The sequence below is a fragment of the Ictalurus punctatus genome, chromosome 18 (genome assembly GCF_001660625.3).
Source record: "Ictalurus punctatus breed USDA103 chromosome 18, Coco_2.0, whole genome shotgun sequence".
In the NCBI taxonomy this organism is placed as follows: Eukaryota; Metazoa; Chordata; class Actinopteri; order Siluriformes; family Ictaluridae; genus Ictalurus; species Ictalurus punctatus.
Window position 1 is genome coordinate 17,517,620 of NC_030433.2, and position 61,279 is coordinate 17,578,898.

A 61,279-nucleotide genomic window follows, 5' to 3' on the forward strand; every position below is an offset into this window, starting at 1 on the left:
CTTCCGAGGCGAACCCTGGACCTTCCAAGATGGTTGATACACACAAACGCACTCTCACACTTTCCCCAGCCACCCTCAGTCTCTTTGCAAATGGCTAAATTCCTATCTTGGCTATACATACATACATTTAGTTGCAGTGAGGACAGCTAAACCAGTGGGAAGAGGAGATCTGAGTTGGAGGGCTCATGCTTTTCTTCTTGTTCTCTTCTCCTCCGCTTGTTTCCTCCTGTGTTGCTTGAAATATTCTGCTCTTTGATGTATGAATGATCTCCAGGTGTTCCTCTCTTTTGCACCTAAGTGCATTGCAAACTTTACAATGGCCTTTGTGTTAATAAGAATAATGTGCCCAATACACATACTGTGAAACTTTATTCTGTAAAAGCAAAGAGTAATGTTTCTTTGTTCATGTTAAATGTTTTTTTTATATATATATATATTCTGTTAATAACCTAACTTTCCCTTGTGTGTGTGTGTGTGAACTTTTCACCTAAGCCTGACCGTTTTTTCTCTTCAACAGTGCATCGGTCATGAGGTTCTTCTGTGCTCTTATCTTAACAGTATGTCTGTCAGAACTTCCTTAACTTTCCTTTTGTGCGGATGCTTTTACACAACCACCACACAGTCTGATGCCAAAAAACCAACTGTCTTTAGATGTTTTATTCCTTACATAACAATATTTTAGAGTCTTGCAAATTATGATAGGAGATTTTTTAATGTGCTCAGAAAATTATGTTTTTATTATTTGTAGAAAGTACACCCTTTGAGCACAGACTAGAAGACATACAAGGACAGCCATTATTGAGACAGTATTGTTGTTCCTGGTCCCAAATATACATGCTTTTTATTCCATATTAATCATGATTTGGTACATATAAATTTTGATAAGGATATTAAATACCACTACATCCAGCCATTCTACAGCCTCGAAATAAGCGTTTAGTATTTTCACTCTATTCTATTTTCAGTCTTTCACTTATTTTTCACTCTGGCCTGAGTCTCTAGATCCCCAAAGATCTGTGGGAAGCTAACACAATTGGGAAATCTTTGGGAAAATTGAACCATCATCCATTACAACGGCTTTGAAACCTTGTTCAAAAAGCGAATCTTTGGGAATCTAGATGGAATTAATAAACCCTTTTTGAGCAAAGTTTCAAAGGCATTGTAATGGATGATGATTAAATTTTATTTTAAATATATACTCTTTTTTTAAGAAAATGGTTACTTTCAGTATTGTTCGAAATTGGAAATATGTTACTTATTTTTTTAAAAATGTAAAATAAATAAATAAATAAATATATAAATAAAAAGAAAAAAGAAAAAAAAAAGACCAACATCTACAGTGTCTTACTATATAAGGAAAATCTATCAGTATCCCAAAGGTGTACAAAACTGTTTCTCAAAAAAAGAAAAAAGAAAAAAAAATTTGAGGAAACAATTGCCTTTTTAGTGTAAACAAGATGACAAACATAATAGACATAAATATTGAATTAAGGAAGACCAGGACTAACTTACATTTAACCAATAACTCAGGACAGGACCGTTTAAGTCAGACCAGGACAATCCTGGGTGTCCATGGATTTCTCAGTCCCATGCGGGATCTAAGGGATGTTGCTATTCATTCATTTAGTCCTTCCCTTTAATTTTTATATCATGTTTTGTTTCGATTCTTTCATTATGAAATGATGAAGATTCATTAATTCATTGTTAATTAATTAAATAACTATTATTATTATTATTATTATTATTATTATTATTATTATCAATTCATCAATCAATTTATTTCAAATACATAAATTCATAGGCAGGGTATTAATTAAAGAAATGCTAATACAATAACACTTTATTGATGTGTCCCAATGTGTTTTCATTGTATATAGTAATTTTATCTATCTCTCTTGTCCACAGTACTGGTGCTTCAGACTGAGCTCCAGCTACTCCACAGCAGCAGGAGAGTGCTGGAGTAAATGGTGAAGATGAGCAGGTAAAAGCGAAACAGCAACTTGTCTACTTTGTAACAAAGAGCGAGCCAGTCTTTCTGAGCCAGGCAGTCGTAGTCTTCCACCTGGAGGGAAAGTTTGAGGGTAATGAGCTCTTGTAAGATTTTCTCCAGATGTGGTGGACCGGACTGGGTTTCTGTCAGAGACAACAGGTCCGGCTCAGGTGAGAGATCAAACTCATAGCCTGTATGTAGAAGACAAATACAAATCAACTTAGTACAATAGATTTTTCAAATTATTACACATACTGTAAATACACAAAAAACCTGAAAATAATGTACTGATCCACACACTTTATTAGGTACAAGAACACACCATATAAATCATGTTTCAGCTATACTGGCTGTAGCCCATCTATCAATGCACCGCCTTGAAGTCAAGAAAATCAGATTCTATGAATTTACAAATTGGAAACGTCCCGATCCTAAATGTCCCCTTTTAAACAAGTATGATAACAAAAGATAAGCTGCATTTTGCATTGAATATGAAACATGAAGTAAGGAATAAAACACATGGGGTTGTGTAGTTATGGGAAAGAAATCAACAACAGGTGATCATATGTGGCCTGAAGCCAAGATGAGTTTCTGTTACCACTGCAAAGTGATTCATTTTCTCAAACAGCATGTCCTGATGTTTTATTTCTCTTATACCAAAGGAATGTTTTATATGATTGCATTTATGGTTACATTTAATCTTGTGAAACAAGTTAGTTCCGGTCATCACTTACATTACAGAAGCTATAAACAGTCAGTCCTTCACTTTCTCTTGAAGGTTTTCTCTTGAAGACAGCTGCTTTTTGCTAATGAACCACTGTGTATAACACTCTTTTTACCTCTTTTTCTTTGAATATTAATGCTTTCCACCTAATCAAGTTTGAAAATTCAACAGCTCTTACTACAACATGGTCTAATTTTTCCTATTCCGCACCTCCTGACTGATCCATGTCATCCAGCGTCCTCACAGAGGTGAACAGACTCTCACTGAAAGTCTGCTCCGTTGAACCATACTTTTGCAGCAAGCAGGCAGTGATGGACATGTCCTTCACCTCCTCATGACTGTGATGTAGGAGCTTCACCACAAAAATGGACTTAGCCAAACTGAGCACCAGAAGGGCCATGCAAACCGCGAAGAAAACACCTACAACACACCAACCGAGACTTGTACCTATGATATACATATACATCTAATTATAAAAACAAGATTGAGACAGTTGACGTTTCATAGCATACCAATCAGAGGTGTTTTGATGGCTGTCGCTGGGATTTCATCCATCATGTTAACCCTGAATACGGTGTACCCAAGAAGAATGCTGGTTTTGAAGGTGATGCGGGTGCCACTGTTTGGTGGCAGGTAGAAACTGATAACATCCACCAACATGAGGAAGATGCTGGGGATGAGGACACTGACCACATACAGCAGGGGACGCCGGCGGATTAGTACCTAAATGCACACATGGGCAGAAAGGAAGGATTTGTGCTGTTTTTGTACATCAATACTAGCTGCACTAGTCAGGGGTGTGGCCACATAGGTAGAAGCCCTATATATTCACTCTTCAAATAAACTTTGCCACCTTTTTACCACTCCAACTCTGACCTCAGACCTATCCTAGATCTGTTAGTCTTGGCCACAACTAGCTATGAAGACATCAATGTCCAGGTACAAATCTTAGTAGTACATTGTCAAATTCAATATGGAAACAGTGACATCAATTTGGTGGCAGAATGTAGAGTATTGTTTGGAAAAAGCTTGCATTGCAAGTTCCAAGCAGTGGTGGATAAGGAGCTTATCCGGGGAATACTGGGCATGAGGGATATGGGAATATGTCCTGATTGGGATGCGAGTCCATTGCAGTCTATAGCACATATGCTGTACATTCAAACAATCATTCAAACATAGAGGCAATTTGGAGTAACCAAACCGGTAACCAAACCGGAAAACCTTGAGGAAACCCAGACAGACATTGGGAGAACATGCAAAACTCCATACAGACAGCAGACCGAGCTCAGGATCGAACTAGGACCCTGGAGCTGTGAGGCAGCATCACTAACATTTCTGCAATGTGGGCCTCACTAAAATTTTCATCCTGGTTACAGTTCTGTGTCAAACTTAATATGAACCAAAAAAAATATACTTGAACAGCTGGAGCAAGGTGGACCAGGAAGTTAAAATTTAAAAGTGTATCCAGGCTGGTCCAATGTTTTTATGTCTCCTGTCAGTCTGTTCTTATAGGGATATGCTACAAATGCCATATTGTCCTATACATAATTTGGTGTTACCCCTAATGAGCTCTTGCCACACTTTTCCTACCCCATGTCTAAAAACCTGAACACACAACTGGCACTGGAATCAATTTTATCCTGTATTATTTTGAGAAAAATACAGTATGTAAACATGGGTTACCTTTCAGACACACCTAAAGGGCCAAGCTGAATCCTTTCCTAATAAGCCCCCCAGACCCATCAGTTTAAGATCTCATTTTAGAGCTAAAATAGCTTTCTCATACTTCAGATCCTCTTGAGCGCTGCAGTAATTGCTTCAGAAAAAGACAGCACAAAGCCCTCAGATGCACTTTTTTCAGAGTCCGCTTAAAGTCGGACTGGCTAACCATCTGTGTCCCTTTGCCTCTTTTAAGGCTGCTTAAACTTTCACAGCACAACAAAGAGCAATTTCACACCGACTTAAACAGCTCCCCATCCCACCCCCCCATCCCACCCATTTGGCCGATGAATGAAAACGCAAATATGGATCCCTAAACGGCTCGTGCCAATGAGCCATGGAGGAAAGGTAATCAAAGTGCCCTTGTGTGCCTTCCTCCCAATGCAAGCATCTCAGTGAAACAGTGTGGCTTATGCAGCGGCTTGGAGCCATTGGCCTGCTCTTCCCACCATCCATGAAGCTCATTGATCAGACGATAGAGAGACAGTCTCATTATCGCCATCGTCACAGCATGCTGTCTGCCGTTAAGCCTCATCTATAAGCATTAGTGCACTGTTACTAACAGCCACACAGAGTTTAGTGCACTGGGTGTGACACTTGTCAGATTGCTGTCAATACTCCAGTAGCAGCTTGAAGACTTTTTTTTACAGTCTGCATCTCTACATGGAAGAGGACAGGTAGCAGTGGAGAAAAGAACATTTGCCAAGACAAATTCTGTTCTCAAGACCTGCATTAGACAGATGGTAATGAAAGGTATCATTCCCTGTTGCCCTTTACTCACAGAAAGGTTTTGTAATTTAGTTAGCTATCTACCATGTGAGGTCTAGACTACAATCAGTAAGCCTAATGTAAGGTATACAGCTTTAACACAATGAACAATTGTGGCCTCAAACTTGAGAAAATTTGGTACTAAATCCAGTATGGGTGTAGCACAATGCCACTATCTGGTCTTGCGCTCCAAATATACGTATCTGTATCTGTATTCGGATTTACACTCAAAGTGGGGATGGCCCAAACCAGAAAAAAAAAACTGTTTCTAACAGTTGGTTGTGTATCCCAAAAAACATAGGCCTACACAAACTAGTAGCCTAATTTAAACTAATGTGACCCTGACCAGGCTGTTACTAAACACGAGTGAATGAATGCTGTAAATGCATTGTTCATGTTCATGTTAATTAATTAATATATTTTTTGTCCTGCAAGGTTTACATCAGACAGTTTGCTTGCTCAAGCCTGTGTAAAAGTAATTACTCCTGTACAGTCCTTATGCACAACTCTAGTTTCGACCAGATGCCCTGTGAACTTTTCAGGCAAGTTTTCTATACAAAAAAGCCTCTTATTTAGGGGTTCAAGCACGTAGTGCAGGAACCCTATTGTTTTTCAATCTGTGGATCAGATAAAAAGTTTTACTTGCTAAAAAGTCTTTCTGGCATGCTTCCAAATTCCAGGTATCATGATAGTAATCATGAACCTGTACATCAATCTATTAAAACTATTAAATTTGCTACGTACATACTGTACTTTTCTTTTATTGACTCCTTGTCTGTGTACATTTTTCATTGCTGATATTGTAGCATCACTGCAGGTAGGTAGATGCGCTTTGGAAATGAGGGCTAGAGGTTGTCAAGTTAATATAAAATAAGATTTAATTATATTAAACAGTAATATGCATTTACGGCCACCTCGGTGGTGCAGCGGGTAGCGTTGCCACCTCACAGCTCCAGAGTCTTCGGTTTGATCCTGAGCTTGTGTTAGTCTCTGTCTGGATGTTCTCCCTATGTTTATGTGGGTTTCCTCTGGGTTCTCCAGTTTCCTCCCTGCTCCCAAAAATATGTTGGTAGGTGGATTGCTGGCACTAAAGTGCCCTCTAAGTGTGTATGAGTGTGTGCATAGTTCCCTGCAATAGACTAATGCCCCATTCAGGGTGTGTTCCCAGTGTTCCCAGGCTCTGGATCCACCATAACTTTGACCAGGATTAAGTGGTTACTGTAGATCAATTAATTAATTATTGCAATTGATCATTCTTATTGTAATTTGCACATTCTCTATATTTTTCGTTGCCAACATTGCAGCACCACATTCAATCACCTCTCTTGAATTTCTGTTACAACCTGTAAATGAAATGAACATAATTAAGATCGTAAGTTATAAAGTTACATAAATTAGCCCATAATAATAAAGTGAAGGAAAAACTAATATAGTTTGAAAAATTATTTACACATAAAAAATGAAAGTTATGATTGTATAAGTAATTGTGGTTAGATTAATATAAAATAAGACAATATTTAAAGGTTTTTAAAAAACCATGAAAATAATATGCAATTACACAAAACTTATTGTTAAACTGATTATAAAAGACCCTTGTTTTCCATGTGAACAACTGTACTTTTTGTTTTAAATGAATAAGTTACAATTTGATCCTCACATTAAACTGGATGTGTGCGTAATCCTTGTTAGCCAAGTTAAGCTTCCAGTAATGAGAAGGCACTGACAGCAGCTCCCATTCGCCGTTGTTCATGAACTCTCCGGTGTCAGTGGCGATTTCCTCTGTGTTCCTCAAAAGAGCCAGATCCACTTCACCCACTGCAAGCATAGAACCAAGAGCAAAATGTACAATACTATGCAAAAGTTTTAGGCACATGCAAAAAAATGCTGTAGAGCAAAGATGCCTACAACAATAATGAAATTAAATGTTTCTTCATATTTAATAAAATACTGTAAAGAGCAATAAACAGTAGTAATTTTTTTTTTTTTAAAGTCAATATTTTATAGGGTAATTTTTAAAAAAAATATAAATACAAATAATAGTCTCAGGTAGAATTAGTGCAGTTTTATAAGGAAATGACCTGTAAGTTTTATTGAGCATCTTACAGACCCAGCCACAGTTCTTCTGGAGACTTTGACTATTGTACTTGCTTCTTATTTTTGCAGCAAAACCCAGCAGCCTTCATTGTGTTATTTGTCTGAAAAGTGGTCTCTTACGTAATATGCTCCTTTCTTTACTGACATAAAAAAAAACATTTTTCTGTAAAATTTAATTTTGTGCTAGAAAACTAATGTTTGGGAATCTAAAATGTTTTTGTACTGACTTGATAATGTAGAATTCATAAAATAAAAAATGTATAACTTATAACTTTTAACTTATAAGTAAAAATAGGGTGCCTAAAACATTTGCACAGTACTGTGCATATAGAGTTTAAGAAACATTCTAATCTACACATATGCCTGCCTTGATTTTCCCTTCCCTCCTAGTATATAGACTGGCTGTTTGTTCATGCCAAGGATATGAGAAAAGAAAAAGCTGTAGGATCTCACAATGATGTACCTATATACTGCTACCTATGAACTGCTGCTATAATCATTATGATGAACTTTTGTTCATCCCAGGACTCTTAGTCACAATATACTCATTTTAATCATCCTTTCAATTGAATGCTGTTTGCCTTACTATTCTACATCTGTATACTGTAATGAATTATAGTCACCACTATCCGGTGTCACCCACAAAAGGATGCAGGTTCCCTTTTAAATCTGGTTCCTCTCAAAGTTTATTCCTCATGTTGTCTTAGAGAGTTTTTCCTCACCACTGTCATCTCTGGCTTGCTCATTAGGGATCTAACTCAACATCTGGATTTCTGTAAAGCTGCTTTGTGACCATGTTTGTTCTCAAATGCACTATACAAATAAAATTTAACTGAATTTAACTTGCTTAGATTTCAGGGAATGGGTTCGAGTTGGATACTCTAGAATTAGAATATCTAAGCAAGAAATAGGTATATGTGAACTGTGAAGTGTTTGATTTTATTGGAGAAACTAAAGCTACATCTAACTGGTTTCTCTTACAAAGACCCACAGTTAGTTATGGAACAGCCTTCCAATTAGTGTTTGGGACTCGGTCACAGACACAGTCTCAGTGTTTAAGTCTAAGCTGAAATCATATTTGTTTAGTCAAGTCTTTTTGGGAATAGCTTTTTCTTAGATAAAGGAGCAGATCTACATCATAGAGTGTTTGTTTGAACAGGGATGGACGCTGTCCACCCCTCCTGCCTGATCCATCCTGATGCCCTACTTCTGGTTGGAGTTCTCATCACTTGGAAACCACTCACTGCTGCTGAGGATGGCCCCACATCGGTAGCCTAAAGATACGAGAGATTACTGTGGATGGTACCATTTAAAAACCATGAAGATGGCTCTGGACTGCAATTGCTATGATGACACGAACAGTTTTGCACTCAAGTCTCCATCAGTGAACAGTTGATAACTTCAACAAAATAGACTTAATCTTAAAACTTTAATGAATTTCCTGGTTACACAGTTTTGACCATATAGCGCACCGATATAAAAAGAGAATTATTTATAATTGTACTATCCTGTGTCACCCTGACGAGGATGGGTTCCCTATCTGAGTCTGGTTCCTTTCAAGGTTTCGTCCTCATATCGTCAAGTTTTTTCCTTACCATCGTCTCCTCTGGCTTGCTCATTAGGGATAAATGCATTAATGTATACCTGAATGTATTTATTTCTGTAAAGAAACTTTGTGACAATGTCCACTGTTAAAAGCACAAATAAAATTGAATTGAATTGAAGTGGAAAATCTTTATCAATCTAACTAATGTCACACAACATATGCAAACAGTATACAGTATACAGTTGTAAGACAAATCACAGCTCTCGTATACAGGAGGGTTTTACCTGAGTGGAGCAAGCTGCGGAAGGTCAGAGTGCAGTTCTGCTTATCAAAGGGAAAGGCATAAATCTCCAAGTCGCAGGCCGAGACCACCTGGATGGGTTTGTAGTTTTTTACAATCCCAGAGGAGTTGACATACACATATGGGATAACAGGAGATTTCCCCTCATCCACACTAAAGACAGATAAAGGATTATGTAAAGCACTGGAGCCAATAATTCAGAAAAGATTCCGTGTCATTTTTTGTGCTTTTGCTAATTCTTAAACCATACAGGTGGAGATGTATGACAGATTGTGAACTGAATATTTTAATAACTCTGTTGTAGTGTGGATCATAAATACATGTTTTTTGTGTTCTAACAATTCACTGATGATGACGTCAGGCACCCAGATGGCATCTGAGGAAAGTGATATTTCTGTGATTCCATCAAATTCCTCAGGATCCCACACGAGAAACTCGTCTTTCCAGATCTGAAATTTAAGGAGGATTTGATTTATTATTCAATTTAGAAGATAACTGGGGGGGGGCAAGGCAACCCATCTGAGTTTAAAGAAACTAAAGATTGGCACTATGACACTTTTTCTTTTCCAGTACATATACTGATACCGAAACCTTGAGTATTAGCTGATACTGATTCACACCCGATATTGTTTTTTTTTTTTATTCTTTCACACAAAAATCAATTACATTTTAAATATAATAAAGTATAAATATAATAAAATCAAAACTAACAAAAGAAGAAACAGGCAAGTCTCTTTATATGTAAACATTTACAGTTCCAAAACTAAATTACTTTTCCAAATCCAATTCCAATCTTTGTCCTTTGTTACAGGATCTAATATCCGATATGTTCTCTCCGATATCTGATCCACCCTTTCCCACCTGGTATCAGCGCAATACAATACTGGGTATTGGGATTGGATAGGTGCCACCTCTATATAAAACACAGCTTACTGATAGAAAGAATACTAACTTGCCGATACCAGATGCTTGTGGTCACTTTCTGCATCTGTCCATCCTGTAAAAAGAATTCTAGATTACTTGCATTCATGTTTAAAGTCTTAAAGACCAATGTGAAACAAAGTTAGTAAATGTTTTGCTTTATAAACTGATTGTAAAGGAACAAAACTGACACAAAATTTCACCTTTACATATAGGGTGTGTCTCAATCAGCTCCCTAGTTCCCTAGGTCATTGGCTTTCAAAGTGGGGGCCGCCAGGGGGCGCCTGGGGGGCCTCAACAATTTGGTGTGAAAAATAAATAAATACATGATTCTCTCTCTCAGACAACCACACACACATAATCAATTCCTAATGTAATGTAATGTAAAGATGAAAGAGGTAATTATTAATAAATAAAAAAGATGGATATATTCAGAAGTCTGTATTTTTAATGTGTTTTAAAGACATCTTGAAAAAGGGGGGCCTCGGTCAAATGTTGATGTCATTTGGGGTTCCTTGCCCTGGAAAAGTTTGGGAACCCCTGCTGTAGGTCATGAATCAGTATATTGTTTACAGGAGTTCAGGCACTGGTAAGGACCCTGGCTCACTACACATTGGAACACTGATGTCTCATTTTCTGGCGACATGACCAGGGCGTAACCTGGCCTGGGCATTCAGGCTGTAGCCCTGAAGATTTTTTCTTTAGCCCCAAATATTTACCAATTGGAGAGGTTTGTCACGATGGCATTGAATGTCAGTAAAAGAAGACGGCGGTGTTGTAATTTTATATCTTCAGTGAATGGAGGGGAGACCAATCAGACAGGGTTTACAGGAAATACGTGGAAATACTTGTGTCTTATTGGCTGAAAGCTCTCAATTCAACCACAGTCAGTGTGATGGAAAATGGATATATGCTGGGGGGGGATATGCATAATGCTAAACTGCTAGTATGGTATATTTTAATAAATCAGTCTTAATCAAATCATGTTAAATCAATGTATAAGATATGAGAGAGTATTCATGCAAGTTAATTAATGAAGCTAGGACAAATTGATGCAACTTCAGCTTGTGGGAAATCATTGAGCACACATTTCTCACTTCTAGTTTGCATCTTTTTGAATACAATTGAGCCTGTCCTCTGTGTCTTTTTGATGGCTTGGAATTTGTTATTCCTTAGTGTGTATCCACTACTATTGCCAAGCTTGAGTGATCCATTGTTCAAACTGTAGAAGTTATACAGAATGTGCATGTACTGATAAGGCCAGCTGTGTAAGAGAAGATGCACCAATGTTCAAGGACATGTGTGTATGTTAGTTTGTATGTTTAAAGACTTCCTTTATACTCTTATCACATAACAGAAAGATGAGATATTGAGAGATTTTGTTTTGAAGGTGTATAAAATAGTGAATCAAGATTGAGTGAGGCAGTCACTTTGCAAACCGACTCGGCTGTGTTGCTGTATAGTTTTTATTTTTGCTGAAGAGATTATACGACACTAGCAAGTAATAAGCTTTCCTTACTTCTCTCCAATCAGATTCATATCTCAAGTGAAAAGCTATAGAAGCCACCAAACATGTCTTCATATAAATTTCATTACATACAGCTTGTTCTAAAGTCATACTGTATGTTTAGCAATAAACTGCAATAAGCTACGCAAACATGCTCACCACGTCCAGCACAGACTGGATAATGAGGTCAATGAAGACCGTGGTAGGACTGGTCCAGTTGAGGACGGGTCGGATCCCGCAGTCATAATGACGCAGCAGTGTACGCGTCAGCTGGTTCAGCACAGACCTCTTCGGCTTCTCAGGGACTGAATCAGTCTGACAAATCACTTAACAGATGACTGCAAATTAGTAACTGCTGGATGTTTAGCGAACACTCAAAATATTAACTACTGTAATATTTACAGCTTTCCAGTATTAAAGTGTATGAAATGTAGTCACTCATCCAAGATGTTTTGATGTCTACAATTGGCTTCTTTAGTTTTGCACTGGTGCTACAAGTCAAAATGTAGCTAAGTGGTAAAAAGTGGTAAACTACTAGTTTAGCATTCTCTAAATCATCACACTCTCTCAAACAGTTATCATCTCAGTGATCATTTTTTATAAAATAGCAAATAATAATATACAATAAAATATACAAACAGTACAATATACAAATTCAAGTGGAACTATTTATCATTTGGATGACTACTAACATTAGGACACACCTCCTAACTGAACAACAACGTATGTGATCAGGAAGTAAGTGGAGCTACGAGAGATTTTAGCTCTGCAATTGCTATCTTTTTGTCAATATTTTATAGATAACAGCATCAGAAATAACAAGCAAGTGGTTTTCATGCACTCTTAAAACTCTAGGTTCTTTAATGGTTCTTCAAAGTACTATAGGTTCTTCTTTTCAAGAACCATTTTTCATTGTAAAGGATTCCTGAGTTGAGCTATACAGCTATTTGGAGATTAAAGAAAAGGTAAAGGTTCTCCTGGCATCACTCTTAAGAACCTTACTTTGGTTCCTTGTGGCATTGCTGTGAAGAACCATTTCTGGGTTCTTTAACGCACACGTAAATAGATGGTTCTGTAAAGAACTTGAGAGTAAAATGTTCTTTGTGCAACTTAATAGGGTTCTCCTATGGCATCAGGCTGAGATTGGAACCTTTCTTTTTACGAGTGTGCAGTTTGTACAGTGATAAACTGGTACCTGTACGTTTCACTTACTTGTTAGCTGCATTCATTGTTAGCCTCATAAAACGTAAGAAGCAAACTTCAGACATCAACATGTCTTGGTGAACGGATGACAATGGTGAATAAATTATTCATTTTTGGATAAACCATTTCTCTACTATATTTTATAATGTAATTATATAGATTAGTGCTTTTGAAGATTTGAAATTGTCTGTGAATTGTTATATTATTCATATTAACTGGAGTCTTTTTCACTAATAAAACATGACTCGAATATGACTTGAAAAGACAGCTTTAAAACTTTTCTTCTTTCTGTAGACACACCAACCAGACACATCACATTGTGTTAAGCACTGTCGTTATGCTGTGAAATAAAATGTTCATTTAAATATGGTACACATTTCCCTTATTGCTTGATTTTTTTTTTTTAAATGGTACATTAAAGAGATAAAAGTCCAGAGTCTTACCTGAGAGAAAGGCACACAACAGCAGGATGGGAGACATGCTGCTTTCAGCAACAACAAAAAAAAGAAAGAACAAAATAAAGAATGAAAACTAAAATTAAAATACAGAATCCAACCTTATCCGTGCAGCATTACTGTTGCTATTCAATGGTCAAACTGAAATCTTCAGGAAAGCATAAACAGCCTAAAGCGTTTCAGAATCATCTCTGCTTTCATGTGTACGATGTAGAAGGGCAACAAACATTCACTGTCCGTAGCCATGTATTGATTTTCCATGTTGATGGTAAGCTGATATGAGGAAATTGACATCTCTAGTGACTCCCCTTCACAGGACAGAGTTAAATGGACTATTAGCATAATCCGTTGGTGATGATGAAATCCAGTCTATATTAGATATGAAATCTAAAAAACTTCACTATAGCCAAAGGGGTTAAAGGTTTAAGATCAGGCAGTTTTAGAATGCAAGCAATGTTTCACATTATTATGTTATGTTATTTCACATGCTTACTTTTGCTTTCTTATTTGTTTTGGCATCATTACATAATCAGTATGATTTATTTAGAGGTATGTAAAAAAGAATCCAGTTTTGTGACTACATTAGTGGCTATACCGAGATCATTTTTGTTTTCAATTATAATTTAAACAAGATCTGTTTTTTACAAAAATAATTTTTAAATATCAGTGGAAAGCCACTCTTTTGGTCACAAATCAAGAAAATGTTTCAAATCTTTCAATCTATGTTTATTATGGATAAACTTTTATGACAACTATAAAGTTGTTATTAATAATGGTATTATGATTAAAATAGTGTTTATTTTATATAGTAAAATATGTTAAATAATATGCATAATCAGACATAATCAGACAAATAATTACTGTATTGTTTCTAGCAATTTTGTACATGCGAATTCATTCGAACCCTTTCATCACTGCAGAAATGGTCTTGGTGTGTTTTAAGTCTTATGTTCGTATAGCGAATGAAAGTACTCAAAATATAGTAAGTAAACCAAAACAAACAAACAAACAAATACACTCAAGTCAAGTGGCTTTATTGTCATTTCAACCATATACAGCTGATACAGAACACAGCGAACCCAAACAATGATCCTACAGGACCATAGTGCTACATAAAAAATACAGAACTACATGAGACTACAAAAAACTAAATAAGACTACCTAGACAGGACTACATAAAGTGCATGTGTGCAGAACAGCAGAAGACAGTACAGTAATTACTAAAACAGGACCATAGGCACAGTAAAAGACAGTGCAGCACTAAGCAGTACACAGTTTTAGTGTGGATAAAGTGTCAGATGTAACAGGTTTTGCAAAAAGATATAACAAAATAATAGAATGCTGCCAATGTAAACATAACATACTATAATAGTATTCAGCAGATAAACTTATAAAATACTGTATATGGACATGGAAGTTATTGAGGTAGCAGCCAGGTAGATAGTATAGTATTGACAAAAGAAATACGATATTTTTTATACAAATACAGTGTTATATTCATAGTTTTATTTTAGAATAATGAAATAAGATGTATCATCTTACTGTAAAATACTACCACCTCCACCCTGTGTGCGCATAGTTTGCATGTTCTGCTCTTTGGGGTTTCCTCCTGGTACTCGGGTTTCCTCCCCCAGTCCAGAGACATGTGTTTTAGGCATCTCTAAAATTGTCTGTAGTGTGTGAACGTGTGTGCGAGTGTGCCCTGCAATGGGTTGGCCCCCCCGTCCAGAGTATCCCCCGCTCTGTGCCCTGAGTCCCCTGGGATAGGCAGAAAATGGATGGATAGATGGATGGATGGATGGATGTACGGTATAGCATATACAGTATATATAACCTCGCACTTCCGGGGCTGGGGGGTTTGAATCCTGTTTCCTCCCACCGTCCGAAGATATGCATTGTATTCTGAATGACATTCCCAAATTGTCCGTGAAGTGTGAGCAAGCGTGCCCTGTGATAGGTTGGCACCCTGTCCAGGGTGTCCCGTGAGTTCCCTGGGATAGGCTCCAGGCTACCCCGTGACCCCGTTTAGGATAAGCAGTATGGAAAATGGATGGATATATTTGTTCAGATTATATTTTATAATAATATGCTGTCTTCCAAAATAAAGCTTCTTGTATACTAAAATTTATTTATTTATTTATTTGTTTGTTTATTACACTTTCTTCCTCCACACACCATCCCATCTTTGTTAATTACTAATACAGGTGAGCTGACAGGTGAGTTTAAACCAGGATTGGGGAACTCATTTGGGGTAGGGGGCCAGATTGGCAAAAAATATCACCTTAGGCAGGCCAAGAACAATCAGAACAGTTCAAATTGAACTTGACACTTATTTATCACCAAAAATGGAATTCTGAGGTTAATTGTCATAATACAACCATAATAGGCAGGATTAGGCTAGAACACACAGCAGGAATGATAAAACTGATACAAGACCAGACCTATCATTTCACCACATCACACTGACATTGTACTGTAATTCAAAAGTACTTCATCCTCAATTTGAATTAAATTTTCATTTCAAGGAAAAGAGGAAGATTACAGACTGTTGCTTTTTAAGTGCTGCAACCAACTCATTTGCCTTGTCTATCAGTGCCTGGCTGTACTTCTTCGCATGATTTATATCATAATGTTGTCGAATATTAAATTCTTTGAGAAAGCCACACTGGTATGTTGGTATGTCGCAGCACCGGGCCAAAGCGGGGTCTATAATATATGTTCAAGTTCAAGTGGTTTTATTGTCATTTTAACCATATACAGCTGGTACAGTACACAATGAAACTAAATAAGACCCACACATTCTACACAAAGTGCACAGTGCAGACCTGTGCTAAAAACACAGGACAGTACAATACCACTAAATCAGGACAATGGGCACAGTAAGACAGTGTAGCGCCGGACAGTACTCAGTTCTAGTGTGGAAGTGTCTGATCTAATACGTAGTGAAGAAGATAGGCGCCAAGGAGTAACACTAGTGTTTAATTTAAAAATGGTATAAATGTAAACAAAACATGCTAATGACTTAGCATGGATATATGGACATAGCAGTTATTGTGGTAGCAGCCAGGAAAAGTGTATAATAGTGACAATAAATTAAAGACTATGTTTCTATAATAAAGTAACAGCAAAAATGCAACAGTCAATGCAGAAATGTGCAAATTTTGCAAAGGGAGTGCAATTGTCTATGGATTATGGCCCCACGGAAGGTATGTTTTGCATCCCTGGTTTAAACTCTGCGTGACCCCACGTGACTGTACGTCAGTTTGACGTCTAACAATCTGCAGGTGGGTATAATGGACTAAATGTTAACACAGTACTAATGTCTAATACTAAAATTGTGATTAAATACACTAAATACAGAGGTGCTCTATTTTGGTGCACTGTTTCCTGACCTACACTAAATAAAATAAGCTGTTTACTGAGTGCGCCACCTGTTCGCCTCCTGTACTATTCTTACATACTGTTTAGTGCGGTAGTATGCGGTGTGGGACACAGCCCATGTCTCTGCGGGATGTGTGTGCGTCTGTGTGTGTGTGTGTGTGTGTGTGTGTGGGTGGGAGTGATCCATGGAGTAGGTCACACTCCAGAGTCCGGACGAAGAAATCTGGGGGAAATTAAAAGTGTCCTGCGATGAGAGTTCAAGAGGACTGCGAACATGGGGAAAACTGTGCGGTGAGAACTGCGCTTTTTTCTTGTGGTCATTTTATCCACTTCATGTTTGTGCGCTTCAAAGCTTTTTTGTTTAGTTTTTTTTTTTCAATGTCATTTAAGTGCTGATATTGATTTGTTTGTGATGGGTGTGTGGCAAAGCATCATAAACACTTGGTTTGGTATTTTAGTACAGAAAATAAGTAGAATGCAGAGATCATATCTAAACTGTCTAATGTAAGTTGTGACGTCATGAAATTCAGCTCACCGTTATTTGGATCACCCAGCCATAATGAAGTGGAAAAGTACATTTTCACACGTTTTCCCCTCCCCCCACCTGCTAATTTATTAGTAACTATTCTTAATATTTATGTCACAGGTGACTGTTTTTCCACCATTATTATTTTTTTTTTTGGCAACCAACCGTTGGTGCCAGGATGAGAGGCGTCATAAACAGAGGCGCTATCTGTGTCAGGGCCTAAAATAGAGCATGAGCCAGGACATCCAGGCCTTCAGCTCTCCATATATGTCTCCAGCTCCCAGGCTAGTGTTTCTGTCCACCATCATCGCCATTCTGACATTCCCACCTGCTGCCGGGGTTGCTTTATATAGATCCTCAGCTTTCATGCTTTTCTTATCTGGTTTGTTAATGTTTACATGCCACCTATGCCATGGGGCATGAATGTTCCACAAGAGCAGCTAACAGTGAGGACATTTCACCTGAGAGTGCACAGAGGCTTTATCATTTTAATAAGTCCCTTATATGAAATGGGTGCTTATCATAACTAGGAAGGTCATTTATAGGATGCAGCTATAGTTTATGAGAGTGTTTCATTTGGCCAGCTCCCAGTAAATATTTGTCTCCATTCGCCTTTATACAGACGGTGTTTTGCCACACAACTTTGCAGTGTCAGGATACTTGAAGACATTTTCACGCTCACAAGACGCAGCATGATAGTTGGTTTTGCTGTAGTTGTGTTAGTTCTGGAACAAAACACAATACACCAGAAAAACAGCAGTGTGTCATTTTGCTAAAACAGCAGAGTGTCATTTTTTCCTTTTTTTTTTTTTTTTTACTAAAAGTTTAGAAAAATATAGTATTTAATATTGTCGGTGGCCTCACAATCATATTTACTGTACATTCGTTATTATTGTAACTTCATCCCTTTGCTATTAATTTTATTGGAACTACTGAAAATTTGTAGCCGTTGCTTAATAATATGTTTAAGATAAATAACTGTATAATGTTCAGTTATTTGACATTTAAAAAAATGCAATAAAGGCGTTACACTCTTCAAAAAAGGTTCTTCCAGAGTTCTTTGAATAGATAAAGGTTCCTCAGTGGTTCCTGGAATAGTTCTTATATATGTGAGGTCATAAGTTTACATACGCCTTGCAGAATCTGCAAAATGGTAATGTTTTTTTTTTTTTTTTAGAAATAAGAGAGATCATAAAGAAAATTATTTAGTACTGCCCTGAATAAGCTATTTCACATAACAGATGTATACTGTACATATAGTCCATAAGACACAATACTAACTGAATTTACACAAATGAACCAGTTCAAAAGTTTACATACGCTTGATTCTTAATCCTGTGTGTTGTGACCTGGATGATCAACGACTGTGTTTATGTTTTGTGATACTTGCTCATGAGTCCCTTGTTTGTACTGAGCAGTTAAACTGCCCACTGTTCTTCAGAAAATTCCTCCAGGTCCTGCACATTCTTTGCTTTTCCAGCATCTTCTGCATATTTGACCCCTTTCCAACAGCGGCTATATGGTGTTGAGATCCATCTTTTCACACCAAGGACGACTGAGGGACTCGTACGCAACTATTACAAAACGTGCAAACATTCACTGATGCCCAGGAAGGCAAGACGATACATTAAGATCCCGGGGATGTGTAAACTTTTGAACATGATTATCGGGTGATGTAACAGGTTGATGTAAATTGTTATTATTTTGTTTAAAGATTTTTTTTTTCATGTAATACTGCCCTTCAGAAGCTAAATAAGATATTTACATGTTTCCCAGAAGACAAAATAATAACAATTTACACCGGTCATCCTGTTCAAAATTTTACACACCCCTGGCTCTTAATGTATCATGTTGCCTTCTTCAGAATTAATATAGCTGCTGTTGGAAACAGGGCAAATATGCAGAAGATGCTGGAGGGAAAAAGTGCAGGACCTGGAGGATTTTTCTGAAGAACCGTGGACAGTTTAACTGCTCAGAACAAACAAGGGACTCATGAACAACTATCACAAAACATAAACACAGTTATAGTCATAAATAATTAGTAATACAAAAAACACAGCTTTTCATGAAACAAACAACAACAAAAAACCGGAGACACACTTTCCCGAAAACTGAGTATTACAAAACACTGTCAATAGAGAGTCCTTCCATAAATGTAATAAATGTCTCCTTACAGAAAGCGTCACCTTATCAACAGTTATACGTTTTTCTTTATTAAATAGCAAAACATTCTTTAATCTGTTTATTATTATTCATAGATTATGTGACGCATACCCCATGCAAGTTCCTGTGAAATAGCTGTTATAGAATGTAGACTATAGAAATTATAGCAACAATTATTTATTAGATCAAGTGCATTCATATACACTTCGTATTAGAATTACAGCTCTATGTCACTGTCGTTATAAAATTAATCATCACCTTCTGAGCAATCAGTATCAAAAATGCAAACATGCTGTGGTATGTGGAAAAATATTATATCCCGATACTCAAAATGTTCATCGTACATAATATGCATCAGGATGTTTCAGTCTGATCATTTTAATTAAACAGTTGCTAAAAGTCCATTTTAACATACAGCTGCTTGTTATGGTGTGCAACAACGCAATGCTCACAAAAACAGTATTCTGGTTTGATTTTTATTTTGTGCAATATTGACATTATCTAATCAGATTGCCCAGCATTATTTAGTAATGATGAGTTTAATCTGTATAACAGACATATTGCTAATACTCATAGAACAGTGTAATGTGAATTTATCACAGTATTGATATTATTATCTTATATCGCCTAGCCTTGCTTTGCAAAAAAAAAAAAAAAAAAAAGAGATGAATAAGTTTTTGTTCATTTGTTTGTTTGGTTGTTTAGAATCAGATGCTGCTTAACCAGCTGAAGGAGATCACTGGCATTCCGGACCTCCAGGTTCTTCAGCGTGTCCTTAATGTAGGTTCAAGTCCATGGCCCTGCTCTCTGACCTAACAGCACAAACATACACACTTACGTGGCCTAGAATAAAAAAACAGACTGGTGTTTGCAAATATTACATTGACACCATCTCTTCTGCATGTAGATTTCAAACACCGGTCCACCAAAGCAGAGGATTAACATGTTGTAATTTATATTTCACAAATATGAAAACATGTAGGAAAGCCAGGGGGACATTAGCCATGCTGTCGGGCTCCTCACCACACAAACAGCGACAAAGGAGCGAGTACCTGCGGAAGCCTCTACTGTGGATCATCACAGAGAATCTTCTAATCAACACAGTAGTAAGATCATCACATGATACATTACCCAAATCTATTTTCTTATAGCCACTTCCCATTTTGTGAAGCTCAACAACCTTTTGCCGCACATCACAGCTATATTCCTTGGTCTTACCCATTGTTATGAATGACTAAGGGAATTTGGTCTATGTGTTACCTCATATTTATACCCCTGTGAAACAGGAAGTCATGGTTGAACAATTACCTGTTCCTAGTCACCTAGATGTACTAAATAAATGTAAAATATCAATGGGAATATACTTCAAATATATTTTTTCACATGAATTCATAGAGGTGCCAATAATTGTTGCACACCTATAATTAACAAAGATCTTTTTTTTATAAACCTGGAGTTGTGGTTGCAATTGTTCAATATCCATGAGAGCAGAGTATTTTTGTGATGTTTTTTTTTTTTTTTTAACAAAAGATCAAAAGGTTAAAGAATAAAGACAGTTTCAAAGCCTTCTTTGCTCATATTTACCAAGGGTGCCAATATTAGTGGATGGCACTGTACATGTTTTTCTTTGTTAAATATCAGCATGTTCTTACATTAGATTATATGTAGTGTCTGCTTTACAAGTCTATGTGAATGAATTGTTACTATAGAAATGATAAGGTATTAGGACGAGCGCATTAATATAAACCTGTGATTTGCCTTGCAGATGGCACTACTGTCAGAACAGCTTTTATAGAAAATTAATCAACACCTTCTGACCAATCAGAATCAAGAATTCATATAATGGGCCCTACCTAGGCTCTACAATGCTGTATGTAATGAGCTTATAGTGAGACATTGTGCATAGCAACAGATAAAGTTCTCCTATAGCAAATATGGACCAAATCAACTGTCCAATTAACTCAGCCTATTATAATATAGATAAATAGATCAGACAGCATTACATCATTTGTGACAATCTGAAATTAATGAAAGTATACTGAACTCTAAGACTAAAATAATATTGATCAGCCTTCATTAATATGGACAGACATCCAGAGTTTATTAGTATTTTAAATAAAAGGCCATTTCTAATGTTGTAACTGGTATAACTCCTGTTTGTAGACGCGGCTAACGATGAACTGCAGGCTGCCATTGAGCTCAGTCTTCAAGAGTCTCAACAGGCCGAGGCAGAGGAAAGAGAGCTCCACAGGTATCCTCACATTTCCTGAAAGCCTACTTGTATCTTAAAAATAAAAAACTGGGAACTATCACTGAGAAACATACTCCAAAAACGGTCATTTTGCACAGGGCTCTGGAGGCCAGTGCTGAGGAGAATGCAGTCTGTGTGAAGAGGAAGGGGAACGAGGTGTCAGGAGAGATGTGCAGTCCCGCAGACTGGATCAGGCAGGAGGGTTGGCCTGTGGGCATCCGCAATGTGGGAAACACCTGCTGGTTCAGCGCCGTCATCCAGGTAGGCTGCTGTCTAAGCTGTACATTTGGATTACTACACTTTGTGCAGTGTTTCTTTGAGTCTGTATATCCTTCAAAACACTATACAGCTCGACCAATAATTAAAATCCTGTAGATGTTAATTAGTAACACTTCACAATTCACTTTAGACACTCTGTAGACTGTCATGAACTAGTCTATCTAGTCTGTTTAGTACTGCCCTGAATAAGCTATTTCACATAACAGATGTTTACATGTAGTCCACAAGACACAAAACTATCTGTATTTACACAAATGAACCAGTTCAAAAGTTTACATACACTTGATTCTTAATCCTGTATGTTGTGACCTGGATGATCAACGACTGTGTTTATGCTGTGTGAGAGTTGTTCATGAGTCCTCATATTTGACCCCTTTCCAATAGCTATATGATGTTGAGATCCATCTTTTCACACTGAGGAGATCAAAAAGTGCAAGCATTCACTGATGCACAAGAAGCCAACACAATACATTCAGATCCAGGGGTGTGTAAATTTTTGAACAGGATGATTGGTGTAAATTATTATTTTGTCTCCTGGAAAACATGTAAATATCTTATTTAGCTTCCGAAGGGCAGTGCTAAATGGGGGGGGGATCTTTAAGCGAAATAACAATTTATGAATGTATAATATTCAGTAATATTAATATTACTGAGAAGCCTCAAACTTCAATGTCCTGAAGACTTTCACGGGTCATTTTTGGACTCCTTCCAAACATACTAAATAATGTCACCATATCAACAATTACACAGGTTTTTAAAATCAATTTGTCCCTTTTAAAGTCCCTGTGTTGTTTATATAGAGGCAAAAACATTATAAATCTGTTATTTGCAGCAGAATGATTTGATCAGAATCAAGAATTCAAGAGCACTGTGGTATAAAAACCTTAACAGTTCCATTTAAGTCACAAAACTAAGCTAGCTATCTAATTTATAAGCATATTTTGCCTAGATGCTTATATTTTTTATAAAATAACCAAGGAAACACTTTAGTTTACTTAAAAAATTATTATGAAGGTATAGTTGAAGGTAAACGCGACATATGAAGCGTCTGAATTTATTTTAATTGTATTTACATATGCTACTAGACCACATACAGTGTGTGTTGAGGAATTTTCTGGAATCTTCTGGTGCATTTCTGTGATGTTGGCTTACATAGGTGTACATTTGTATCCAAACAAAAACCAAACAAAAACACTTCAGCACTTCTTATCTCACCTGTTATCTTGTAATCTAGCCATACTGTGCAATGAAATTACCATCGTTGCTAATGACAGGGGGCTTGAAAAGATGAGCTTCTCTTTCTCTCTGATGCCAAAGCATTCTGGGCACTCTAATTTTATTACAGCCATTCCAGAGTGAATTTAGCCAGGCTTCTCAGATATCTGTGTTGAAATTCAAGTCTTTATTGATATTGATAGACTGCAGAGCTAATTAAATAGTGCAGCTTGATATGCACTGCTCTGAACTCTGAAGGCTATGTTTGTTACAAATAAGTTTGAAATTATAAGATTAACCAAGTTACAAAAGGCTTTTAGTTCACATTTATTCTCTGTAGCACAAATCTAGGGTGTGGTTTTGACGCAAGAGCTTGTACACTGAGCTGGTAAACGCCATTCAGTAAAAGGTCTGCATTGTAAGTAACTGTAAGTTGATATTTGCTGTCAATATCATTTTTTAAAATTAATTATACATTTATTATTAGTTGTCTTGCATTCATTAGAATACATTCCTAGAAAACCCAATTTGTTTGGCTAAATCTGTATAAGTGTATTTTATTTTTATTTTTATTTTTTCAGAATTGCTAGAAACAGAACGGCAGATTTCCAACTTGGCATAGGTTAATTGGTGCAGATGTGTGCACTATTCGACTATTAATGAGAGCCGCTCCAGTACTTGACAGCTCATCCGCCCCCAGTCATTTTGTTGTGTGACAAAAAGCATTGATGTTAACCTCAGCTCTGACCCCAGTAATTACCCACTTCGGAGTGTTTTACATCCCCAAATCCACCCCAGCCATTACGCTCTATTGACGAATATGCCTTGTGGTAAATGAAAATGAAATGAAAGCAAATGATATGCATGAGTCATGTGAAATTTTCTCGCTCTTGTTGTTTTCAGTCTCTGTTCCATCTGCCGGTGTTTCGCAGACTGGTGCTCAATTACTGCCTGTCTGAGCGCGTGCTGGAGAAATGCAAGAGCCACTCTGTGAGTAATCAGCCGCCTGCAAGGATCTGGCTCATATTCTGACAAACATTCTAACATTCTCAGATCTTTAGATCCCTTCTGGGATAGAAAAGTGCTTCTGGGAGTACCTTTCAATAAGAGCGTAATTTAGCTAGATTATATATTTGGTGGAATCGCTTGTTTGTTGTCTTGGTGAGAAGAACTGTGACTGTATATGTAACGCCCCCATACGTCTTCGTCTTTATATGTAGGAGAGGAGAAACATAGCGTTCATGCAGGAGTTGCGATGCCTCTTTGCCCTGATGGTGGGCTCTAATCGCAGGTTTGTGGACCCCTCTGCAGCTGTGGAGCTGCTCAGGGACGCTTTTAGGACCAGCGAGGCACAGCAGGTACATGTAGACACTGGTTTAGTAAACAAGGCATAATTGATTATTATGCATAAAAAAAAAGGATAATGTTCTCAAGAAGCTCTCTCACACAGGGTATTAAACTGTGGAAGGATACAGTTTAGTACCCTAGGGTACTTACTGAGAGTGAATTAACATTTTTCTGTACATGCCTAAATGAAATGTGGTTCTAAGTCTCAAAACTTAGGCCACACAAAACCGAGGGGGTTCTAGGTCACATTTTGTGTGTAGGTGACAAAATGACGCAGCAGGTCATATACATAATGAACCGATGCCAAATTAAAGGAAAAAAGCAGTATTTGTGTTATGCTGTGGGCTTGGGTCTTATCACTGATCACCTTTCCTATGATGAAACATTTCTTTCCTGATGGGCATGGGCTCTTCCAGGATGACTCTGACCATGTGCACATGGCATAAGAGCTCAATGCATGGCTTGTTGAGGATGAAAATTATGATTATGATATTATTAGGAGAGTGGCGTGTTACATAGCGCTCTCCATCACCGTCATCAAAACATTAATTGGGGAAATATGTTTTGGGCAGAACAGTTCCACAGACTTGTAGAATCATTGCCCAACATCTTACTATGGCACTTGATGTTGGTTTTTCATTTAATTTGTCATCCTTATGTCTTTATATGTATGCAACAGATGGTTAAGGTACATACTGATATGATTAAGTAGCGACTGTGTGAGAGAGGTAACATGCTTGCCTGTTTTAGGATGTTAGTGAGTTCACACATAAGCTGCTCGACTGGCTCGAGGACGCCTTCCAGCTGGCAGCTAACGGCAGGTACGCTTTTGGAAATGGAAAATGGAGCCTGGCTTATTTTTATCATTGAATTTGAATGAACTGTGCTGATATATGGACTTTCTGATTCTCCAGTAATCCAGAAGATAAACAGGACAACCCAATGGTTCAGCTTTTCTACGGGACGTTCGTTGCTCAGAGAGTTCATGAGGGTATAAAAATATCATTTCATTATTGAGGAGGATATGTTGGCTAGATGTTTTTTTCTGAAATTCTGTCTTTTGTTGAATGCAGGTAAGATCCTCTCCACCATCGAGCAGTTTGGACAGTACCCTCTGCAAGTGAATGGATTCAACAATTTGGACGAGTGCCTGGAGGGCGCGATGGTAGCAGCAGAGATCGAATCACTACACTGTGATCAAACTGTGTCATCTGGACAAGAGGTCAGTGTTATGATCTAAAATAAATCACTGTTTATTATGCAGTTTGATGCTATTATGAATATACATTCACCGTCTACTTTAATAGGAACACCTGTACACCTGCTCATTTATGCAGTTATCCAATCAGCCTTGTGGCAGCAGAAATCGTGCAGATACAGGTCAAGAGCTTCAGTTAATGTTCACATCAAACATCAGAATGGGGAAAAAGTGTTATCTCTGTGACTTTAACCATCATCTCACTTTTTCCCCATTCTGATGTGAACGTGAACTGAAGCTCTTGACCTGTATCTGCAGGAATTTATGCATAGTGCTGATGCTACATGGCTGATTGGATGACTGCATAAATGAGCAGGTGTACAGGTGTTCCTATTAAAGTGGATGCTGAATGCAAATGTCAAAGTATAGTATAAATATGATTTGTGTGAGTATGAAACTTTTTTTTTTTTCAGCGATGGTTCTCGAAACTGCCACCAGTGTTGACCTTCGAGCTCTCTAGATTCGAATTCAATCAGTCTTTAGGACGCCCAGAAAAAATACACAAAAAGCTTGAGTTCCCCCAGATTGTCTACATGGACAGGTGAGAACTTATAGAAGTAGTTAATTCTGTTTTAGCCACATCGATTTTACAAAGCTTTGTCAATTTATTTTTATTTATTTTATTTTTTAAAATGTCTTTATAGTTATATTTAGATATTTTATTAAAGAAACAGTCAAAAATGCACACGATTTCCCTATTTTGCTAAGTGTAACAAACTAAGAGATGTTTTGTGTCTGAGGTTTGCTTCTTTAGTTTTACACTGAAGCTACAATGCTTATGTTGCTAACTGAACACATTGGACAGACTACATACCTAAAACTTGCTTCAAACTGTAGCGAGTTGTTCAGACTTTTCTGTACGATTCCAGGCACAGTATAACACGTATAGTAAGCTAGCTATTGTTGCAGAAAAAGGCTTGAGTATGTAGAGTATGTCAGGTAAACATAAATAGCTAGCTAGCTAGCTAGCTAATTAAATTGACAGAATAGTGTTTTTCAGGTTAAAATAAAAGGTACTAGCGATCAAAGCTGGTGTGGTGACCTGTGACATACAAAGAAACCTATCATGATCCCATCTATGTAATAGTGTTGAGCTAGCTATCGTAGTAGGTAATTATTGGCTATCATAATAATAATCTTTTTTTAACATCTTAATGCTTCAGTTCATTTAATAAAGTCATGATAGCTAACTAGCAGGCTAGCTATCTCTTAGCTGATGACAATTCCTCTCTGTAACCCAAGACGCTAGTTTTATTTAATACCGTATTCAGTGTTGCAATTAGCTAGCTAGCTATTTATGTTTAGCTGGCATTCTTCACTGACAACTACTTTCTGTAATGGTAGCTTAAAAAATATCGATGTTAGTTTTACTGAATTGTTAGCAACATGCAGGTCCAATTGTAAACTTCGCACACCTAGCATGTTGTGGCTAATTAAATTTGGAGTAGGGGAACGCCTTCCCACTGGAAAATTTGTAAATTTCACTTTGGGTTGAGCAGTTGCACTCACAGTGGCTTTTTTCTTTATTCTCTGAGTAGATACCTTCACAGAAATGTTGAACAGACACATGGAAGAAGAGGAGAGGTAAAAAGGCTCAAGGACCAGTTAACAGTTCTTCAGCAGAAACTTGAAAGGTCAGGAATAAATGACCCAATTTGTCAGCGCTATAAGAGCAGATATATATATATATATATTTTGGAAATGTTACACAGTCTCTGACTTTGCTTTAATAGTTTTCTCTTCGTTTTCAAGCTATAAAAACTATGGTTCCGGGCCGAACAAGTACCCGCTGGCAGACATGCTGCAGTATATTTTAGAGTTCGCCACCTCAAAGCAGACAAACACAAGCACGTCTCCCACGTCAGCCGGACCTGCCAGCACTCCTGCACACACAGAACCCAGCTCAGAACACGCCAGGTAAGAGCCAACACTACAACAACAAATAATATAAAGAATAATAAGTTTATTCATGTAGCTGCTGCATTTATAGCTTGTTAATTCCACAGCGCTATTGAATTCTTTCATTCTGATTGGTCAGAAGACAGGGTGTTGACTAATTTTCTGTAACAGCAGTTCAGACAGTAGTCCCAACTGCAAGTTTTATGTTAATGCTCATTCACAGGGATTTGAACGGCGGACGCTCGACATAAAATATTAACAATGGAAAACATTCTAGTAATAAGTTTATAGTCAAGCTTTCTGTAAAGAGATGTTTGTTTAACATTTTTGAAAGGCAGAGGGAAATAGCAGCTTTTCTTCGCAGCATGTTGGAATGTAGTCTGGTCAAATCACTTTGGATGCAGGTCATGAATGTTTTGAGTAATTTGCTGGGTTCTTCAATTCCTGTAACACCTACGTTATGCTTCTTAGGGGACCGTTCACAATTACCGGAAGTATTTGTCAAAATGTGAATTCTCTGTTATTATTGTGTGCATAACAACAGCTGGTAGAGTTATTTTATGACACTGGAAGACAACCAAGTCTCCAGAACCGAGAGAATGGGTTTGTGCAATGGTGGAAGTTGCATCACATGAATGTATGCTCGATAGAGTCAATGGCATTAGGGAGGAGGGGTTAAACGTGTGGGATCATTTCTGGGCTCGTATTAAAAATGAAAGATTGATCTGAATAAATGCAGCAATAGTGGTGACCGGATCACCTTGTTTTTTTTTCTCTCCTTTGCTCTAATGTACTTGTTTTTATTTTCTGAACAGGGTTAGATAAGTTTCTTTTTGTGTAGTTAGGGGGGAATTTTTGTTTATTATTTTTTCCTGGTCGGCTTCCGAAGTTTAACCACTGAAAAAAAAAAAAGTGAGAATAAATACAAAGAAAGCCAGGGTGTCCATGGGTCCTTAAGAAGTCTTTAAATGTCTTCAATTCCTTCATGTAAAAATAAGGCCTTAATTAGCATTAAAGTGTCTTAAATTCACATTTCAAAGGTCTTAAAAATGCAACTGAACCGACACCGTAAAGCAGATTTGTATTTTATTTTTTGCTCGTTGCTGTTTGAGATGGTAAAGCCATGCGACTGTGTTGCACTCGAAGTCTGTGTGCGGCTCATCAGTGTTTTAGAGCGGCTCGGTTCACAGTAACTGCCGCTCTACACCAACTTCATCTCTGTCTTTGCTGTGAGTTTGAGTCATTTATAACCTGCATTTAGATACAACATGTGCAAGATTCTCTTGTCTAAGCCACAAGGTCTAACACATATAAGTGAATTAAGTCAGACATATATTACTATTGTTATATTACTATTTGTACCTCCAAATAAAAAAATTAAGTATTATTCAGTGCAATAGTAATATTACAAAATAGCAATTTATATATATATATATATATATATATATATATATATATATATATATATATATATATATATATATATATATATATTTATATTTATATCTATATTTATATTTATTTATTTTTCCTATTTACAAAAATGTATGTATATTTATAACACTACTTGTTACATTACCCGGACATTAAATTACAATAAAACTTGTAAACACTGCTGCGAGGGGTTTTCCTAATACAGCTGCTGAGAAAGTGATGGTAAATTCGACATTCTTTTCTCTTCTGAATGCTGAAATCCATCTCTCTGTTTTTTTCTTCACTTGGAAAGTCATTGGAAGGAAATACTGGATTTTTTTCTTTCACTGTTGGAGCAAATGGTCACGCGAAAAGGATATTTGCTCTGGTCTCCCATATACATATAGAAGTTTACCCTGCTATAGTTTACTTAAACCCAGAAATGGATGTATATGCATGAGAACAATCCATTATAGCTGATCGTGGAGCATGATTGCAGGTCTTAAAAATTTTTTGGAAATGTCTTGAATATGGTATTAAAAATAATAAAATTTGAAGTGCTGATACCTGCAGATACCCTGGCAAATGTAATCCTGGTCTCGCCAACCCGTTATTTTATTGTATGTTGCGGCTCGATCTAGACCGGGTCATAACAGAATGTTGTCATTCACACGTACCTTATTAACAGAGCACACACTCATATCTACACTTTTATTTAGCTGTGCTGTTGAATAGTATCAGTGCATAATAAAAACTGCATTTATATATGGTTTCTCCCCTGACTTTGTGTGTAATTAATTATTATTATTAATATTATTATTATTATTATAATTATAATAATAATTATTATTGTTATTATTATTTGTAGATCACCCACAATCCACCCTCTTTTTGCATGCACAGTTTATCCCCTTTCACACACACATTGCCATGCATCATATCAGATCTGAGTACAAGACAGATTTAAAAATGTCTTTACATTCCCATGCTGATATCATCTTAAATATTGCATTTCTGCTTATACTTTGTGAATCTAGTAAAAGAAATCTCAGTTGACTTTACTGAACTTCACATGCAAATAATCATATGATTGACGTGGAATTTTACTAATGTGAATTTTAGATGCCACATGTTCTATTTCACACACTTTTCACACGTTCACAAATGTATTCTTTATATGAGACCGCATATTCACATGCTGAGTCATCACGTGTTGAGTTCATGTTCAATTTCAAGTCATAACATGGTGAACTGCAGCTTCACATGTTTGTTTGCCCCCCCCCCCCCCCCCACGTGTGATAATACACTACTTTGTGAAAAACATGAAGAAGTAATAACTGAACGAGTGAACTGTGTGCACTGCAATGCTTACTAGCCAAACAGAAGCAGATGATGCCGGCTCATCAGATGGTTCAGGCTGTATACAAAGCTCTACTCAGAGGACACCCATCCACAAGCCCTTCACCCAGTGTAGACCCCCTGCTGACTGGCCTCAGCACCCGGTGCCCGGCATTGTGAGCGAGGAGGAACTGCGTTTTGTCAGGGGCTGCCTGCAGCGCTGGAGAACCGAGGCAGAGAACAACATGAACGGTGTGTCCTCCTCTTGGTCCTTCAAACACTTATGGTATTTTTGTCTCTTGGTGTGAAGTATTACCTAGACCTCTACCTTTACAAGGAAACAGAAAAAAAGCAATCATTGTTCTCAGCCAGTGTTGCAGAAGCTGTTTTGTTCCTTTCAGCTTCGCAGTATCGACTGTTGTTCATGAGGCCACATGTTGTGCCCTTTACCGTATTGTATTAGAGCACAGCCTTATTTTCCAGCAGATATCCTAATGTGTTTGAGTGTATCAGGAGCCTGGCCTCGGGTGCACCCTATTGATTGCTGTTCTCTCCTTGTGTTCAGAGCTCAAGGCCAGCATTGACAAGGTCAGTCAGGCTCTGGAGGGGATGTACTCAGATAACAGTCTGTGTCAGGTAAAGTCTATATTCCAAAACAGCCCTTGGCTCTACAGACTTCCATTTCTTTTCACAATGTCGTTATTTTCAGTCTGTGACCAAAATGCTGTAGAATTTTAAAAGTTTGAGTGAGTGTGAGTGCAAACATGATAATCATAAGCAGAAATGTTACAGAAATCTGAAGCAAACAATAAATAAATGTACAATCGAGCCATATTTTCATAATCATAACCAAGTCCTAAAATATAATGGTTTTCAATATTTAATTGGCTTTGGTCATAACTTGGCACAGAGTAGTGTAATTGGGGGGAAAAAAGGGGTGAGGTTGGAATAAATACATTATGAGGATGTGAAAATTCAGTGTCCTCCATTAATATTGGCACCCTTGGTAAATACGAGCAAAGAAGGCTGTGAAAAATTGTCTTTATTGTTTAACCTTTTGATCTTTTGTTCAACAAAAATTCACAAAAATACTCTGCTCTCGTGGATATCAAACAACTGCAAATACAACACAGGTTTCTTAAAAAAAGATCTTTGTTAAATATAGGTGTGCAACAATTATTGGCACCCTTATGAATTCATATGAGAAAAATTTATGTGAAGTATATTCACATTGATATTTTACTTTTTTTTAATTTTTTTTTACTACACCTGGGTGACTAGGAACAGGAAATTGTTAAACCATGGCTTCCTGTTTCACAGGGGTATAAATATGAGGTAACACATAGGCCAAATTCCCTAGACCAAGGAATATAGCTGTGATGTGCGGCAAAAGGTTGTTGAGCTTCACAAAATGGGAAGTGGCTATAAGAAAATAGCAAAAGCGTTGAAAACGCCCATTTCCACCATCAGGGCAATAATTAAGACGTTCCAGTCAACTGGAAATGTTATGAATCAACCAGGAATTGGATGTGTATCTACAGTATATTGTCTCAATGCACTGTGAAGCGGATGGTTCGAGTGCCAGGTTGTGGCTGGAAGTCCGTTTTGTGCCTGCATTTACACTAAGAGGGGTTCTCGATTGTTTAATTTCGATCTAAAATGGGTTTCAAAAACCCTCTGACAGATTTTTTTTTTTTTAACTCCACCCTGGTCACTGCAGGCACATTCATCTCTATGCACAAAAATAGCACAATCTGAGCAATATTAGCTCACATCTGATCAAATTCGCAATATACCTATTATAAGTATAAGCTTAATGGGTAAAATAAACTTGCTGGGGGGAAAAAAACAACCTTTAACTTGAGGTGACAATAACCTAAGACTAATCTGTACTGCAAAAATGACATCTTAGCAAGTTAAAATATCTTGAATATAGTCACATTTATTCATTATTTTCTATTTTACGATGACAATAAAACAAATATGAGATTATTACACCTATTTCTAGACAATAGATAATTCAAGTTTGTCTTGTTCTATTGGCAGATCCTTTTTGTAAATTTGAATCATTTATTTCTAAAAAAAAATACCAAATTGGCAAAATTATCTGCCAATAGAACAAGACAATTTAAAGAATGAAATGAGTAAAAGCATTTAAAAATAAGCTGAATAATCTTATATTTGATATATAATCATCTCCTAATAAGAAATATTAGAGATATTTTCTCTTAATACGATATCATATTTTGCAGTGTGGTATTAGTATACGTGGCTCTTGAGTATAAGTTGTTGCTAACCTCACTGAGAGAGCAATATTTCTCTCTGTGTCTCCAGGTGCCGTACAAGCTACATGCAGTTCTTGTCCATGAGGGACAGGCTTCTGCTGGTCATTACTGGGCCTACATCTATGATCATGAACATAAACGCTGGCTCAAGTACAATGATGTGATGGTGACTGAGTCATCATGGGAGGAGCTGGTACGAGACTCTTATGGAGGAATGACCAACGCCAGTGCTTACTGTCTCATGTACATCGATGACAGACTGCCACACCTAATAACAGGTACCTACTTATTATTAATCAGAGATGGCAGATGTTGGAGGTGCTAAATCAGGGCATAGTCTACACCTCCTTTGTCTATGTACACTATATGCTTCAAACTTGGGCACCCAAAAGGTGTTAATTTTACAGAGAACTATTACGATGCATGTCATGAAGGGGTCCGTAAAACATTTCTTTATAATCCATATGATTGTCAGGGAGGTATTTCTTTTAATAATTTTCTTTGCGCTCACAGAAACGGGGCAGTTGAAGAATGAAAAAAGACCAGGCAATGTTTTTTTTTTTTTCCAATCTTCAACTGTCCAGTTTCAGTGAACCTGTGCCCACTGTAGCCTCAGAGTCCTGTTCTTGGCTGACAGGCTTGGAACCTGATGGTCTTCTGCTGTTGTAGTCCATCCACCTCAAAGTTCAACATGTTGTGCGTTACATCGACAGTTGTAAACAATGGTTATTTGAGTCACCATAGCCTTCCTGTCAGCTTGAAACAATCTGGCTGTTCTTCTCTGACCTCTCATCCAACCAGCCCATCTGGCACCAATAACCATGACACTCTCACAGTCACTGAAATCACAATTGTTCCTAATCCAGTGTTTAATATGTACATTAACTGAAGCTCTTGACCTGTATCTGCATTGTGTTGCTGCTACATGATTGGCTGATAGGATAAAATGATTAGGTGTTCCTAATAAAGTGGATTTGGTTTAGTTTTGGATCAGTTTCCATTAATTTGTGATATTTGATATAAACAAACATTTCATTTTGTTATTTTACAGGCTTCTTTGCTTCACATATGATTTTTTTTATGTGTCCTTTTTTTTTTTTTTTTTACAGATGTATATATGAACAATATATTTTATTAAGGACAAAAAAACCTTATAATTTGTAGTATGACTATCTTGTAAATAAAATACCTTAAATATTCATATGAAAGCTTACCAAAAAGCCTGCATACAAATAATTTTAAAAAAAATCTACTTCTTGCTTGGGTTAAACTATATTTTACAAGTAGAGGGGTCTTTGACTAAGCATAGCAAAAGTAGGAGAGAAACAGCACTGCTGTTATTAATAGTTTGCTATTTTTATTGTATTAACTGGTAACAGGATAGTGGATTGCTTGAAACACTATAAAGGGCAGCATTCGGCCTGTGCACCACCTGCTAATAGGTTTTTGTTGTGAGTTTTAAGGTTGCACTGCAAGATGTTATGACATGTTTATGCTCTTGGTGGGGGTTTTAAGATATTTGAAATGGTTGTTTTACACTTTGAAATCAATTTGTTGAATTTGTCTTTTCACATGTGGTTCAACACCCAGTGCATGTGTCTATCCTGAAGTATTGATTGTTTCACTACGCTCTCAATTGTGTTAATGGCAGAGCATACAGACAATGAGACGGGGCAGGTTCTGCAAGGTATGGACTCCCTTCCTCCCATACTGAAACGCTACGTCCGTGAGGACAACCGTTGGTTCGAGCAGCAGCTGAGGGAATGGGAGGGGCAATTCCATCAGGTGTCTAAGGAACAACCGCAGGTTCACATAGCAGAGGATCCCACCAGCAAAGAAGAGAACACTTCAGAACCAGAGCGCCCAAATGTAGAACCAGAAAAAGAACACGGCCATGAGAAACCTGAAGAACTGACTCCAGAGGCAGAACAGGAGCCGGTCCAGGATTCAGAAGGTCAGCTACTTTTCCAGACAAGGTAAGATTGCTGGTTACATCTGTTGTAACTCATCACATGACAGTGTTTCTGCTTTCCAGAGGCCACAACCAGCGGGGTAGCTCTTGATTCATCACTAGAGAGCAGCGAAGGGGTAAAGGAGGGTACTGAGGAGGCCACCTCTCTCAATCTGACCCAAAGCCAGCTGAATGAGAGTCAGGTGAGCCAGTCAATTGATCCTGATTAGAAATAGTTCCCATAGAGGAAATATTGTTCAGAGGAATGGTGTTTGGTTTGCTGATCTACATCAAAACAAGTAGTGATTCGTGTGCTGTTTTCTTATTAAAGCTTAAATACAGATATCTATCTATCTATCTTTCTGTCCGTTCTTCCGTCCGTCCATCCATCCAGGACATTTGAATATTGGAAAAACATTGTTTGGTCCTTTTCCAGTCGTCTGCTCTTCAGATTCAGTGAGTCTCTACCCCAGTTTAGCCTCAGATTCCTGTTCTTGGCTGATAGGAGTGGAACCCGGTGAGGTCTTCTGCTGCTTTAGCCCATCTGCCTCAAGGTTTCACGTATTGAGCATTCTGAGAGGCTTTTCTTTTCACCATGGTTGTAAAGAGTGGTTTTTTGAGTTACTGTGACCTTCTTGCCAGCTCGAATCAGTCCGGCCATTCTCTTCTGACCTTTCTCATCAACAAGGCATTTCTGCCAGAAGAACTGCTGCTCATTTGATGTCACTGAGGTCACATTTTTTCCACCCATTCTGATATTTGATGTGAAAAATTAACTGAAGCTCTTGACCTGTATCTGCATGGTTTTATCCATTATACCACTGCCACATGATTAGCTGATTGGGTAATTGCAGGAATGAGCAGGTGTACAGGTATTCTTATTAAAGTGGCATCGACAACAAAAAAAAACAATCATAATAATTGTTAATTGCTGATAACACAATTATGTTTGCAAATTATGCAAATGTAGTCCAAGATGTTGTATAAAACTCCACTGAAGGCAGATACTTGTAAGTTAATGGTCAGACTCAGTGTATGTATGAAGGCACTTTTATTATTACTTACTTTTAGTTCATTTCCATCTTTATTTATGGCATTTGTAATCAGTACCGTAATCCATTCCCTCTGTAATCTCCATAACACGGTAAGAGGCATGCTTTAAACACACCACAACCTGCTGCAGCCAGTTTAAAACCACATGAGTCCTTGTTGAAATTAGATGTCAAGGCTCATGACACTTCTATCAACATACAGATGCATTCTGGGTCATCATCACTTCCAGTCTTTTGGATTTCTATAGAAGGTAGTAGTAAAGCATTTACACAGGCCACTCACCTTCAGTCAAGCACAGAAGCTCTGTCATCAGTTCACAGGGTTAAGTGTTGATTCATAAATCAATCCAGAGAACAAGGTGTGATGGTAAATATGTCTCCTACAGCTGTTTCTTTACTCACACAGCAGTTTTGTGGTTGAGTCCTGACCTCTAGTGGCAAAACTGTAGTGATATTTTGAATCTGGTGCGATTTAATGAGTCATAGACGCGTGCATTTGAAAAGTGGCCCATTGGGACCCAATAAAAACTCACGGGAGAAGCCGGGGTTTACTTTAACGCTGGTGGACTGTTATGAAGCTCCTGGGACAAATAAAATGCCATGTTGAGAGCATTGAATACAAAATTGCTTGTGCAAGTCATGATGCGTTTAGTGCATTCATTTATTCATCCGTACAGTAAATGCTTTATCCTGGTCTGGTTCACAGTGGTTTTTGGAAAAATTAATCCACTAATTTCATTAGAAAATACTCCAGGCAGATGCAAACAAAAATAACTGCGGGGGAAGGTGGGATTGGTCAAACTGTATACGGGCGTGTACAGGATTGGTCAGATTTCATTCAGGAGCGGGCGGGAGAGTGATTAAAAAAAGTCCTGCACACGGCTACTTCAAGATGTCAATACACGTACTGCTTTTTATAGACTAAGACTAATGTGTTTTGCCTAGAGCAGGTACTGAGACCAAATTAAACCAACACAGTTGCCATGAGCTGGTGTCAATCACCAAACTGTTGCTAAATTAAAACCTGAACTGTTGTCCATATTATGTCAGCCACTACTTGGCTTTTCTAAAGAAAATACTGTGAGGAAACATGTCCATATCTAGTCAAGCTAAGGATCTGTCCTGATTTGAAGAGAGGGATCTACTGTAGCATGAATGAGCTGCCTAACTGACCATTTCTTGTATTAATCTATCTGTCACAGTACTGTCAGCTTCCGTATGGACTGCAAATTTGTTTTAAAATGACATTAGGAATAATTCTTAGTAATTTGTTTGTCAATGCAGTAGCCAGTACTATAAAAGACTGAAGTGACTGGAAAATAAGAGAATTGGGAATACTATTGGAAAAAATTATGGGTAGTTGTCGCATAATGGCTAAGACATTAGACTTCTGATCGGAAGGTTTTTACATAAAGGTAAAAATATATATACATATTACTGATTGACAAAGAAAACTACAGTCTGATTTTCTTATTTAGCCTAATACAAGCCCTTTACCCTCAGAATCAGGAATATTTAGATTATTAATATTTACCCCCCCCCCCAACCCCAACCCCCCACACTCCGAAAGTATTGCAATGTCAAGGCCAATTCTGTTGTTTTTGCTATACATTGAAGACATTTGGGTTTGAGATCAAAAGATGAATATGAGGTGATGGGTCAGAATTTCAGCTTTAAGATTTTCAGCTTTCATTTCCTCATATTTACATCTAGATGTGTTAATCAACTTAGAACATGGCATCTTTTGTTTGAATCCACCCATTTTTGTCAAGTGATCCAGAACATGGGTGTTTCCCACTGCCCAGGTGCACCCTGTTAAATTAATTATTTAAAGAATTAATAGCTCTGAATGTCTACTCTTGGCTTGAGCCCTAGGTTTCACCTGTGAAGACTGCATTTGTTGTTAAAAGGATAAGCCAACATGAAGATCAGAGAGCTGTCTATAGGAGAAAAGCAACCCATTTAGATGTTGAGAAAAGAGGGAAAACCTATCAGAGCCATTTCACAAGCATTGGACTTAGCCGATGCAACAATTTGGAATATCCCGAAAAAGAAAGAAACCACTGGTCTACTGACGACCAGTTTTAGACTGGTCAAGTCAATCACCAGACCATAACCTAGTTGAGCATGCATTTCACCTCCTGAAGAGGAGAATGAACGGAGAAACCCCCCGAAACAACCTGGTAAAGCATGACAAAAGAAAAATGCAAGATTTTGGTGATGTCAGTGAGTCACCGGTTTGATGCAGTTATTGCAAGCAAAGGATGTGCAACCAAATATGGAGTGTCATTTACTTTAAGACTATCTGTTATAATACGTTTGCTCACCTAAAAGCTGCCACAAAAGGTATCATGTTCTAAGTTGTTTGACACCTCTAGATGTCAATATCAGGAAATGAAAGCTGAAATTTTGATCGGTCATCTCATATTCATCTTTTGACCTCAAACCCAAATGTATTCACTGTACAGCACAAACAAAAGAATTAGCCTTGCTATTCCAATGCTTTCGGCTGGCACTGTATATATCGACATATTGTCTCATATAGTCTAGATGCACTGGTTTGAACAGAAGTAATGTGTCATTGTATACCTTTTGACATATTGGGTTTGTTTATATCTCCCTATCAGAGTCCTGAATCGACATCTCAAAAGGCTAAGGAGACCGTGGAAGCAAAGACTGAGATAATTCATCAGGCTGTAAGTGAGCAGACAGAAACAGAAGCAGCAACAGACCCACAACCCGAAAAGGTTAAAGAGGCTGAAGCACAGGCTGCGTCAGCAGAGGACAGCCAAGCTGAGGACAGCCAAGCTGAGGCCAGACAACCGGAGAACGAGGTGTCCGAGGTGGAGATCCCTAATGTGGGCAAGATCCTGGTGCTGTCTGATGCAGACGGATATAATGAGGAGGTAATAGCACTGAGCAACTACAAAAACAAGTCACATTAGTATGATGGTGAAATATTCATAAAGGAAAATGCACCCTGAATGACTTGCATGTTAATCTTTATCATTAACATGTGAACTTCAGTGACATCCAAATCTATTTTTTATACAACCCCAATTCCGAAAAAGTTGGGACAGTATGGACAATGCAAAAGAAAAATCAAACAAAAAGGATCATTTGAAAATTCAATTCACCCTGTACTATATTGAAAACACATTATTAACACATTATTTGATGTTTTGCACTCATTTCAAATCTGATGACTTCAACACACTCCAAAAAATTCGGGACAGTTGACTGTTTACCACTGTGTAACATCACCTTTTTCTTTTAATAACATATTAAGCATTTGAGCGCTGAAGACACCAGTTGGTTAAGTTTAGCGAGCAGAATTTTCCCCCATTCATCCATTATGCATTTCTTCAGCTGAACAACTGTACGGCGCCTTTGTTTCCTTATTTTGCGCTTCATAATGCGCCAGACATTCTCAATAGGAGACGGGTCAGGTCTGCAGGAAGGCCATGCTAGCACCCGCACTCTCTGCTTACACAACCATGCACTTGTAATCCGAGCAGAATGCGGTTTGCCGTTGTCCTGCTCTGGATTGCAGCATATGTTGCTCCAAAATGTGCACATATCTTTCTGTGTTAATGGTGCCTTCACAGATGTGCAAGTTACCCATGCCATGGGCACTGACACACCCCCATATCATGACAGACGCTGGCTTTTGGACCTGATGCTGATGACAGCTTGGATGGTCATTTTCCTATTTGGCCCAGAGAACATGACGGCTGTTTTTCTAAAAACGATTTGAAATGTTGGCTCGTCGGACCACAAAACACGATTCCACTGTGCTACTGTTCATCTCAGATGAGACCGAGCCCAGAGAAGTCGGCGGCGCTTCTGGACAGTGTTGATGTGTGGCTTTGCATAGTAAAGCCTTAACTTGCATCTGTGGATGCAGAGGTGAATGGTTTTACCAAAGTATTCCTGAGCCCATGTCAGGATATCCATTATAGACTCGTGACAGTTTTTAAGACCGGGATGTCTGAGGGATTGTGCACTGTAGAAGGTGAAATGCCCAAAATCCTGCCGATTTGTCTTTGGGGAACGTTGTCCTCAAAGTGTTGGATTATTCACTGATGCATCTGTTGGCAGATTGGCAAGCCTCGACCCATCCTTGCTCTTGAAGGACTAGGCCTTTTTTGGAGGCTACTTATATACTATAATTAGACGATTGCCTCGCCTGTTTCACATCACCTTCTTATTGTGTCATCGCTTACTTGTCACATCGCTATTAGTCCTAAATTTCCCCTGTCCCAACTTTTTTGGAATGCGTTGCATGCATCAATTTCAAAATAAATGTTTACCTTCAAAAAACTATGCAGTTGATTAAGTAAAACATCAAATATCTTGTCTTTATATGTTTTTTGTTGAAATACAAGCCAAAGTACTTTTACAAATCACTCCTCTTTGTTTTTATAAGCATTTTCCACACTGTCCCAACTTTTTCTGAATTGGGGTTGTATTTCAGTCAACATGTTGATGTAACTTAATATCGATAAGGTTCTTACATTACCCACAATGCCAATCAACTGTGGTGCTAGTGAGATTTAGCCTTGCTCCCTACCTAAAGTGAGCAATGCAGCACCATGTTAGTCCTTTAGTCTGTCCAGCTCTCACACCTCCTCATTTATACACTCTGCTCCACTGGATCAGCTTCCAAAACGTTCATGCTAATACGCCTTCAATATCATTGTAGTTATCATTTTGTGGATAAATATGTAGCCAGGCCAAGTCTCTGCCTATTCATCACCAGTTTAACTGCTCTAGCAATGTCCCCCTGTGGTGTTAACACGACAGACAACCACTAACAACACCCAAATTGTTAAGCAAATGAGAAATATTTTAATATAAACATATTCCGTGTGTTTCAGGATGTTTCAGGAAGTTTCCTCTAAAACACTTGCTTAATAATGTTTCCTGATATGCTTCCTGTTTTCTTGATTGTACAGATGATGCTTACCCCAGCCATGCAGGGTGTTATCCTAGCCATAGCCAAAGCCAGACAAGTCTTTGATGAGGATGGTCCTGAGGCAGGGCTTATCAAGGTAGTGCACGTTCAAGTCTTACACTTTAAACACTGCTGTTGTAATTGCTATTAGTACTAAGACTAGTTAGACTAGCCACAGCTTTTGTGTTCTGTACACTGATGTACATATTTGAGATCTAGATAGCAGAGCTCTAAAATAATCAGTTGTAATATAAAATGTTCATAAAAACTGAACAGATAACACAAATTTGAATTAAAAAAATTTAAATAGCATAGAGTTTTTGCAATCATTTTCATGTGTAAGTGTCAATGCAAAAGGTCACAATATATTTTGGCCTCAAATTGTAAGACATTTAAAAAAAAAAAAAAAGTAATTACATATGCTATGATCATTATACAGAAAATATTTGTTATATATCTTCTGTAGAAAATTCTTACTATTAAATATAAGCTTTAAAAGTAACACTTTAATAATAATTTAAAAAATCAATCAATAAATTTGCGAGGGACCTTTTTCCAGGAAGTACTGTGCATTCCTGGAGTGGTGAGTTAGTGTAAGTACACTGCAAAAATTGGCGTCTTACCAATTGAAAAAATCCAACCAAAAAACCAAATGTAAGATTATTAAACCTATTTTGAGACATTTTTACTCATTTTAAGCTTTGCATTTCCTTATTCTATTGGCATATAATTTTCTAAAATTTAGAAATTTATTTCTAAATAAATGCTTAAAATGGGCAACATTATCTGCCAATAGAACAAAACTATTTCAAACTTGAAATTAGTCAAATAAATAGATTTGTCCAGAAATAGGTTTAGTGATCTTGTCTTTGGAGTATGGTAATCTTATAATAGGAAATACTAGATAAACTTGTTGAAGATTCTTTTCATTTTCTAAGATGTCATTTATTGCAGTCTAGTACATGCTTTGTCATCTATCTAGGGCTCTTATATGCATGTGCACTTTTATTCAAATGTTTTTGAGCACGTGGAGACGTTTGATGTTTCATTACAGTTTACCCACTATTGGAAATTACATAAGGAAGAAAATTAAACAGGTGTTCCATCAAAAACCTTTGTATTGAAGGACTTGTTCATCGTCCACTTTCTGATTCTAATGGGACTCCAAAATGAGTGCTTACTTATATTTCTTAATATCATGGTAGTTAACTTTTTGCACCCAATTTTTGCAGTTTAACCAAAAGTGTTAAAAGATGTTGACTGGCAGTCTGTGTGGTTCCTGAATAGTTTAACATGGCTTTCCATCAGGCATTTCATGAGGAGTACTCCAGACTGTACGAGATATCTCAGGAGGAAATCACCCCCCAGCAGGACCCTCGCCTCCAGCACATGTTGGTCTATCTCTTCCAGAACAAAGCACCTGACCGCATCATCGAGAGAACTCTGCTGGAGCAATTCGGTGACCGGAACTTGAGCTTTGATGATCGGTATTCCATCTTAAGGTCTTTGTTTTTCACTGAAATGAATGGTGTTTTGCTTCCATGCACCAAGAAGGATATATTCAGTGGTTATTCCTTTATCTTTATCTTTACGAAATGTAGCACATCTTAACGATACTCCTGTTGCATAAAATGTGTGGTAATGAATAGAAAGAATTAATACAATGGTAGTTTGTATCTTTAACCAGTTTCCTAAATTGATAATGCACGTTTGGTGTTTTAGTATAATCCACTGGAGTTTTATTTCACTTGCTTTAGGTCCATCAGTATCATGAGGGAGGCCAGAACCAAACTTCGTCTCATCAAACCAGAAGACATGGACATGGAGGAGTACATGGTAAAATCACTAACCATCCATTATTTTATTTTTCATTTTTTTATATTCAGCAGATGCTATCACAAAATATTTGGAATTACTTTTAGTGGTCATTCATTATGGGATTTTTTTCTGTTTTTGTCGTAAGCAGGCTACTCTGGCAGTTATGAAAATATTCTGCCAATATATGAAGTAAACTCGCACACTTTAATAAGATCACACTTGTAAACAAAAACCCGGCTGTCATCATTTTGAACAGGAATCAGAATTGTAACTAAATTGAATCCTACATCTGCACCAAAGCTAAGCGATATGCTGCTATAATATATGCTAACTGATACACTACTACTTAAACATGCTAATATCACTAACAAAATCAAATGTCTTATGGAGATATTCACTGTAAAAATGTTGCCTATATACATTATAAAGAATATGCTGTGTACATCTGTCACCCACCTCATCCTATGTCTCCATCTTAAGCTAAAGTAAAAATATAGGAAAGTAATCTACCGCAAACTACCGCTAGGCTGTCCTTCTCAGGGTGCTAACAGACATTAGCGTTAGTGTCATGTGAGTGACAAAGAAAATATACTCATAAGCAAATTATCATATTTTAGCAGTAAACATTGCCATAGAATACCTTTCATTTTACAGGATGTATTTAGAGAAAAGACTTTTTGTTTTTTAAATGTCACATTTACAAATAAATAAAATGCGTTATAGTAAAAGTATAGGATAGTAAATCTCAGAAAACCTAAACTATGAAGGAATGTATATGTATAACAATATATTAAGGTTTTTTTTCCTTTAAGCAGAAGAATTTAATATTTCATAATTTATCATCTGGAACATATGTTAACTGACATAAGTTACATTTCACTCTTAATCTTATCTTCCCTTCCTATAGCAATGGCATGACGACTACAGCATGTTCAAGACCGTGTTTGCCTACCTGCTGACCGGCCTTGAGCAATATCAAAATGGAAAGTATGTAAAGTAATTGATGGTTGTTTCTCTTTCACTGAGGAATTTGCCGAAACTATATTACACTCATCATTGTCATGTTTCTCTTCGAAAGAATTCGAGAGGCACTGATTTATCTTGCACATGCTTACCAAGACAATTCAGCCCTGCTTAAGAACGGGGAAAAGAGAGGAGTGGACCACAATCTTATAGCACTTTACAGGAGAAAATGCCTAAAGGTAATGTATGTATGTCTGTATATTAGGAGTGAGCAATATAGAAATATAAATATATGATCTCTGTTGTAATATTTAAATTCATCATTAAATCAAAATGTATGTTTTGTGGTTTTTATTATGAATATGGTAGCCTTAAGTTTATCTATAAGCTAGTGTGCTCCAAAACAATGAGAACGTTCCCATTTTGAAGATATATGCATTCAAAATTTACGGTCTCTCTCTACCACCACATCATCCTGCACTTCAGCTTTCACTGAAGTACACTTCACATTTACTGTCTAATTAAATGCTCTCTAGAATCTGAAGTGTCCTGCCCCCCACCATTTATAAAAATTACCTTGCTAAGGTTGCCGTTGTTGAGCATGGGTCGTAGGTGTTTCTTTGGCTGTTCGACCGTGCATTTTTTATTCAGTTAGTTGGTTAAGAAGGAAATGGCTCGAATTCATGCACTTAGAAGAAGGAGGTATTTGTGCCAGTTCACGGCTTTGTGACGGGCATTTTTCCGTAGTACTGTCAAGTACAGTGTAGCCCAGGCTGTAAGGTCAGCTAAACGCTCTTGGCTATTTAAAAGGGGGGAGGAGCCACTCACTATGTCCTGCCCTGACTTCCTGTTTAACTGGGAAAGATGTCAACACTTCGCATAACGCTGTACGTTTCAAGGCACTTCATTGGGACTTTAATTTTGTTAGCAAAATGCCAGGAAAACAGCATTGTCATGTTTTAAAAGCCTGTAAACTACGTTCAATTATATTATTATCTCTCTGTTTGACTGAATGTCTACAAAAATGTATTTTGTTAAAAAAAAAAAAAAAAGTGGGGAAATCAGGTTTATATTAATGTGCTCAAATTTTCTTTTTTTTTTCTATAGTAATAACTATCATATACACATGTACATGGCAGGGTGTCACAGTGGGTTAGTGGCACGTTTGCCTCACACCTCTGGGGTTGGGGGTTCACATCCCACCTCTGAATTGTGTGTCTGGAGCTTGCATATTCTCCCTGTGCTTTGGGGGTTTCCTCCCCCAGTCCAAAGACATGTGATGCCAAAGAGACTGATAGACATTTCCGGATTGTCTGCAAGTTATTGTCTGTAGTGTGTGAATGTGTACATGATTGTGCCATGTGATGGGTTGTTCCCCCATCTTGTGCCTCAAGTTCAATAGGATAGGCTCCAGGCTCGCCCGCATACCTGTGCAGGAAAATGGAGAAAAAAAAATCAGTTTATGTGGAGCGTGTAACTAAGTGTAAATACGACACATTCTTTAATTTAAAAAATTGTTAGCAATGGTAAATTGATTATTTTCCCGTAACAGTATACCCCCAAGTGCTTTATTCTTTACTTGGATGGTGTGTTTATTTCCAAGTTATTTTTATATGTTGCACCCAGTCTGATACTGCTCCAGCATTACGAGCAGATACTATACTTAATTCTTATTTTAACTGTGATTGCTCTGCAGGAGCTGAATGAGAATGTAGCAACCCTATTCAAAAGCGGAGAAGAGAGCGATGTAGAGGAGGGTGTGACCATCATGAACGACTGTGTCATCCCCTGCATGCACCTTATGGTCAGAGACAACATCACGCAGGAGGACATGGATGCTATTGAGGAGATCAGGAGTCACTGGTGCTCTTATCTGGGGCAGGATATGGATGGTGAGGCTTGCACGTGTGGCCTGTGATATGTAACATCTACAGTAAATTATAAATGAATAATGAGGTCATTTGAGAAGGATTAACAATAGATTAGCTACTACACTGGAAGATCATATCATGATGCTTTGACATTGTGGTGGCACACTATATATATAGTGGGGGAAATAAGTATTGAACATGTTGACATTTTTTTTCAGTAAATATATATCCAATGAGGCGATTCACATGAAATTTTCACCATCAATATATTTCGCAACAATAAGGTTGTGAAGGTCTTGGGAGAGCTTTTTGCTTTTACCCATCATGAGATGTTTCTTGTGTGACACCATGATAATGAAAAGCCTTTATATAGACCATCAATTTACTAACCCAGCTGAAATTCATTTGCACAGATAGGAGGTATAATTACTTACTGATTTCAGCTGGTTTCTTGCCTTACCTTGCCTTGAAGAACTGCTTTTTCTTAGCCTTTTCAATGCTTTTTTCCTGTGTTATTCCACTTTATTACACACAACTTTATTTATGGACTTTAATGTTGTGAATTTTTATATTTCCGGATTTCTTGAGTTAATACTGATGCCTGGTGAAAATTTCATGCAATTGCCTCATTGGAAATATATTTACTGAATTTTTTTTTTTGACGCGTTCAATACTTATTTCCCCCACTGTATATACCAAAATAGTATTTGGGTATTTGATATTGAAGAAGGAAGAGAAAACTAAACCAATGATCAAAATGAATAACATTATTTTAATTATTATTTTACCACTGTAATTGTATAGTGTAACACTAGCTTAATTCAATAAATTCTGCATCTTTGTTCTGTGCATGTCAGAGCTCCAACAGGAGAAGCTGAGTGAGTTCTTGCCGAGGGTTCTGGACTGCTCGGCTGAGAGGGTGGTGCTGAAAGAGCCGCCCAAAGTGAGAAAGTCACCCCATGACCTGTGCAGCCGCCTGGCGGCCGTCATGGAGTCCATCCATAGCACGTCAGTCGTCACTGTGAAGTGAGCGCACACAGGGGAGGTGACGTCATGGTGACATCATGGTAATATGCCCTGAATCCTGCTAAATGGTCAACCACTTGTTTTCTATTGTTGTTGCACTGAATATAGAGCTGTGTCTGGGTTTTTTTTTTATACATATTTTAATTGATCAACCCTGACACTTCACTGCATAGTCTAGTATATGCGGAACTATTGTTTGGACATGTCATGCTCTTTTAACATGTTTGATCTCAGGAAAGATCAATCGGATTTTATTTTGCACAGAATATCTTTTCATCATGAAGGCCGGATATTTGGGGGGAAAATGCACGATACTTTGACTTTTCACATGTACTGTAGAATGACATTGGTGTGAAATTAGCCCATAGTCACATTGTCTCAAATTGCTCTGCTGGTTTTCCACTCCTCTGTTTCTTCCCTCTAAGCCTGTGCTGAGCCTCAATAAACTTCCTCTCACTTTGTTGTACTCTGCCACTGGAGTTCTGTCTTTCTTACTGTTGTGTTTTTCATTCTGTTCTGCTTCTTCTGATGTCCCATAGACAAACTGATATCAATCCAGTAGCACACTAGCTTACAGATAACCTTAAGGTTAATATATTCATACTAAAAGCCACAAAACTTCCATTTTGATTTCATGGGGACTTAAAGCACTGCCTCAATGTGCACTGAAGCAATCAGTCAATTCCATCTCTTTTTATTTTATTCTCATTTTTAAAATAATACAGAACAATTATAATAATCACCTGTTTTTTTTGTTGTTGTTGTTTTTTAACCTCCTTCGTCGAACCAATATTAAATTATGATCATATGTCATGTCCTTGCTCATTCATGGCACGTATGATTCGATTACTCGTGAATTCGTTCAATTTTTTTTATGAACCGACTCTCAAATTGACCAGAATACTGTATCGGTTCCTTTTGAATGAACCGACTCCCATCTTGACTCGTGAATCTGCTCGTTCGGAACGGACCATCTCCCAGTTGGACTTGCGCGCGCGAGCAGTAGTATGGCGGGCAGTAGCGGGATTTGACTAAAAGGCAGCTTTGAGTTGGCAGAAGATTCGCTGAGAAATGGCTTCGTTTGTTACAGAAGTACTTGCGAGCTCGGGAAAATTGGAAAAAGATGACCTTGCTTCGAAAATATCCAAACTGTCTCGGAAAGTGGAGGAAACCAAGGTAAACAAACTTGGCTCGAAACAGACTTTGCTAACTAGCTAGCTAGTTGGCTAGTTTGGCAGCTGTCTGTTATAGATGGTTACATTACATATTAAACATTTCTAATTAGTAAAACTTATCGTGGGTTGAATACGGTGTTATAATGGTAGCTGAATTCATTCTCTGATATGCAGCAGTTACTGCAGCTGAAGTAAGCAAGCAAGTAAGTAAGGTTTTGCGCTAGTAAACTGCTCTTTATTTTTGTCTATTATGTGTTTATTGGTATTAATTATTAGTTAGTTTGTTTGGTAGTCACTTCCTTACTAATTCACTGGTTTGATTAGCGAGCTGCTGTCATCTATCTGCCACACTTAGCTTGTTGACGTGTCATTTATGGTTAAGCTATTTAGTTAGCCTGTTATAGCCACTTTCACCAGGATCTTCAAAAAGTTTAACTCTTATTCTTTATGAAAGAACGAGTCCATGCGTCGAGTATTGTTTGTTGAAAATAGGACCGGGTTCACATCACAATAAATCACGAGTCTCACTGATGATAAGCATGTGCAGGACAATAAGTCCTAGAATTGTTCTAAAGCCTTTCAAGTTTAATATTGATTTGTTTTCTGTTGTTTTGCCTGTCTTCAGGAGGAGATGTCTGACATGATCAATAAAAAATACAATGAGTTCATACCTAGTATGGAAGCGGCTGAGGAGCTCATGGACCAGGTGGAATCCGCATCCAAAGATATTGATCTCCTGAAAAGCTGTATTGATAATGAGGTATGACCGGATAGTTGCCTGATAGTTAACATTGCGTAGATGTAAATAAGCATCTGCAGGTAAGTTTCCTTCTGATGATTCTTCCATGCAGATCATATTTGTGCCAGACCTTTACAGTACAATGCACGATGACCAACATGGTTGGCTTTGTTTGTGTGGATTCTTTTCTTTCATTTAACAGATTTTATAATGCTTTCAAATAATTAAGTTTAGACTAGGGGTGCACCAAAATTTCGGCCGCCGAAAATAGCATTTTCAGTTTTTGGCCGATAGAGAAAAAAGGCAGAAAATATATGCCGCTCAGATTTCACTCTTGATCTAGGTAACCTAACCGTTGGTTAGGTTAGGAACCAACGGTTATCAGTCATGTCAGCTATTTGGAAATACTTCAAAATTTCTGATAAGGACTTCAAATTTGCAATCTGCAGCGTTTGTTACGCAGAAATTTCAAGAGGTGGTACAGTGCCGAAGCACTTTTTCATGACAGGTTTGATACACCACCTGAAAACACAACATCCCGTTCAATATTCAGAGTACAGCAAAACAACGACAGAATAGAGGCCCTCTGCCATTCTGTGTTTTGCCTGTTGTTTTCATTAAAATGAATGTGTAGCATATTTAAACTTTTTGTATTTGCAAGATGCTAGCCTAGAGCTGCTAAGTTCATTACTTGATTGCTGTTTTGCATATCATAATAGATAACGTTACATTATTTGGATAATCGGATGAAAAAAATTCTGTTAAATTTGATGGTTACAGAACTGAATGAAGAATAATATATTTAATATTGTTTTTGTTTTGGTGTGAAATGGGACATTGGTTTGTAGTTTTTCAACTACTGTAGTTTGAATTAAAAAGTCTGATAAATTAATATTAAAAGTAAAAATAAAAAAATTGGTTTCAGTTTTCGTCCAAGTGCGTCCTGAATTTTCGGTTTCGGCCCAGAATTTTCCTTTTGGTGTATCCACTAGTTTAGATGTGAGTGGGATAGACTTAAAACAAATTAAAGAGAACATTTATTCTTCTGCTTGACTTCTATTTCTATTTTTGAAGATGTCTTCCTGAGACCGTTAGGACTAGTTAAAATCATAAGCGATGTGAGTGATCACTTGGCTACTTGTTACGCTCAGACAGGGCTCGCGGCATTTTTGCTGTATGCGATTCAGATTACGTATGAATTGCTTGAACGAGACTTTCAGCAGTGTCACACTTATATTGTTGTGTATATAAATAGGCAGTTTTGGACTGGTGTGCAGGCCGAATAAATTCATTCAGATTTAAGTGCCTATAAAGCCGATGTTCATCACGATTTGGACCTATTAAATGTCTGTACATGCAGGTGCAGAGGAACCTCCATGAGGCTGTAACTGAATATGCCAAACTCAAGCAGCAGTTGGAGAAGAACACTTCAGTGATAAACATGCTCCAACACCTACAAGAGGTGAATGAGTTTACTTGGTTGCATTGTATGTGCATGTAGTCACTGTAATGCAATTAGAAGAACATTTCTTTCCACGTATTTAAGTTTTTGGTTTGTTTTTTTTATGCACAAGGAAATTAATTTTATTGTCACATTTATAGCTTGATACAGCCATGGAGGAATATCACAAAAACCTGCAGATGAAGAAATATGAGACAGCAGCCAAACAACTCAGAAAAGTGGGTAATAATGTCAGTTGTGGCATCTATAGATCAAACAGGATGCTGTATTTACAGAATGCAAGTTTTAAGGTTGCAGGCTGTACAGTTTCAATTTTTCCAACTTGGATGAAAGCAATATATAATGCTACTACATTGCATTCTATTAACACTGATTGTTTACACTCTCAGTACTATTCTGCAATATCAGAAGGTTATTAAATCAGTTACGAGAGGCACCTGTTGTGTTGCTCGTTGACCTGTGTCTTGTTGTTGTTGTGTTTTTTTTTTTTTTTGTTTGTTTTTGTTTTTTTTACTTTTATCAAGGCACGGGCCAGCTTTGAAGCCCTGAAAGCTTGGAACACTTCCGATCTTCCATTACTTTGTGCTCTTAGCTCCGAGCTCACTGTCCAGAGAGAGAACCTCATCTACCACCTCGGAGAGGAGTGGAAGCAACTGGCAGTGTGGAAGCTACCTCCAACCAAAGGTTAGAGTAATGAATGAGGAAACATTTACCGCTCAACTAACCCTGGAAGAGAAGGAAGAAAAAAATGTTAATGTAGAAGATAAAATATATCGATTATTTCAAGATTAACAATATGTCTCTGGCCTTGCAGTCCACAACAAGTCATACCATGGTTGTGTTAGCATCTGGAATGGGATGTTCAACAAGCACATACGAGTGTGATGGTCAGGTGTCTACATACTTTTGGCCATATGGTGTAACTAGCGGTCTAAACCAGTCATTGATTGATTCATTCATCTTCAGTAAGGGCTTTATCCTGGGATATCCAAAGCCTACCCCCGGCTTACTGGACGCAAGGCAGGAATACACCCTGAATGGGATGCTGATCTCACACACATTTACACATTCATTTGCTTCTAGAGTAGGGCTGCAACTAACGATTATTTTCATAATCGATTAAGTTGGACAGTTATTTTTTCGATTAATTGGATGGGGGGGGGGGGCACTTTCCGTACCATTTTTTTCATTTATTTAAAATGAATCCACAAGTGTTACAAATATAAACTTCAGACTAAAACTTTACACAACTGTTTGTCCAATTGTATAAGACTGAAAAGAACCCAATACACACAGATGCACACCAGAATATATATTATTCATTTAGGACTGTAGTTTAATTCTGTGCTTTTTTTTTTGCATCTATGAAAAGTGATACATAAATACTATATATATATATATATATATATATATATATATATATATATATATCAAATAAATATTTGATTATATCATTTCATGTGACAACACTGAAGAAATAACACTTTGCTACAGTGTAAAGTAGTGAGAATGTCCAAATTGGGCCCAATTAGCCATTTTCCCTCCCCAGTGTCATGTGACTTGTTAGTGTTACAAGGTCTCAGGTGTGAATGGGGAGCAGGTGTGTTAAATTTGGTGTCATCACTCTCACACTCCCTCATACTGGTCACTGGAAGTTCAACATGGCACCTCGTGGCAAAGAACTCTCTGAGGATCTGGAAAAAAAAGAATTGTTGCTCTACATAAAGATGGCCTAGGCTATAAGAAGATTGCCAAGACCCTGACACTGAACTGCAGCACGGTGGCCAAGACCATACAGCGGTTTAACAGGACAGGTTCCACTCAGAACAGGCCTCGCCATGGTCGACCAAAGAAGTTGAGTGCATGTGCTCAGCGTCATATCCAGAAGTTGTCTTTGAGAAATAGACGTATGAGTGCTGCCGGCACTGCTGCAGAGGTTGAAGGGGTGGCGGGTCAGTCTGTTAGTGCTCAGACCATACGGCGCACACTGCATCAAATTGGTCTGCATGGCTGTTGTCCCAGAAGGAAGCCTCTTCTAAAGATGATGCACAAGAAAGCCCGCAAACAGTTTGCTGAAGACAAGCAGACTAAAGACATGGATTACTGGAACCATGTCCTGTGGTCTGATGAGACCAAGATAAACTTATTTGGTTCAGATGGTGTCAAGTGTGTGGCAGCAACCATGTGAGGAGTACAAAGACAAGTGTGTCTTGCCTACAGTCAAGCATGGTGGTGGGAGTTTCATGGTCTGGGGCTGCATGAGTGCTGCTGGCACTGGGGAGCTACAATTCATTGAGGGAACCATGAATGCCAACATGGTCATTTGACATACTGAAGCAGAGCATGATACCCTCCCTTCGGAGTCTGGGCCGCAGGGCAGTATTCCAGCATGATAATGACCCCAAACACACCTCCAAGACAACCACTGCCTTGCTAAAGAAGCTGAGGGTGAAGGTGATGGACTGACCAAGCATGTCTCCAGACCTAAACCCTATTGAGCATCTGTGGGGCATCCTCAAACGGAAGGTGGAGGAGCACACGGTCTCTAACATCCAAAAGCTCCATGATGTCGTCATGGAGGAGTGGAAGAGGACTCCACGAAATATTGACACTTTGGGCCCAATTTGGACATTTTCACTTAGGAGTGTACTCGCTTTTGTTGCCAGCGGTTTAGACATTAATGGCTGTGTTGAGTTATTTTGAGAGGACAGCAAATTTACACTGTTACACAAGCTGTACACTCACTACTTTACATTGTAGCGAAGTGTCATTTCTTCAGTGGTGTCACATGAAAAGATATAATCGAATATTGACAAACATGTGAGTTGTGTACTCACTTCTACAGTCCTAGCAATCCCTGGTTGATTTGGTAGAACCTGTCTTTCCCCAGGGATTGGTTCAAATACCATTGGTGCAAATACCAGGTTCAGGTTTTTGCAAATTATCGTTTCATTTATAAATAAATGTAAAATAAATCAATCACTGAACGATCGTCAGCTCAGCTAATGTGATATTTGTGAATGCACGCAAATAACCAAATTGATTAATTTTAAAACATGAGATATATATATATATATAATAACTTTTTTTTACTTTCCTACGCACCCCCTGCAATTACACCACTGACCACTAGGGGTCCACAGAAACACTGCACTAGAGGGTAGCGTACATGCATAGTGGAAGTGTATAGTACGTCATTTGGGACACAACTTTAGCATTTACTTTCCGAAGCATGTTTTCGGAACAGAAGTAACATAATGGGTAAATGTACCGCGCGCAGACCCACTAATCGATAATGAGATTCGTTATCAACCATTTTCATAATCGATTATCGATTATATCAATTAGTTGTTGCAGCTCTGTTCTAGAGGCAGTTTAACATCACTGACACATCAACCATCTAATGTTTTTGGGAGATAGGAGGCAACCAGAGAACCTGGAGTTTAAAAAGAATAAATAAATAAAAGAATGATCTTCTTTTGACTCTATTTCTGTACGTATTTTTTTTTTTTTTTTTTTGCAGAAACAGTTACAAATGACAAAAATGATTTCATTTACAAGATATATATTTGTCTGGCATTTGGTCATCATTCAAACATGATTTTATTTTCACAGAACTGACTGGAATGCAGTCTTTCCTAACCACAGCACTTCATTTAGTTGGAGGAGAATCTAAAGAGGAAACAAACGTTCCCGATCCATTTCTTTCCAGTGTACTTCAGGCCCTTGCTATACAAGGAGAGCTGCACAAAAAGATCAAACTATTTGGTATTCATATTATTATTATTATTGTTATTATTATTATTATTATTATTATTATTATTATTATTATTATTATTATTATTATTTGATTTGATTTTATTTAATTGACATATTTTAATTATGTATCATGTATGATGCTTATGGTTGACTCTGTGTCCCACCCCCAGGTCAGGTATTACTAAAGTATATGCTAAAGCCTCTGATCATGTACCCATCTCTGTTGGTGGAAGTGAGTGAGCACCTCGAGGTTGGCACAGTGTTGAGTCTACAGAGCAAGGAGAACCGAGCAGAGCGTCCTACTCCTGAGGACGTGTATGCCAAAATCCTTTTAGTGCTCAAGACCCTACACAAACATCTGTTCGGTACCCTTAAACATCTTTTTAATTTAATTAATTTTTTTATAAATATTGTCATCAAAATTTATTTGGGGGGGGTTTGATGGGTTCTTGATGTCTATTCTGTGTATAGATACAGCTGTTGGTGAAAAGAAAGTGTCTGCTATATTGGGAGACCAGATATGGGAGGAGATGTCAGACTGTATCATCCGGGAATGCTTATTGCATTCCATACCGACTAATAGTAGTCAGCTTGCAGATTATGACACGGTAATTACTGTTAGCAAAAGACATGACCGTGTAATTGTTAGAGCTTTTAAATTATTCATTTGTTTCTTTCTTCAGGTTATCAAACAAACAGAGGATTTTGAAAGACATTTAAAGGAAATGGACTACCTGTCTGGAGACTCCACAGATCTCTTGAAGTATGCCAGAAATGTCAACTGTCATTTTGCTAGCAAAAAATGCCAAGATGTCATAGTAGCTGCTCGGAAACTAATGACCTCAGAGATGCATAACACAGTTAAAGTAAGGGCAGTGACCATCATTAACAGCAATAATTGTAGCAGATTTCCTCCATAAGTGCTCTGGATAGTTTGTTGACTTGCCCATAATTGATCCTCAGATCTCTCCAGACTACAAGCTCAGCCTACCTAAACTGCCAAGCCATGGTGCCGGGAGCAAAGAGAAGCAGGAGGGAAAGAAGGGTGGCCAGACTGTTCAGCCGATTCTGGAGAACGAGAAACAGCTGGGCCAGCGTACTCTATGTCTTCCTGTGTGTCGCATCAGTGAGTCCGTGCAACAGCTCATGCAGCTGGCTATAAAAACACTGTCTGAGGCAGTGGGCAGCTCCCACCAGTGGTATGTTTATGGCACAGTGTTCACTATTGATTGGTTTAGCACCCTTGTATTAAAATGTGTGTGTATATTTATATATATATATATATATATATATATATATATATATATATATATATATATATATATATATATATATATATATATATATAAATATAAATATAAATAATGTGTGTGTGTGTGTGTGTGTGTGTTAGGGATGCACCGAAATGATAATTCGTGGCCGAATACCAAACACGTTTTTTTCCATTTATTTTGCCATTTTTTTCACCATTGCATAAATTAAATAGTCAAAATGTGCTTTTTACTATTTTGTCTTGCTTTTCAAAGAAAAAAATCGATTTAAAAAAACTACAATTTCAAAATATTTATTTAACACTGAACATTTTTTTTTTTCATTCCAGCAGGCATAGGCTACCAACAAGGCACGATATAACTTTAAATAAATTAATTAAAAAATATATAAAGTAAAATAAAAATATTTTTGTGGTCATCTTTGAGCCCCCCTTGAATAGCCTATATTAGGCCTATAACTGACTGCTGAAAGAATGTAACACTCTGTAGCCTACAACAAAAATGTGTATTAAAAAGTGCTTTGACGAGTGCAAAAAATGGTTCTATTCGGTTCTATACGTCTGATTATATTGGGGATATGTACCGCTCGCGTCCCTGTACAACTCGCGGAGTATTATAGTAGATATAGTATAGTTAAATACGTTGTTAATGTTATGTTCGTTGATAGATTTAGTTAGTTTAAACTATAGATTAGTTCATTTAGTCCCCCCTGGTTTGTCCGCTCCCAGTCCATAGTACTAGTTCATTTTTCTTGTTTTGTGTTTTGACCCTGTTTTCTGTGACTTTGATTCCTGCTTTGCCCCGTTTATGCCTGTTTGACGATCGCCCGACCCTTTGCCTGTCTTGACTACGTTTTTTGGATTACGATTTTGATTTGTCTCCCTGCCTTTAAATAAATACGTCTTTACCTGCTTCCGTACTCTACTCCCTTACGTCTCGCAACGTGACAGAAACATGCTCCGGAACAGAAACAAAACAAACGCGCGTGTCCACAGTAAACATCTGAAGAGCATGTAGCTCGTGCACGTAGCTCGTGCATGCGCGAGCCCCCTCCTAGAGGTCGTGATATTTGCACGTGTCACTCTGGTTGCTAGGCTATTTGGGGCGTCATCAAACACGTCATTGTTTGGTCGAGTTCATTCGGCCGAACACTGAAAGTGCTTTTTTGTTTTTTTGTTTTTCCTTCTATTTTTGGCCGAATAATTTCGGCTGCCGAACATTCAGTGCATCCCTGATTAATAAATAAGTAAATAAGAAATGTTTCTCATGATCTTAAAAATCTTTTGATCTGAGGTTGTATGATTAAATGTTTGAAATGGGTCTTGTAGCGAAAAATACAACTTTGCCGACATATTCATTTCTTTCATTAGAAAACTAACACTTGGAGCGAAATATTCCGAAAAGCAGCCAATAAATGTCCAGCATAGGTGGAAACTCCTTTAATACTGTTTAAAAAGCATCTCGGAGTGATTTCTCAAGAAATCGGTTGAGAAAATGCCAAGAATACATTTCTGGAAATTCTACGCAAAAGGGTGTCTACTTTATTTTGATTTTTTTTTTTTTATCACAACATAATTCCCATAGTTCCATTTGTATTATTCCAGAGTTAAATAAACAGTACTGTAAAATTATTGTGCTTTTCACTTCCAGTATTCCAGTACAAATCTTTGGGAGGCGTTGCCTATGGGAGTGAAGTGACTGCTTTTGATTCTGATTTTTCCAAGATGGCTGCCCGCATAATGTTAGCGTTCAGCTACCTGGTGAAGTTTTGTTCATGTGTTTAGGTCACGTCAGAAATTCTCTGCCATCACTGCAGGTCAGGATGAGGTCCTTGTTGGTTGTTTACAGAAAATATTTTGGGTGAATCGACTTTAATTATTTGTTCGCTACATTAATCTCAGAGCTCCAGACCAAACCTCAGAACAAACATCAGGCATTAAGTCTTGGTTGACAGTTTTTCTCTAAACTATTCTCTTAGGAAAATGGCATTTTGGAATTCCCTATTTTCCTAGTATTTTTATCAGTATATTGTTGTTGTTGTTTTTTTATTATTATTTTTTTTTAGTGCTGTCCAGCTCTTCTACACCACCCGAAATATCTTTCACTTATTCTATGATGTAGTTCCGACATACCACAAGTGAGTTTGCTTGTCTTGTTTATATATGTTTTCTCCTATAAAAAAAATAAATAAATAAATAAAAAACGCTCATGATTAACAGGTTTTGTGTTTCTGCTTTAATACAGGGACAACCTACTTAAGTTTCCTCACTTAGCCGCCATCCAGCACAACAACTGCATGTTCCTTGCCCACCATCTGCTGACACTCGGTCATCAGTTCAGACCACATCTTCCTTTGAAAGACGGAGTGGTCTATTTTGTGGACTTGGTCCCAGGCTTTAGAAAACTGGGTAAGTTTGATAGCTTTTCGATGCTGTCATTTCTACTGAGATTCCAGTATTTTTTTGAGACCTGAACAATAGCAAGCTCTACCCTAATAATAATTTGGAACTCTCGAGAACTATGCCTACGAACTTCAATGAACCCTGTCTAAAGTTAATTAGTTTCTGAAAAGATTCGTCCTGGGGCAATGGACACGGTTTTCGAAATGGTAAGACTTGTGTATTTTTGCTGTTTTCTCGTTAAGGTGCTCAGTGTTTTGTGGCGCAGATGAACGTTCAGAAAGCAGAAATGTTGGAGAGACTGTCCACTGCCAGAAACTTCTGTAATCTGGACGATAAAGACAATTACACTGCGGCTAGCAAGGCAGTCAGACAAGTGAGACCGCTTTTTATATGATTTTTTCCAAGTGTATCTCTTTAAAACTTTGTCAGTTTATGGAGAGCTGATTTGCAAACAATATTTGGTGACGTCATTTAGGTGATTCATCAGCTAAAGCGACTCGGGAAAGTCTGGCAAGATGTCCTACCAGTGAACATATACTGCAAATCCATGGGGTCACTTCTGAATACAGCGATTTCTGAACTGATTACAAAAATCATGATGTTGGAGGTGAGCCCCAAAATGGCAACACTGTGAACCTTCTTTAAAGTTGATAAGAGTTCACATATTTGCAAACGATTAATCTTGCCCACAGGACATCTCAACTGAAGACGGAGAGCGTCTGTTCACACTCTGCCAGACCATCATAGAGGAAGGACCTCTAGTCTTCACACCATTACCAGATGAGTCCAAGAACAAGAAATACCAAGAGGAAGTGCCAGTCTATGTGAAGAAGTGGATGACCTTTAAAGAACTGTCCTTAGTGCTGCAGGCCAGTCTGCAAGATATTGTGGACAGGTAATACAAAGCAAAATAATGTTCTTGACATACAAGATTTTTCCCTTATTTATAGGTATAATGGTCGAACTCTGACTGCAGAGGTACTACAGGGTGTGATCACATAGTTTAATCAGTTTAGTGTTTTTGACTGGAACCTGGATACATGTTCTTCCACAGTGCAGGTTTTCTGAGAAGAGGCAGTCTTGGTCCGGATCTATGGTGCAGTTTGTTTGTGAAAAATCAATTTGACTGCAGAAAGGTGTTGTTTTTTTTTTTGTTTGTTTGTTTGTTTGTTTGTTTTGTTTTGTTTTTTTGTGTGTGTTTTTTGTTTTTTCTGCAGAAATGCAATGTGTTTTAAAAATTTGGACCAACATTCTAAAAGAAAATTGGTGTATATACAAAATATTAAAACCAGTTATTTACATAATTAACTAATTATTTATTTAACTCTGGCTCAGTGCTCAAGCTTTGTTTACCTTTAAGTTTTTGGTCCAAAAATGGGTTGATTAGGTTTTTTTTAAATGTCAATTTGTTTTCTCCACAAGTCTGATTCAAAAAATGTATATGTCGGTTTAAAAAACCCTCAAATACAAAAGTTTGATTAAGAATGAGGCAAACAACAATTTTAGGGAGATGTTATTCACTTTATTTTTTCAATATTTTCTTGTTTTCCAAAGTAACAACTTTGATTTGATATTAAATGAATGTAAAGTATACAATATTAGTTTGATTAAGACGTCTATTTTTTTTCCATGTTATACTTGATTTTTTTTTCAAGTTTTAAAAAGAAGATTAAAACTTTAAGTCAGACTGATATAGAGTGGGGTTGTGGAGAGGTCCAAGACTGCAGTATTCTGCACAGAGCAAGCAAAGATGCAAAAGCCACAGTGCTAGCGTGTATACAGTTTAGAGGTTGATGCTGAGATGGAACACCAAAGATGGCGAATAAAGGACACACATGACATTTATTTTTATTGGAGAAATACTGTGACCAATTTTCTTGTTGTGCTTTTTCAATTCTGGGCAAAAAAAAGGTTAATATATTAATACAATTCATGCTTGGCTTTGGCTGCTAATTGATTGTCTATCGCTACAATGCCATTATTGTTATGTCACAAATAGCATCATTACTCCTTCAGTTCAGCAGGAGGTTGCTTATGCAGGCGGCATTTTTGGTTGAGTAATGCATGCTGTTGTTTATAGAATTACTGACAGACTGTTTCTCTCTTCTAGGTGGGCAGAGGGCAAAGGGCCTCTCGCACAGGAGTTCTCCAGTAATGAAATGAAGAGTCTAATTCGAGCTCTGTTCCAAAACACAGACAGACGAGCCATAGCCCTCACTAAAATCAAATAATGACTCAAATTGCCAAATCACTTAAGGTTACTAGACTACAGTGCTGCACAGCTGCTCTTCCTTCTTTAATTTGTGATTTTATTTTCTATTATGCTGTAACATGAAATAATAAATGCATTTTCAAGCAAGATAACTTAATACCTGACTGTTTATGTAATTTTTTGTAAGCCTTTTTATTAATTAATATATATATACACACACAGTATCTCACAAAGTGAGTACACCCCTCACATTTCTGTAAATATTTGATTATATCTTTTCATGTGACAACACTGAAGAAATGACACTTTGCTACAATGTAAAGTAGTGAGTGTACAGCTTGTGTAACAGTGTAAATTTGTTGTCCTCTCAAAATAACACACAGCCATTAATGTCTAAACTGCTGGCAGCAAAAGTGAGTACACCCCTAAGTGAAAATGTCCAAATTGGGCCCAAAGTGTCAATATTTTGTGTGGCCACCATTATTTCCCAGCACTGCCTTAACCCTCTTCTGAACAGTGTTGATTTATGGCTTCTGCTTTGCATAGCAAAGCCTTAACTTCCATCTGTGGATGCAGTGGCGAATGGTGTTGACTGACAAAGGTTTACCAAAGCATTCCCCATTCCATGTCAGGATATCCATTATAGACTCATAACAGTTTAAGACAGTGAAGTCTGAGGGATCGAAGATCTCACACATTCAAAAGTGGTTTTTGACCTTGCCCATTTGACAGGATTCCTTGAATCTTTGAATTATATTGTGCACTGTAGAAGGTGAAATGTCCAAAATCCTACCGATTTGTCTTTGGGGAATGTTCTACTCAAAGTGTTGGATAATTCACTGACGCATCCGTTGGCAGATTGCCGAGCCTTGCCCCATCCTTGCTCCTGAAGGACTAGGCCTTTTCTGAGGCTCCTTATATATTATAATTAGACAGTTGCCTCAGCTGTTTCACAACACCCTCTTATTTCAGTTTGTCACATCGCTATTAGTCCTAAATTGCCCCTGTCCCAACTTTTTTGGAACATGTTGCATGCATCAATTTCATTCGTCACTTCCTGATCTACCTTCCTTACAATACAATGTATTGGTATTGCATTGGTTCAGTTTGTTGATGTTACAAAATATATGAATATTTTACTGTTCTATTTGTGTCAATATCGTCTCGCGAAGCCTGTATATATCTCTTTAGTTTATCATCTCATGCCTATTGTGTACATTTTATGGGTGGAAACTTCCATTTTTAACTTAAGGTTAAAAGTGTCAGGTTTTTATTTATATATATATATATATATATATATATATATATATATATATATATATATACACACACACACACAAAAAAAGGTTTTTATCTTTTTAAAACGTTATCTTTTACTATTAGTGCCAAACAATGTTAAAAATAATAGAACAACGCCTTTAGACTGGCACACTAAGCCGTGTTAAAAAGCATTCTTGCATATAACACCTGTAACCAGGAGGAACACCGGAAGTTGATTGTGTTCTACGGTTTACATTGTAAATAAATGTGGTTAAAATCTCCAGATAGAAGACACATAAAAAGACAGTGTAAACAAAGCGCTTTTGGGGGGAAACAGTGTTTGTTACATTCTTGTACATGTTGCAGTTCAACCCTTATGAATATACACAATCGCTAAAACACTTTTGACAACCTGAGCTGTTTCCATGCTGTCAGAACTCGGCTTTGCAACATATTTGCGACAGTTTATGACCCGGTCTCTGACAACGCCCACGGAAGGTTGCCATGTTTGTAAAATGGAATCCTATTCGAAATCAATGGTGTTACAGTATAATTAGTTTAAAGTCTACATGAAATCACAATGGAAATTCTGTAACTTTTAGTATGAATATATTATCCTTTATAATTGTTTTGATCTGTAAAATCAACAACAAAAAATGACCTATTTGATAACAATAGTAGTGGTCTACATGTTAAGCTAAAATGAATTTTTTAAAAAAAATTCTAATTCTAAATTCTAACAAAACACAGGGGGTAGTGCTGGCTTGTCTCTTAACCC

General features: G+C 37.5%; 3 protein-coding genes across 3 annotated transcripts; 2 read left to right on the plus strand and 1 right to left on the minus strand.

The window, feature by feature from the left end:
* Positions 1-1,915: 1,915 nt before the first annotated feature.
* htr3b (5-hydroxytryptamine (serotonin) receptor 3B) lies at positions 1,916-13,253 on the minus strand. Its single transcript, XM_053687967.1, has 9 exons — positions 13,217-13,253; positions 11,730-11,875; positions 10,095-10,139; positions 9,482-9,591; positions 9,126-9,295; positions 6,859-7,016; positions 3,227-3,437; positions 2,925-3,134; positions 1,916-2,181 (listed from the first exon to the last, which is right to left on the minus strand). The coding sequence occupies exons 1-9, from the start codon at positions 13,251-13,253 to the stop codon at positions 1,916-1,918; spliced, it is 1,353 nt and encodes a 450-aa protein (XP_053543942.1).
* Positions 13,254-16,741: 3,488 nt separating this feature from the next.
* On the plus strand, positions 16,742-46,692 carry usp28 (ubiquitin specific peptidase 28). Its single transcript, XM_017493508.3, has 26 exons — positions 16,742-16,900; positions 20,004-20,078; positions 20,281-20,404; positions 21,462-21,549; positions 21,648-21,810; positions 23,947-24,033; positions 24,264-24,401; positions 25,141-25,211; positions 25,305-25,381; positions 25,464-25,612; positions 26,062-26,189; positions 27,187-27,282; positions 27,401-27,565; positions 30,336-30,550; positions 30,864-30,934; positions 32,633-32,861; positions 34,235-34,537; positions 34,619-34,737; positions 38,214-38,492; positions 40,545-40,640; positions 41,852-42,030; positions 42,301-42,379; positions 43,269-43,348; positions 43,440-43,563; positions 45,021-45,216; positions 46,053-46,692. Exons 1-26 carry the CDS (start codon positions 16,859-16,861, stop codon positions 46,223-46,225), a joined length of 3,546 nt encoding a protein of 1,181 aa, XP_017348997.1. The 5' UTR covers positions 16,742-16,858; the 3' UTR covers positions 46,226-46,692.
* Positions 46,693-47,184: 492 nt separating this feature from the next.
* zw10 (zw10 kinetochore protein) lies at positions 47,185-59,398 on the plus strand. The gene is made up of 16 exons (XM_017493335.2): positions 47,185-47,397; positions 48,022-48,156; positions 49,496-49,597; positions 49,738-49,815; positions 50,122-50,281; positions 53,213-53,365; positions 53,527-53,721; positions 53,828-53,964; positions 54,040-54,222; positions 54,320-54,555; positions 56,693-56,764; positions 56,872-57,035; positions 57,272-57,402; positions 57,505-57,636; positions 57,722-57,924; positions 59,140-59,398. Exons 1-16 carry the CDS (start codon positions 47,293-47,295, stop codon positions 59,258-59,260), a joined length of 2,307 nt encoding a protein of 768 aa, XP_017348824.1. The 5' UTR covers positions 47,185-47,292; the 3' UTR covers positions 59,261-59,398.
* Positions 59,399-61,279: the final 1,881 nt, after the last annotated feature.

Bases quoted from the DNA above. Each gene is read 5' to 3' on its own strand.
- htr3b (XM_053687967.1), bottom strand. From the start codon at position 13,253: ATGTCTCCCATCCTGCTGTTGTGTGCCTTTCTCTCAG. The intron at 11,876-13,216 runs GTAAGACTCTGG...AGACTGATTCAG, and splicing joins GTTGTGTGCCTTTCTCTCAG to TCCCTGAGAAGCCGAAGAGG. The intron at 2,182-2,924 runs GTGCGGAATAGG...TTCTACATACAG, and splicing joins TGACATGGATCAGTCAGGAG to GCTATGAGTTTGATCTCTCA.
- usp28 (XM_017493508.3), top strand. From the start codon at position 16,859: ATGAGAGTTCAAGAGGACTGCGAACATGGGGAAAACTGTGCG. The intron at 20,405-21,461 runs GTAAGATCATCA...TCCTGTTTGTAG, and splicing joins ATCTTCTAATCAACACAGTA to ACGCGGCTAACGATGAACTG. The intron at 40,641-41,851 runs GTAGTGCACGTT...GCTTTCCATCAG, and splicing joins CTGAGGCAGGGCTTATCAAG to GCATTTCATGAGGAGTACTC.
- zw10 (XM_017493335.2), top strand. From the start codon at position 47,293: ATGGCTTCGTTTGTTACAGAAGTACTTGCGAGCTCGGGAAAATTGGAA. The intron at 50,282-53,212 runs GTTAGAGTAATG...TTATTTTCACAG, and splicing joins GAAGCTACCTCCAACCAAAG to AACTGACTGGAATGCAGTCT. The intron at 57,036-57,271 runs GTAAGTTTGATA...TTTCTCGTTAAG, and splicing joins CCCAGGCTTTAGAAAACTGG to GTGCTCAGTGTTTTGTGGCG.